Below are 72,089 nucleotides of genomic sequence, written 5' to 3'. Positions count from 1 at the left end.
AACAACAAATATTCACAAGTGTCGGTCTTCTTTCCCTGCTATCAAAGCCACAAAGACTCCTGCTTTCAGCTTTGTGAGAAAGCCACATATGTAACTATAAAATTCAGGCTGTTATCAGTCAAATAAACCTCTTTCATCATATTTCTGAGAAACATGCTGCAAACCTAAAGACAATTTACTTCCATGAAGTGAGTGAATGTTTTATTCTCTCGTTTTGACAAAGACATAAGAATTTCCCAGGTGAACAAGCCCTCCTATTAAAACTTGCTGTCTTACTTGATCTATGCTGGAAGAAGGAAACGGTGCAAGTTTTTTGTCAGTACAGAAATGTGAATAAACTTTGGCTTAGTTGGACCACAGGGAATGAAACTTTGCATTTATGCTCAATTCCTTTGTCAATTGCAATAATTGTTCTTTTAGATTTGCATTTGTGAAGGCAGATGGAGAGTGGATTCTAGGGAACTATTTGTTAGGAAGCCTATATGGAAAGTGGTTAATATTCAGAAAAGTCCAACTTCTGTGTCTTGATTTCTTAATTTCTAAAATGAGATTGTCATAACATTTAGCATCCATAGATAATAAGGTCGTTGGGATGATTGGATTAATAATTTAATGGGCTTTGAAATCCTTGATTAAAGAGTATGATACAGGGAAAAGTAATGTGTGCAATTACGTTATCAAACAAGAAGAATCCCAATTTTCTTCCGTGCAATAAACCTGCAATGTGGACCAAATTTTCAAAGGAAGGTGTAATGGTTATGCTTACCAAATTTCACGTACATGTGCTATACCCTAAGAAGCATATAATTGCATATGCAAAATGGATAATTGCATACAAAATTGCCCATTTGTGTGTGCAATTACCCATTTTATGCACACAAATGCTTGTTTGAAAATCTGGCCCTAAAACTCTAGCAGTAGAGGAAAAAATCAGCTTGCACACATGGTTTCTGAAACAGAAATTATGGCCTGCCTTGACTATATAACTGCTGTCAAGTATTTAAGCTGCCTTCTTTTCAGAGTTGAATCAGAATGTATTTTCAGACTGTATAACAAGACAGTAGCATGAAAGATATTTTTTTAAGATAAACATAGAAACTTTTTATCCAGCTGCCACTGAATATGCTGATATAGCTTCTGACACCAGCAGCCAGTGATGAGGGCTATGTAATCACTGCTGGGTATAAGAGGCTATTGTACGTAGAGGAAAAGGGATTCATGTTTGATTAAAACTGTGAAGCATTATGTTTTAAAGATCCCCACTTTTCCATGGTATAGGATGACTGAAAACAGCTAGTTAAATACTGGTCTATTTAAAAGTAGACCGCTTTTTCTTTTATTGTTGCTTAAGAACTGGCATTTACATAACTCTCGAGATTTCTTCATTAGCAGAGACCCATCTATGTCCGTAAGTAGCTTCCGTAGTACATAGGAGCCTGTGAGAAGAAAATCAGAGTGGAGGGGTGAGATGCTTTACAAAATTAGCTTATATGCTTAGAACTTGAGTTTAAGCCATTATTTATTCTAGCTATTTCTTTCAACAGAATAATCCATTGTTAGAGAAATTAATCTCCAAAATGCCCATTTCATGCCTGGTTATTTCTCTGTCAGAGGGCTCTGGCTATACTGCTGTTTTCCTAATGGCTAACTCATTCTCTCTTCAACTCTATAGTGGCTTCTTGTTTTCGCCATTAAGACCACACTTGCTTTCTACTAAAGAGTCTTTCACTAGGATATGTCAAACTTCCTGAAGTGTTTCCTTTGATGCCTATTCTCTGAGATCAGCCCATGTCCATCTCACTGCTCCTTTCATCTAGTTTTCTCACTTTTAACTTGATGCTTTTTACCATGAAATTCCTATCACCCCAAGCCTGGCAAACACTCTTCTTCCTCCTTTTCAAAAACCTCTCCTATGTCACTAACATTCTTCAAATTAAAAAGAAGTCAGATGAAAACTACCGCTCCTCTGAACCTGTCTGTGTAATCTTGTGAGGATAAATTTCACCTCTCCAAAATCACTAACATTAAAAAAGCTGTAGCCTCTGTTATTACAGATTCTTGTCACTGATGTATCATCACATTGTAAATCATATATATAAAAGGTTTCAGCTGTTGTTTTAGTGCAAACTTCTGTGGAAGAAAAGAGGTGGAGAAATAAGCAGACTCAGCATCATATATGTAGTGAGCATATTACCTGTCTCAAGAAAATACTAGCTTTTATTTCAACATATCTACCAATTGTAATGAACTTCTAAATATATTATCCCATTCCCTCCTCCTAACAACTCCAGCGGCGAGTAGGTAAGGTAGTGATAGAGTCACTTTTAGAGATGGTACATGGAGCCTCAACAAGAGTCATATTTGACCAAGAGAATATGGGTTATTAGTGGTGGGTCCATGATTCTGATCCAGATTTTGTAAACTGCAGAACTAAGTTCTTTCTCCTCCACTGTGCTGCCGAAGTTTACATAACTGCATATGTAGAGGATTAATAATGGACACTAGTATATTTCTATCAGAATCATCAAGGTCCCTGATGAATAAATTTACTAAAGCTGCAGGAATATCTGGAAATTTATTAATATTCAACCTTTAAAAGAAACAGCCTTATCCAAAATAGATACAGCTTGCCTTTACTTGCTGAAGATTTTCTTGCAAGCAGAGATTTGGACTTAATTTCTATAGGTTCTCTTACTCTCAAGCATAATTTTTTTTCCAAAGTCAGAAAATAGATCTCAAACTACTTTACAAGTAATGTCGTATGAGGCAAGAAATCATATGCTCAATCAATGCTTTAGTATTGTAAGGAGGCAGAAAATGTACAACTACCCTGGTCATTTCAACTATGGTTGAAATGATTTCTAGAGATATGATGAGAAAAATTGTCCTTGAGAAAATACAAACCCTAATAGCCCATTTGTGTAGCAGAAATCACTGGTAGATGTGAACACCATGACTTAAAAGCCATTTTCAAGTTCAAGGCACAATTTCCTTTGGAGTATGGGCAAAACACCAACAATGTTTGGAAAAGAGAGCACTTAAGGTCTGCAGAATGTCCTCTAGTGGGGTTTAAGCAGAAAAGTGAATGATCATAACATATAGATGATACTTTCCTGATCCAAAATGTAATGTCTATTATAGAGCTGAATAGATTGTATCCTGCAAATAAATTTATAGGAAATTACTATTTAAATAGAGAACTAACAAATTTTCAGCATACCAATTATTATTAAGAAGAGTAAATTGACCATGTCTATGTATTTTTTTTAAGAAATTTATTTAGTTTATTTATTTATTTTTGGCTGCGTTGGGTCTTTGGTGCTGCACGCGGGCTTTTCTCTAGTTACAGCAAGCGGGGGCTACTCTTAGTTGCAGTGCGCAGGCTTCCCATTGCAGTGGCTTCTCTTGTTGTGGAGCATGGGCTCTAGGTGCATGGGCTTCAGTAGTTGTGGCTTGCAGTCTCCAGAGCTCAGGCTCAGTAGTTCTGGCTCACAGGCTTAGTTGCTCCGCGGTATGTGGGATCTTCCCAGACCAGGGCTCAAACCCGTGTCCCCTGCATTGGAGGGGCATATTCTTAACCACTACACCATCAGGGAAGTCCCTATATATATTTTTTTAATTGCTAACAGAAATACTTTAAAAAATTTGTGTAGGGGTGGGAGGGAGATGCAAGAGGGAGAGGATATGGGGTTATGTGTATACATATAGCTGATTCACTTTGTTACACCGCAGAAACTAACACAACATGGTAAAGCAATTATACTCCAATAAAGATGTTTAAAAATTTTTGTGTAGTGTTTTAAATTAGATTCTTTATGTAAACATTTGTGCATTTCCCAATGGGTGTTATGATAATTTGTTACAGTGTGTAGCAGTTTCTTAATGTCACTTTTGAAAATTGTTAGATCTCAAGACAGCATCATTCTAAGGAACACATTTATAAAAGAAGTATTATTCAAATGTTGTCGAACTTATCTTTGAATTATCTAACTTCAAATCCTTATTTTGGAATGAAGCAGTACACAAATAAGTAAATACATTTAAATAATAAGTAAAATATATACATTAAATATCTATGCTAATATGTGATTTAGTGAGAAATTATCTAAGACCAATGCTAAGGACCAATTTGTAAATATAAGTAATATTAAGTACACATAGTGCAATTGTCACTTTTTAAAATATTATCCTTGAAATAATTGCAAACTATTAAATTTGTCTCTTTTATACAAATATGCTTATTCACCAAGAGAAAAGTAATTGAAAATAATACCAACTATTGCTGAAGGAAATAGCCATATGAGCTTGCTGAAACATCCTTTTTGTAATTTTTATTTGTGGAGCTTAAAATAAGAAGCTCAGCATATCGATTTTAAGACAGAATGTGATAACAGTTGAAAAAATATTTTGAAACCTACATCAAGAGATTCTATTGAAATTAAAGCCAGAACTTACTGAACTTAACTGATGAGGACACAGTTAAGTTCAGGATATGGGCAGGATTCACTTCTTTTCTATTTCCATGCCTATAGAAAGCAGTCCTCAGACTTGGACATTGGGTGAAAGAGGAGAGAGAGATCAGTGTAAATCCATCCCTATAATTGTAAAACACAGCTCAAAATATACATCTTAGTGATGGTTCATAAACATTTCTTTATACACAGAGCATCATATTATTGTCTGAATAAACAGAAATAGAGTAAGCTCACAGAAAAACACATTACAAAAATGAAAAAAAAAAGCAGAAGGATTTTGCCACTTTAGGAAATTTTTAGTGTTTTTATAAAATCTAATTGGAATTGTTTTGTACAAGTGAGATTGCAGCAGACATCAAGAAGATTGATGGGGTGAAAGTGAAGGCTGTAATTTAGCTCTTGTCATCTTTCAAATGTGTTTTGTATAGTGAGTGTGAGAAATTTGGTTTCCAGCAGTATTATTTAAAATGAGAATGTGTGGGCTTTTATCTAGATTGTGGGGGCACTGTCAGTAACAAGGGAAGGATGCAGCCTAAATGAAAGAACACAAAATTTCCCCTTGAAGCCCCTGTCATATTCTACCAACTTGTGGCTGTGGAGTTATGTGTAATGGTTTCATCACATCATCATGTGGGCAGGTGCAATAAGAAGAGGTATTTCAAGTTTGCATACCTGGCAGACAGTAAACTTGCCCTGATCCTCTCAACATTCTCTCTCACTCTTCCTCGCCCTTCACTCCATGACACATGCACTTTTCACACACACACACACACACACACACACACACACACACACACACACCTCTCAAAACTGGAGAAAGTATCCCAGGCTGAGTTGTAAGTATACATTCCAAATTTAAATAATCATGATTCCCTGACTCCTGACAGTTATTATTCTCTGAAAAAAATGAGAAAAGAATGAGTTTATCTGTTGCCATAATAATGCTGCATATCAAACCATTCCATTTTCAATGGCCTAACCAATAACCATATATTATAATGCTGCTCGTAAGTCAATGCTTAACAAGGCTCGCTCAGAGATCTGCAGGTCAGCTGGGCAACTTTGCTGGTCTTGGCTCTCTCACATGAATGAGTCCTCATCTGGGGCCACCAGGCTGAAAATGCTCTGCTCCACATGGTCTCATGTCCTCCAGCAGAATAGCCTAAGTTTGTTCTTATGCAGGAGGTAGGAACCCTTTAAAAAATGTACAAGTGTGTGAGGCCTCTTGAGGCCTAGACTCAAAACAGGCCCATCATTGGCCACATTCTGTTGGACAAATTAAGCAGCAAGGCTAGCTCAGATTTAAGGAGTGGGGAAATATGCTTTAACTATTGAGGGGAAGAACTGTAAACTCACATTGCTAAGGGCATAGACACCAAGAGAAGTGAAGATTTGAGCCATTTTTGCAATCAACCTACCACGAGGATATTCTAATAAAAGAAGATCCCCGAGATTCAAGCGTTATTCAGAATTGGTATTCCTCAATTTACACAAGGTCTGAACACCAATGAAGTAGGCATTCAAATGGAGGGCCAGTGCATGTCTATCCCAGATGTCTGTATGAATTCCTATCTCAAATCATTTACTTTATGCTTAAATTTTACTTATTTAAAGAGGACTTCCTTAACACCCTCCACCCTAATTAAAATTATAGACCCTCTTTACTCTCTATCCCTTTACCCTGCTAAATTTTCCTTCCTAGTACTCATCACCACCTGACATACTATTTATTTGTTTTTTTCAGTTGTCTCCCCCACCTAAAATGTAAGTACCTTGAGTCCAGGGATTTTCTTTGTCCTGTCCACTGCTGTATCCCCAGGATACATTACCTGCCAGACTAGATTCTCAATCTTCGATAAGTGTTCACTGAATGAATGTCTTAGGACTATTGAATGTCCAGGACTATTGACATCTCATAGGCACTGCCTTAAAAACGAGGCATAAAAGCCACAAAGCCTGTTCGCAGCTACATTTAGTTCTGGCTTGGGCACTAGCATATATATGATCAAGTCATTTACCTGTTTCTTACTTCTCTTCAATAAATTTTATCTACTGATTCTGTTGTGATCTGTTTTGATCCTGAAGTATCATGCCATCTCAACGCATTCTAGTTTGCATTTACAGCTACACCCTTAGTTTTAGCTAACTGTAAATCTATGTAGTTCTCAGCTTTTCTGTATAACAATGCTTCTTGCTTTAGGAAGAGGTTATAGAATAGTGAAAAGACAGCTTTGTGAGCATAAGGACATGGGTCCAAAGCTCATTTCTGTTTTGGTTGAGACTTCGGAGGAGTTACTTACCCTATTGAGACTCTTAAACCTGTAAGATAAATGATAATACCTACTATGTATACCTAAGCTCATATTGATTCCCTTAATGGAAACCCTGGTTCACAGAAGTGGACTGCCAATAGCCATATTTGTGCTAAATGACCATTCCCAGTCATATTTGTTTGACCCAAATCCAGCCCAGATTGAACCAATCAGCTTCTTTCCCTATCTCCTCCCATCTTTGGAGTTAGAAATGACGTTTATAAACTTGAGACCTGTGGAGTGCCACTTCTGCCATGGGGACTGTGTAACAGAGAACTATGCTAAAGAGTGAGATAGGGCTTCCCTGGTGGCGCAGTGGTTGAGAGTCCACCTGCCGATGCAGGGGACACGGGTTCGTGCCCCGGTCCGGGAGGATCCCACATGCCACGGAGCAGCTGGGTCCGTGGGCCATGGCCGCTGGTCCTGCACGTCTGGAGCCTGTGCTCCACAGTGGGAGAGGCCACAACAGTGAGAGACCCGCGTACAAAAAAAAAAAAAGAGTGAGAGAGATAAAGCAGACCCTCAGGGAAAATAAAATCAGAGGCAAGAAATGGAGGGAAAGTGCTCCCTGATTACCTGACAGCTTCCAATTTCCTTATTCCAATTCTTTTCCAAGGCCTTTCTACTCAAGGCTTTGGGTGTCATGAACCACTCCTGGTTCCAAACAGTAAATATTCCTTTTCTTTGTTTCAGTTATTTACAACCAAAAACTTCCAAATCAATATACCTACTCTTTGAAATGTTGCAAAGATTAAAAGAGATAAAACCTGAAAAATGCCTAGCAAGCTGTACTTTAATTATTATCATTTAACTCTACTGGGGTTATGCCTGTCCCTAACCCTAATCTGTCTATCATTCCTACTGTGTACTCAATGAACACTTACAGCTGACTTAGCTGAGACTGGGCAGGTTGTTGTACTTAACTGTATCTAGATAGTTAATAATGAATTTACACATATATACCTTGATCCCTGCACTTTTAAAGGAAATGCACTTTTATTTTCCCAAGCAGACATACTCAGAAAATAGATCACATCTGCTCTCACCTCCCTAAAGATCTTACTCCTATCTTCAAAGCAGTCAAACTTGTTGAAATGCCGGGTCTATCATTTGCCAGCTGTGTGGACATGGGTAAAATACTTAAACCCTCTTGCCTCTGTCTTCTTCTTCTGAAAAATGTGTTTAACAATAGTACCCACTAAATAACTTGTTGTGAGGCTTCAATGATTTAACATGCGATAAGCATTTTAGAACAGCTCTTTGATATTGAACTAGTTTGCTCTTAGAATAATTTGAGTCCTTCTCAGTTAACAGATACCCATCAACAGATTCAACACAACCTCTTTCAAAAATGCTTCAGTATTTGTGGATAATATTAGCTAAAATCTACAGATACTAGCATATCCATTCTGATTATTCTTATTATTTATAGCCCTGTAGTATTTATGGAAATATTCTATTCTTTTGCACTGCCTGATAAATTAGATTTGCATTTAGAATATTCTTACAGGAAAATTGCTCCCCTTAACTATACCATAAATTCCTTAAGGTATCTGAGTTATTTGTTTCCCCTCACAGCTGTTTTAAACTATGTTTTATATTTGATTCACAAGGTTTTCACTGTTCACTTACCTTAATTAAAAATATACGTTAGGACTTCCCTGGTGGCGCAGTGGTTGAGAGTCCACCTGCCGATGCAGGGGACATGGGTTCGTGCCGTGGTCCGAGAACATCCCACATGCCATGGAGCGGCTGGGCCTGTGAGCCATGGCCGCTGAGCCTGCGCATCCGGAGCTTGTGCTCCACAACGGGAGAGGCCACAACAGTGAGAGGCCCGCATACCGCAAAAAAACCAAAAACAACAACAACAACAGAATATATATATATATATATATATATATATATATATATATATGTTATTTTGAAGTATTCTATAATTTAGACTTCATTATCACTATGTTACTGTGATGTCTTAAATTTGTATCAAAAGTGAAATAATAGGCTTTGTGACATATTCATTTGAATTTTTTGGTGTTGTTTATTTGGAGTGTGCTTATATTTTATAAATACCACTTCAGAGATTTTGTCCAGCTTTTTATCTTCATCGTGATATTCTTTTAGCTGGACTCAGTTTTATTGTATGTAATTAAAACTGAAGCCCTAGAAACAAAATTCCCTAGAGGTTAAAGCAGAGTGATAGGAAAATGTACCCCATGGGTATCCTGGTCTTTTAAATACAGATTTTCTTAGAAAGTGTAATCTGTAGTTATATAGCTATCCCAACTAAATTTTTTTTAAACCACAATTTTTTAAGTTAAAATCTGTTGGCCCAGTGTCAGCCCTCACAGTACTTTATAGATTTTTATTCTAAAGGAATTCAGAGTGAATTTAGTTATTAAATCCCTACAGATGTGGTATAATTGTATATTAATTAAGTGGTTCTGCCCTGTTAAAAAGGGTTAGTACTTTAAAGACTATTTGCTCTTTTGAACTGTTTGGTAAATTCTTTAAGTAATAGAAAAGGTCACCTCTTTCTATTCCTTCTCTCTTGATGAAATTATTACTCTGAAGGGATTTCTGCACGTGGTAATTAATTTACAAAATAAATCATCCTCATGTATAAGTTCTAAAAATTTAGATTTATATATAAATTTGTTCTATTTGAAGTTTATTTTAATATTATATTAGTACTAATGGCTTACATTGCTATATGTCATTCTTTGCCTTATAATCATTATAAACCTCACCAGAATTTTAGATAATTTTAAAATAATTGTTCTTACACAATAGATAAAAGAGAGGTATTTAATATTCAAGCAATAACTGTAGTGTTTAGTTGGAGTCCAACCTATTCACCCAGAATTGTACATCCCTATTCTTTCCATACTGAGCCCAGATTTTTAGGGCTATACTTTTTTCGACCATCTGGCATTTAAACACCATAACTATACAATAATGTTACCTGATATATTATCCTAAATAAATATCACTGCAACGGTTTTCTAATATATCCTAGAACTCTACTCTCATTATCTGTTTTTCCTATGGATTTTAATTTAATGATTTAATCTGTAAAATCAAAGCATAACAAGAAAGTTATTCAAAAGAGTTTCTTGGGACAGACCTTCAAGATGGTAGAGGAGTAAGATGTGGAGATCACCTTCCTCCCCACAAATACATCAAAAATACATCTACTTGTGGAACAACTCCTACAGAACACCTACTGAACCCTGGCAGAAGGCCTCAGAATTCCCGAAAGGAAACAAAATGTGCATGTACCTGGATAGGGTGAAAGAAAAAAAAGAAAAACAGAGACAAAAGAATAGGGACAGGACCTGAACCTCTGGGAGGGAGTATTGAAGGAGGAAAGGTTTCCACACAGTAGGAAGCCCCTTCACTGGCAGAGATGAGGGTTGGGGAAGCTTTGGAGCCACAGAGGAGAGCGCAGCAACAGGGGTGCAGAGGGTAAAGCGGAGAAATTCCCTCACAGGGGATCAGTGCTGACCAGCATTCACCAGCCTGAGAGGCTTGTCTGCTCACCCGCTGGGTCAGGTGGGGGCTGGGAGCTGAGGCTTGGGCTTCAGAGGTCAGATCAGAGGGAGAAGACTGGAGTTGGCTGCGTGAACACAGCCTGAAGGGGGCTAGTGCACCACAGCTAGCCGGGAGGGAGCCTGGGAAAAAGTCTGGAACCTCCTAAGAGGCAAGAGACCATTGCTTCAAGGTGCGTGAGGAGAGGGGATTCAGAGCACAGCCAAAACAAGCTCCAGAGATGTGCAAGGGCCACGGCTATCAGTGTGGACACCAGAGTCGGGCATGAAATGCTTAGGTTGCTGCTGCAGCCACCAAGAAGCCTGTGTGCAAGTACAGGTCGCTCTCCACACCTCCCCTCCCAGGAGACTGTGCAGCCCACCATTGCCAGGATGAGCACACGGCACACCTCAGGCTGTTGCAATGTCATCCTGGCCTCTGCCACCTCAGGCTTTCCCCGCATGCCATAACTCTCCCTCCCCTCGGCCTGAGTGAGCCAGATCCCCTTAATAAGCTGCTACTTTAACCCCATCTGGTCTGAGCAAAGAACAGACACCCTCAGGCCACCCACATGCAGAGGCAGGACCAAATCAAAAGTTGAATCCTAGGACCTGTGCAAACAAGGAAGAGAAAGGGAAATTTCTCCCAGAAGCCTCAGGAGCAGGGGATTAAATATCAACAATCAACCTGATGTACGCTGTATCTCTGGAATACCTGAATAGACAACGAATCATCCCAAAATTGATGTGGTGGACATTGGGAGCAACTGTAGACTTAGGGTTTGTTTTCTGCATCAAGTTTGTTTCTGGTTTTATGTTTATCTTAGTTTAGCATTCAGTGTTTATTATCACTGGTAGATTTGTTTATTGATTTGGTTGCTCTCTTCCATATATATATAAATATATATAGTTTTCCTTTTTCTCTTTTTGTGAGTGTATGTGCATGCTTCTTTGTGTGATTTTATTTGTATAGCTTTGCTTTTACCATTTGTCCTAAGGTTCTGTCTGTTCTTTTTTTTTTAGTATAGTTTTTAGTTCTTGTTATCATCAGTGGATTTTTTTTTTGGTTTGGTTGCTCTCTTCTTTCTTTCTTATTTCTTTTTTCTTATTACTTCTTAAATTTTAATTTTTAATAACTTTTAATAACTATTTAATTTTGTTTTATTGTTTTATTTCTTTCTTTCTATTTTTCTCTCTTTTCTTCTCAGCCGTGTGGCTGACAAGGTATTGGTGCTCTGGCTGGGTGTCAGGCCTGTGTCTTTGAGGTGGGAGCATGAGTTCAGGACATTGGTCAACCAGAGACCACCAAGCTACACATAATATCAAATGATGAAAGTTCACACAGAGATATCTATCTCAACACTAAGACACAGCTCCACTCAATGACCAGCAAGCTACCGTGCTGGACAGCCTAGGCCAAACAACTAGCAAGACAGGAACACAACCCTACCCTTAGCAGAGAGGCTGCCTAAAATCATAATAAGGTCACAGACACCCCCAAACACACCACCGGATGTGGTCCTGCCCACCAGAAAGACAAGATCCAGCCTCATCCACCAGAACACAGGCAACAATACCCTCCACAAGAAAGCCTACACAACCCACTGAACCAACCTTAGCCACTGGAGGAAGACACCAAAAACAATGTGAAAAACCAACCTGCAGCCAGAGAAAAGGAGACCCAAACACAGTAAGTTAAGCAAAATGAGAAGACAGAGAGACACACAGCAGGTGAAGGAGCAAGGCAAAAACCCACCAGACCTAACAAATGAATAGGAAATAGGCAGTCTACTGGAAAAAGAATTCAGAATAATGATAGTAAAGATGATACAAAATCTTGGAAATAGAATGGAGAAAATACAAGAAAGGTTTAACAAGGACGTAGAAGAACTAAACAGCAAACAAACAATGATGAACAGCACAATAAATGAAATTTAAAATTCTGTAGAAGGAATCAAGAGCAGAATAACTGAGGTGGAAGAACGGGTAAGTGACCTGGTAGATAAAACAGTGGAAATAATTACCACAGAGCAGAATAAAGGCAAAACAATGAAAAGCATGGAGTACAGTCTCAGAGACCTCTAGGAAAACATTAAATGCACAGACATTAAAATTGTAAGGTTCCCAGACGAAGAGAAAAAGAGGGGGACTGAGAAAATATTTGAAGAGATTATAGTTGAAAACTTCCCTAACATAGGAAAGGGAACAGTCAATAAATTCCAGGAAGTTCAGAGAGTCCCATACAGGAAAAAACCAAGGATAAACATGAAAAGACACATATTAATCAAACTACCAAAACCTAAATAAAATGGAAAAAATAATAAGAGCAGAAAGGGCAAAACAGCAAATAGCATACAATGGAATCCCCAAAAGGTTAACAGCTGATCTTTCAGCAGAAACTCTGAAAGCCAGAAGGGAGTGGCAGGACATATTTACAGTGATGAAAGGGAAAAACCTACAACCAAGAATACTCTACCCAGCAAGGATCTCATTCGGATTTGACAGACAAATTAAAACCTTTACAGACAAGTAAAAGCTAAGAGAATTAATCACCACCAAACTTACTTTACAATAAATGCTAAAGGAGCTTATCTAAACACAAGAGAAGAAAAGACCTACATTAACAAACCCAAAACAATTAAGAAAATGGTAATAGGAACATACATATCAATAACTACCTTAAATGTAAATGGATTAAATGCTCCAACCAAAAGACACAGACTGGCTGAATGGCTACAAAAACAAGAGCCGTATATATGCTGTATACAGGAAACCCATTTCAGACCTAAGGACACATACAGACTGAAAGTGAGGGGATGGAAAAAGATATTCCATGCAAATGGAAATCAGAAGAAAGCTGAAGGAGCAATTATCATATCAGAGAAATAGACTTTAAAATAAAGACTATTACAAGAGACAAAAAAGGACACTACATAATGATCAAGGGAACAATCCAAGAAGGGTGTAAATCTTTCTAAACCCAACATAGGAGCACCTCAATACATAAGGCAAATGCTAACAGCCATAAAAGGGGAAATTGACTGTAACACAATCATAGTAGGGGACTATAACACCCCACTTTCACGAATGGACACATCATCCAAAATGAAAATAAAACAGGAAACACAACTTTCAATGATATATTAAACATGATGGAAATGATATTTTTAGGACATTCCATCCAAACACAACAGAGTACACTTTCTTCTCAAGTGCCCATGGAACATTCTCCAGGATAGATCATATCTTGGGTCACAAATCAAGCCTTGGTAAATTTAAGAAAATTGAGAACATATCAAGTATCTTTTCCATCCAGAGTGCTATGAGACTAGATATAAATTACAGGGAAAAATCTGTAAGAAATACAAACACATGGAAGCTAAACAATACACTACTTAATAACCAAGAGATCACTGCAGAAATCAAAGAGGAAATCAAAGAATACCTAGAAAAAAATGACAGTGAAATCATGACAATGCCAAACCTATGGGAGGCAGCAAAAGTAGTTCTAAGAGGGAAGTTTATAGCAATGCAATCCTACCTCAAGAAACAATAAACATCTCAAATAACAACCTACACTTACACCTAAAGCAATTAGAGAAAGAAGAACAAAAAATCCCAAAGTTAACAAAAGGAAAGATATCATAAAGTTCAGATCAAAAATAAATGAAAAAGACATGAAGGAAGCAATAGCAAAGATCAATAAAACTAAAAGCTGGTTCTTTGATAAGATAAACAAAATTGATAAACCATTAGCCAGACTCATCAAGAATAAAAGGGAGAAGACTCAAATCAATAGATTTAAAAATGAAAAAGGCGACATAAAGACTGACACTGCAGAAATACAAAGGATCATGAGAGATTACTACAAGCAACTATATGCCAATAAAATGGACAACCTGGAAGAAATGGACGAATTCTTAGAAAAGCACAACCTTCCGAGACTGAACCAGGAGGAAGCAGAAAATATAAACAGACAAATCACAAGCACTGAAATTGAGACTGTGGTTAAAAACCTTCCAACAAACAAAAGCCCAGGACCAAATGGCTTCATAGGTGAATTCTATCAAACATTTAGAGAAGAGCTAACACCTATCCTTCTCAAACTCTTCCAAAATATAACAGAGGGTGAAGCATTTCCAAACTCATTCTACAAGGCCAGCATCATCCTGATACCAAAACCAGACAAAGATGTCACAAAGAAAGAAAATTACAGGTCAATATGACTGAAGATCACAGATGCAAAAATCGTCAACAAAATACTAACAAACAGAATCCAAAATCACATTAGAAGGATCATAAACCATGAGCAAGTGGGATTAATTCCAGGAATGCAAGGATTCTTCAATATATGCAAATAAATCAATGTGATAAACCATATTAACAAACTGAATGAGAAAAACAGTATGATCAACTCAATAGATGCAGAAAAACTCTTGGCAAAATTCAACACCCATTTATGGTAAAAACCCCTCAGAAAGTAGGCATAGAGGGAATTAACCTCAACATAATAAAGGTCATATATGACAAACCCACAGCCAACATCATTCTCAGTGGTGAAAAACTGAAACCATTTCCAGTAAGATCAGGAACAAGACAGGGTTGTCCACTTTCACCGCTATTATTCAACATAGTTTTGGAAGGTTTAGCCACAGCAATCAGAGAATAAAAAGAAATAAAAGAATCCAAATCGCAAAAGAATTAAAGCTGTCACTGTTGGCAGAAGACATGACACTCTACATAGAATCCTAAAGATGTTACCAGAAAACTACTAGAGCTAATCAATGATTTTGGTAAAGTAGCAGGATACAAAATTAATGCACAGAAATCTCTTGCATTCCTATACACTAATGATGAAAAATCTGAAAGAGAAATTACAGAAACACTTCCTTTTACCATTGAAACCAAAAGAATAAAATACCTAGGAATAAACCTACCTAAGGAGACAAAAGACCCATATGCAGAAAACTATTAGACACTTTTGAAAGAAATTACAGATGATACAAACAGATGGAGAGATATGCCATGTTCTTGGATTGGAAGAATAAGCACTGTGAAAATGACTATATGACACAAAGCAATCTACAGATTCAATGCAATCCTTACCAATGTCATTTTTCACCAAACCAGAACAAAAAAATTCACAATCTGTATGGAAACACAAAAGACCCCAAATAGCCAAAAGAATCTTGAGAAAGAAAAATGGATCTGGAGGAATCAGGCTCCTAGACTTCAGACTATACTACAAAGCTACAGTAATCAAGATAATATGGTACTGACACAAAATAGAAATTTAGATAAATGGAACAGGATAGAAAGACCAGAGATAAACCCACACACATATGGTCACCTTACTTTTGATAAAGGAGGCACGAATATACAATGGAGGAAAGACAGCCACTTCAAAAAGTGGTGTTGTGAAAACTGGGCAGCTACAGGTAAAAGAATGATATTAGAACATTCCCTAACAGCATATACAAAAATAAACTCAAAATGGATTAAAGACCTAAATGTAAGGCCAGACACTACAAAACTCTTAGAGGAAAACATAGGCAGAAGACTCTATCACATAAATCACAGCTAGATCCTTTTTGACACCCCTGCTAGAGAAATGGAAATAAAAACAAATATAAACAAATGGGATGTAATGAAACTTAAAAGCTTTTGCACAGCAAAGGAAGCCATAAACAAGACGAAAAGACAACCTCCAGAATGAGAGAAAATATTTGCAAATGAAGGAACTGACAAAGGATTAATCTCCAAAATATACAAGGAACTCATGCAGCTCGATATAAAAAAAAACCAAACAACCCAATCGAAAAATGAGCAGAAGATCTAATTATACATTTCTCCAAAGAAAATATACAGATTGCCAACAAACACATAAAGGATGCTCAACATCACTAATCGTTAGAGAAATGCAGATCAAAACTACAATGAAGTGTCACCTCACAGTGGTCAGAATGGCCATCATCAAAAAATCTACAAACAATAAATGCTGGAGACGGTGTGGAGAAAAGGAAACCCTCTTGCACTGTTGGTGGGAATGTAAATTGATACAACCACTATGGAGAACAGTATGGAGGTTCTTTAAAAAACTAATAATAGAACTGCCACATGACCCAGCAATACCACTATTGAGCATATATCCTGAGAAAACCATAATTCAAAACGAGTCATGTACCACAGTGTTCATTGCAGCTCTATTTACAATAGCCAGGACATGGAAGCAACCTACATGCGCATCAACAGATGAATAGAAAAAGAAGATGTGGCACATATATACAATGGAATATTACTCAGCCATAAAAAGAAACGAAATTGACCTATTTGTAGTGAGGTGGATGGACCTAGAGTCTGTCATACAGAATGAAGTAAGTCAGAAAGAGAAAAACAAATACCGTATACTAACACATATATATGAAATCTAAAACACAACAAAAAAATGTTTCTGAAGAACCTAGGGGCAGGGCAGGAATAAAGACGCAGATGTAGAGAATGGACTTGAGGATACGGGGAGGGGGAAGGGTAAGCTGGGACGAAGTGAGAGAGTGGCATGGACTTATATATACTACCAAATGTAAAGTAGATAGCTAGTGGGAAGCAGCCGCATAGCACAGGGAGATCAGCTCGGTGCTTTGTGACTACCTAGAGAGGTGGGATGAGGAAGGTGGGAGGGAGACGCAAGAGGGAGGAGATATGGGGATATATGTATACGTATAGCTGATTCACTTTGTTATAAATCAGAAACTAACACAGCATTGTAAAGCAATTATACTCCAATAAAGATGTTAAAAAAAAAAGAGTTTCTTGGATGTACAGAGTATTAGAATAATATGTACCTGTGTGCTAAGTATTCTGAAAAGGTAATTTCCATCTTGTTTGCCCATATTTCTGAAACATTATACATTCCTTTTGATGTAAATATTTCATATTATATCGTGGAGATATAGAAACCCTTAATTAATAAGTGGGTGGATGTAAATTGAGATCTTTCTTGGAAACAATTTAGCAATTTGTATCAGGTCTCTTAGAAATTTATCTAGGGATTTATTCTTAGGAAATAATTATAAATGTGTAACAAACTTTATACAAGGATGTCAGCTGCAATACTGTTTACAAAAATAAAAACTTGGAAATAGCTCAAATGTTGGAAGGCTATATAACATGCCAATAATGATTATTTCTGGTAGCTGGGATTTGGAGTAAATTTTATTTTCTTCCTTTTGCTTTTTTATCTTATTAATATTCTCCAATGAATATTTATTATTTTATAAACAGAAATGGAAATATTCACTCTAATTCATGCGCTAGCTCCTCTTCTCTTGATTCCTGTTTGAAATGCCCTTGGCATAAGGTGATTTAATAGTTCCCAGTCTTGATTTCTAATTCTTAACTCACAGTGATGTGTTCCGGGGGTTGTTGGCAGGGGAGAGAACTTGACTAAATCCTATAAAATCCCTGAGCCTCATTGCCTTGTCAATAAAGTTGGCATAATAATAACTTATATGCCTATTTATAAACACCTAAACCATATCGTGATGTCCCTTCTAATAGTAAGATCTTAGATCCTATGAAATCACGAAAAAAAATCACAATTCAAGGAATGTGAGGAAAAGATTGTTAGCATTAATGTAAGACATCTGACAGCATTAGAGTAAATCCCTATTCATCATTTAAAGAAACATTTTTTTGTCAGACCCAGAGTTTGATTTACCATGAAGCTAATTTACACTGGATGTGCCTTAATATATTCACATGGATTTAGGTATATGCAGAATTTGAACACATAAGATATTTTAACCACAATCTGCTATGATGACTGTCTTTTTCCACTCCAAATTTCCTTCACATGTCCCCTTCCATCAGGTGGTACTGGAGTGGCTGTGCATTTTGGGAATATAACTGAAGGGGAGTTGAATTTGGAATATGCCATTTTAACTGCAATGTCTAAAGAAGATTTGAAATGTTTCAACAAAACACATGAGAAACTATAGACTCTTGATTTAGACATCTATAAAGGATACATTTTTATCATCTTAAAATTTATGTACTAAAGAAAATTCAAATTAAAAAAACAAGAAAATAGAGTGATGACATAATAGAAATTACTTGGATATCATGAAGTTAATTATTAATATCCTCTTGGCTTTTTTGATAATTCAATTAAAAAGGAATGAATAATGATCACATTGAAAAAATATTTAAATTTCTTGCTGATTTGATGTGAATTTCTTATACTGATAAAAGTAACGAAAACCTCAAAATCCATCAGTAAAACAAAGTCATTGGTTACAAACTGGATAATCAGTGCTGTCAATTCTAAGATTACTTCAAAGTTGTTGCTGAACAGGAAAACTTGAAAAGCCCTTGAAATCTTACATCTGACATATGAAAAATATTTTATAAAGGTTTCCTAAATTTGACAGCAATCCGAAAGTTTATATGGCATTGTCAATAATGAGTTATAAAACTGAAAGGAACTTTTTGAGATTATCAAAACTTCTAAAACAGGAACTAACTATATTATGATACTGATTAATCTCCTTATTCTCTGTATAGAAATTATTGCAAAATTATTTTCGTATGTGCAGATCACTGATTATGCAGCCAAAAAGCACAAGTTAAAAGTATTTACATAAGTGTGTAAGATAGTTAATAAAAATGTTCTGATTCTTTTTTCTGAATTTTGTCATATATATATTTGATGTATTTTCTGAAATGTGTAATTTATTACAAGTTAATTTATCATTCTGAGTAACTATTAGCTTTTGTGCTTAATTTATGTATTTAATTGTAATTGACAATTTTTTCTTAAAGATGATCCCCCCAAATCATGTAAGCTTCAGGTCTCAAAAACCTGGATCTGCTCATCATCATACAACCTTATTTTCTGTCATTCATTCTTCAGGTTGAAATAGAAATATGTGGAGAGTCTATGATCACATTGTTGACTAGACCACAATAAATGTACCAAAAAAAGGAGAATCATTTACTTCGTTAGTGATTTCTCTATTCAGCATTGCTAATTCCCTAAAAAAAATGTAGTAAAGACAAATTGCTGGAACTGCTGATGCATCTTTTCCCTTAAAATCCTGAAAACAAAAAATTAACAAGCCAAAACCAGTATCTTTTATGTTTTCCATTTTAAAATGACCAAGGCTGCTTAGAGTGCAAAGTTATTTAGCATTGGGGATTTATTTTGTAATAAATTGTATATAAAACCAGAAGTGTAAATGTTAAGAAATGTCATGGTAACTGAAGTATATGAGACTGTGCTACATGTTAATAAAAACACAGTTGCTGACGGTTCATTAAAATTGATTAAACATTGTAACTTTGGAACACACATTGGGATTTAGTTCAAGCAGTTGCATTCTTTATGACATATGATTTTTCCCTCATCAGTGCACTTTGGTTTCTTTTATAGTGAGATTTTCAACAACTGCTTTAAATATTATACCTTCCATTTTTCCAGAGGTGATGACTGCATCTAAAAAAAAAAAGAAAACTGATTCTTACATGTATTCCAACAATTATAGAAGAGTAGCTCAAGGTTTGACAATTATAAAGTCTCTCAGATTCTGTTTGAAAGCGCTAGAGCAATATAAATATGAAAGAAAATGCCTTAAAAATACTCTGGGTTTGTGTTTTGGTTTTCAGTTAATTTATTATACGAGGGCTTTAAATTTCTATATGCATGTACGCAGACTTTTTCTTATGCCACACTAAAAGAGATCACTCTATAATAGAGCAAAGACTTTGATACAAATACTTAGAACTCAAGAGGGTGAATATTTTACTTCTGTGATAAGTATACATAACTTTGCTTAAAGTGTGACTCTTCATTTGTATATTTAATAACTTTATGAAATAACTCATATATGGACCCACCTCTAACACTTGTGGGGCCTGGAGCAAGAGTACAAATAAAGGCCCACATATCTTATGTATAAATATATTTATAATTTATAAATCAATCTAACAAATACATCATCATAATGACAAAATTTTAAAATGTGTAGAGGAAAATGTGTGACTGAAGGTGGGCAAAATATCAAAGCTGACCACATTTATCATTATTGTGATGTTGGGTCAGCTAATGTTTGGATTAGTAATATATACCTAATACATAAATTATATTTTATTTCATAACATTTGTTTTTCTTTATTTCAGTATAATCACTACATTGTAATTAAGTTTTCACATAATTTGTTGGCTGTTGACACTCATGATCTAAAGAATTAAAAAATAAAATGGTATTGTATTCATAGTGTACAAATTTTGAATATATTTTATCAAAATATAAATAAGAAGTAAATGTATATAATAAACAGTTCAATGTAGTTTTCATATATAGTTGAAACAAATTATTTTTCATGTAAAAATTCACAATATTTATTATACTTAAATGACAACAAATTATATTTAATGAATAGTAAAAATTTAAATCAAATATGTATGAATAAAGCTGAAGTTTTATAGCTTTTGCAAATTAAATAAATTTTATTACCTCTCTTTGTAAGTAAAACTATTCACAATTCTACTAGTCAAAGTATATCAACTAATACATTTAATTTGTTATTTATATTTACACAATTACAAATTTGAGAATTATGTCAATTATTTAATATTGCAAAATCTTCCTCAGCTGCCTTGTGTGAATATCATGTTAATATGTGAATATGTCCAAAGCTATACATTTGAACATGCACTGACGCAATAATATGGACACTCAGAGCTACTGGGAATTTATGCTTTATTTTGTACGAATCTACTATATTTATGATATCTGAGAAGAAATATTTTACTACGTACTTTTTATTGAGTTTATTCAAATAAGAACACCACCAAGATCATAATAGACATACTGGACACAGGCTAAAGATTTGAAAAGACATTTCACCCAAAAGGAAATATAAAAAGCAAACAAAAATATGGATTTTTTTTCATTTGACTGGTAATAAGAGTAGTAATCATTACAATAAAAGCAGTGTTATTCTACTATTAATTTTTTTAATTAATATTTTGTAAAAGCCTGATAATGGGAGACTATGTAGAGAAAGTGGCATATTCACACTTTTCTGGTGGTGGGGTAAATTAGGACAATTATTCTGGATAGCAATTTGAAATTTTCAACAGTTCAAGGGACACAAAATCACTCATATCCTATCTTCTGATAATCTTGTCTCAAGGAATTGTTCTAAGAAATGTATTCAAAAAAGAAGACAAAAATCCCTATACAAAGATTTATATATATATTTGTATTAGAATACTGGAGACAACAATAATGGTTCCACATAGGGGAAGCAATAAGTAACTATGCTACATCAAATGTGTAAAATATCTATTAAGGCAATAAATAAAAAACTGTAGCAAATGAAAGAAATATTTTCTAAGTGAAGAAACAGCACAAAATTGAAGGCACAGTATGCTTAAGTACTGTAAAATATTCATACATATGGCTAAAGACTTGCCAGGGAACAGAGTCTTAAAAATAGCTCTAAGAATATGTGCAATTTTTTTTCTTTTCTAACTTTCTTGACAATATAAATAATTTCATTTTAACTCACATTTTGGTAAACCTAGTTAACATAGCATTGCCTATTATTTCAATATTCCTAGTGACAACCCAGAAAACATCCTGCTCCCCAGTCTTCTCTTCATAACTCTCTGTCAAAAATCCCAAACCTGGATAAAACCAAATATCCACTATCTTTGCACCTACACAGAGGCTCATTGCTGACAGATGAAACAATAGCACAAGGATTTTAGTAGGACTCTGAATTAATGATCACCAAACCTCGAGTCAGCTTCCAAACACTCTGGTCATTTTAATTATGTATTTTTTTTCCCTCACGTGGCCCTTCCATAAACTACAATGGTTATTTCTAAATTAACCCCATTGACTTCCACTATCTGACCTCTCCTCCTCCTCACTCACTTTCAGCAGTTTTTTTTCCCAGGGAAAATACAAGCCATCTAATAGGAATTCTCTCAACTTCCATACATCACTTATAAAAGCCTACCTGAATCTAAGATGTAGCATAGAATAATGCTATATTAGGAACATAAACTCAGAAGCTAGACCTCTTGTGTCTGAAGCCTAGCATTATCACTTACTAGCTGTATAATTTTGGGAAAACTATAAAACCTCTCTCCCATTCTGTCTCCTCACCAGTAAGATAGGGTTAATAACAATCTAATATAGGATTGTTACAACAATATTATAAGAATTTTTCCTTATGAATATGTAAGAATGGTATCTAGCATATAATAATGATTCAATAAATACTAGTTATTATTATCTGAACCCTTCCTTTTTACCTTTCCTTTTTATTAAAATGCATAAATAACCCTTTCCTTTGAAGTGTGATTAAACTCCATCATCTCATAGCTGTTCAAAAACAACACAGCAAGAAATTTCCTTTTTGTTACCATATTTTCAACCACTTCATCCATACAGACTTTTTTCATTGGTATTTATATATGCTTAGATATCTTCCCTTTACAACTAAATTTCTCAAAATAATTGTTTCTACCAGTAGTTCTCAAACTTTAGCATATGTTAGAATCAATTAGAGGGCTTGTTAAAACAGATTTCTGGGCCCACCCTCAGAATTTCTTATTCAGTCAGTCAGGTGGGACCAGAGAATTTGCATTACTAGCAAGATTTTGGGTGATGTGTCTGCTACTGGTTCAGAGACCACACTATGGGAACTTATAGTCTATACACTCACCCCACATACTCTTACCTCTCACAGATTTCACTTCAGCTTATTGTTAGAACTGGTCCATGTTAGATGATCAATGACTAAAACTGGTCTAATATGGTCAGCAATGACTAGAACTGGCCTGTATATGGTATCCAAATTGTAATTTTGGATACTTATTTGCAACAATTATCACTCACTTTCCTTTTTTGTCCTAGAGAAAATGTATTGTGAATTTTCATCCTACATTTTATGAGACATAATTGAAAACAAATCAACCATAACTCCCAGATTACGTTGACATCAAAAACACAAAAATAGCAACAGCCTTCCTGGGCTCCAGATGAACAAAAGCAACTGGAATACATAATAATAACATGAAAGACCAAAAAAAAAAAAACAATTATGGCATTCTCAGTGCTTTGGACACCATACCTATAGAGTGGGAATCAAAATTATTCTTTTTTCATAAGTCTACCAGGTTATATTGATGCAAATGGGACCATACTTTGAAAAATCATGACTATCAAGATAAAACCAGGGGGCTTCTCTGGTGGCGCAGTGGTTGAGAGTCTGCCTGCCCATGCAGGGGACACAGGTTCATGCCCCAGTCCGGGAAGATCCCACATGTCGCGGAGCGGCTAGGCCCATGAGCCATGGCTGCTGAGCCTGCGCGTCCAGAGGCTGTGCTCCACAACAGGAGAGGCTACAACAGTGAGAGGCCCATGTACCGCAAAAAAAATAAAAATAAAAATAAAACCAAAACTGTTAATTTGATTTAAGAGCCTGTAAAAGATCCAGATCCAGCACATTGATGACTTTGTAAAGTATCTGTTCAAAACTTTTGCCCATTTGTCTATGGTAAGTCTTTTTTCTCATTAAATTGTAATAATATTTCATATATTTGAGTATGGGTCCTTTGTCACATGTATATGCTATGAATATCATTTCCCACACTGTGAATGAGGTTTTTTTTTTCTTTTACTTTCTTAATGGTTTCGTTAGATGAGGAGAAGTTCTTAGTTTTAATATAGTCCAATTTGCCATTTTTAATTTAATAGTACTTTTTGTATATTAAGAAATATTTGCTTCTTCTAATGTCAGGAAGATGTTCTGTGATTTCCTCTATAAGAGTTATGAATTTATCATTCATAATTATATATTAAGTCTTTAGGAACAGATTTTGTTGTGTGGCAGTGATTCTCGTATGCTTTAGACTCAGAAATCATTTATAGTCTTAAAACTTAGTGAAGGCTGCAAACAGCTTTTGTTTACATGGGCTATATCTATTGATACTTATCATAATAGACAATAATAATGAGAAAATTTAGGAATATTTATTTAATAATTTGATTGATATTATAAAATTACATGTTAATGTTATTAATGTATCTAATGAAAAATAATTATAGTTTTCAAAAGAAAGAGCCTATTTACTGAGAAGAGTAAAGTTGTTTCTTACACTTTTACAAAACTTTTCAATACATAACAGTAGAAAGCAGCTGGATTCTCCAATCTGTTATGCTATGTTGTTTTGGTTGAAGTTTCTGAAGAAAATTTAATCTCACACAGACTGTAGTTGGAAAAAGAAAAAGTATTATATTGATTTTTTAAGATAATTGTGGGCTTTCTTTGTACTACACTTGACAAGTGGTAGTTTCTTAAAGGTTAGCTGTAATATACAATCTTAAAAAATATCAATGAACTTTTTGTACTGTTACTTTATTTTCTTGTTTGTTTTAAATTGAGATTTAATTGACTGTACTGTTACTTTAAAAATAATTGATGTATTTTGCATGTTGAATGGACCTTTGACCAATGCATGATTTTGTTGTTTTGTTTTGTATTGAAATTTGGAGTCTCTTTATTATAGTAGTTCAACCTACAACCTAACAAATCTAAAAAGACAATGTGAACAACTGCATTTATAATTATATAATTAGTTTTTTAAAATTTTTATTTTATATTAGAGTATAGTTGATTAACAATGTTGTGTTAGTTTCAGGTGTACAGCAAAGTGATTCTGTTATACATATACATGTATCTATTCTTTCTGCTCAGTATTATGTAACAATCTAAATGGGAAAATAATTTGAAAAAAAACTATGCATGATTTTGTAACATCATATATTGATTATTTGAAAAATATTTATTCATTGATTTATGCAGATCTTTATAATGTTGACACATTTTACTATTATAATATTAAAATTCACATTTGTTAATACCACCCTAAATCTCATCTCAAAAATATTTAAGTACTTGGAAGATATCGGTTTTATGGTGGTGGGTACAAGTTATCCATAACTCCATTTTTCACTAGAAAATCAAATTTTATAAACACAATAAATACTATGAGTTTTTTATCTTCAAGTGACAGGCTGACTTCACTCATTTTCAGGAATATGTCCACCAAATAATAAAGTCTTAATAATCATAGATTAACAATCATTCTTTCAAGTAAATATTGTGTTCCATGTAAAAAGTTGTTAGTTTAGTTGGCAACTCAATCACACAAGTGTTGTTTTTTGTTATAGTTTTTTTTGAGACAACCATCATTCTTCAGTACACAGCAGAAGTACTTTATTATATACTTTCCTTTTCATCGAACAATATATTTTAAAAATATTTACCAAAGGTTGAGATTTAATAAAAGTAATAAATTTTAATGTTTCATCAAGATCATTCTTAAGTGAAACTGGCTTTTGTTTTTACTGTGAGTGCATCGTGGTAAATAATACAATGAATGCTAGTATAGTTTACTGCCACTGACTTGATTGGTGCTACGATACCATGGGTTTTACCTCTCACTTCTTTTTGTACCAACATTGCAAATGACAACACAGTGAAAAAGGTAAACAATGTCTTAGTATTGTTATGAAAATAGTTTTTACCTCAAAGATTGTCTGAAATGATTTTGGGAAGTCCCAGGGTCCATGGACCATACTTTGAGAATCATTAGTGTAGTCTTAGGTAAATGTGTTTTTATACATATATCCAATTCATCAAGCACAATTTACCAAAATGATCCTTCTTTCTTCATTTCACTACAGTATCATCTTTGTCATAAGTAAGTTACTGTGTATGTGTGTCTGTTTCTTGGTTCTTTTCTCTGATCCATTAGTCAGTTTGTGCCAGTATCACACTGTCACAATTTCTATTTTTCTTATAATACATCTTGTTATCTGATAGTTCATGCCCTCAATATTTGCTTTCTTCTTCAAGCTATCCATGGCTGTTCTAAGTCCTTTGCATTTCCACTTGAGTTTTGGAATCAGGTTAATCATTTCCTCAAAAATTTGCTAATATATTTATTGTAATTTCATTGAATTTTTAGAAAAATTTGGAAGAATTGACACATTTACAGTATAGAATTCTCCAATCTAATGTGATATATTTCTCTAAATGTTTTAAAATTTATCTCCATAATGCGTTTTTAGATTTCAATATAGAGGACTTGTACATCTTTCATTTGAGGAAGTGCTAGATATTTGATTTTTATGCCTTGGGGTGCAATTTTTTATTTGTTTAAGATTTTAATTGTGGTAAAATGCACATAACATAAAACTCAACTTTTTGACAATTTTTAAGTATACAGTTCAGCAGTATTAAGAATATTCTCGGGGTGTTCTGAATATGGCAGAAGAGTAAGACGCGGAAATCACCTTCCTCCCCACAGATACACCAGAAATACATCTACACGTGGAACAACTCCTACAGAACACCTACTGAATGCTGGCAGAAGACTTCAGACCTCCCAAAAGGCAAGAAACTCCCCACGTCCCTGGGTAGGGCAAAACAAAAAAAGAAAAAACAGAGACAAAAGAATAGGGACAGGACCTGCACCAGTGGGAGGGAGCTGTGAAGGAGGAAAGGTTTCCACACACTAGGAAGCCCCTTTGCAGGCAGAAACTGCAGGTGGCGGAGGGGGGAACTTCGGAGCTGCAGAGGAGAGCAGAGCATCAGGGGTGCGGAGGGCAAAGCGGGGAGATTCCCACACAGAGGATCAGTGCGGACTGGCACTCACCAGCCAGAGAGGCTTGTCTGCTCACCTGCTGGGGTGGGCGGGGCTGCAAGCTGAGGCTCGGGCTTGTGTCGGAGTGCAGGGAGAGGACTGGGGTTGACTGCGTGAAGACAGCCTGAAGGGGTTAGTGCACCATGGCTAGCTGGGAGGGAGTCCAGGAAAAGGTCTGGAGCTGCGGAAGAGGCAAGAGACTTTTTCTTCCCTCTTTGTTTCCTGGTGCGCGAGGAGAGGGGATTAAGAGCACTTGCTTAAAGGAACGCCAGAGACGGGCATGAGCCGTGGCTAAAAGGGCAGACCCCAGAGACGGGCGTGAGCCACGGCTAAAAGCGTGGAACACAGAGACAGGTGGGAGATGCTAAGGCTGCTGCTGCCACCACCAAGGGTCCTGTGTGTGAGCACAGGTCACTATCCACACCCCTCTTCTGGGGAGACTGTACAGCCCGCCACTGCCAGGTTCCCGGGCTCCAGGGCCAACTTCCCAGGGAGAACGCATGGCATGCCTCAGGCTGGTGCAACATCATGCCGGCCTCTGCTGCCACAGGCACGCCCCACAATCCGTGCCCCTCCCTCCCCATGGCCTGAGTGAGCCAGAGCCCCCGAATCAGCGGCTTCTTTAACTCCGTCCTGTCGGAGCAAAAAACAGACGCCCTCCAGCAACCTACATGCAGAGGCAGGGCCAAATCCAAAGCTGAGTCCCTGGGAGCTGTGAGAACAAAGAAGAGAAAGGGAAATCTCTCCAAGCAGCCTCAGAAGCAGCGGATTAAAGCTCCACAATCAACCTGATGTACCCTGCATCTGTGGAATACATGAATAGACAACAAATCATCCCAAATTGAGGAGGTGGACTTTGAGAGCAAGATTTATGATTTTTTCCCCTTTTCCTCTTTTTGTGAGTGTGTATGTGTATGCTTCTGTGTGAGATTTTGTCTGTATAGCTTTCCTTCCACCATTTGTCCTATGGTTCTATCCATCCGCTTTTTTATTTTAATTTTTTTTCTTAATAATTAATTTTAATAATTTTATTTTACTTTATCTCCTTTCTTTCTTTCTTCCTTCCTTCCTTCCTTCCTTCCTTCCTTCCTTTCTTTCTTTCTTTCTTTCTTTCTTTCTTTCTTTCTTTCTTTCTTTCTTTCTTTCTTTCTTTCTTTCTTTCTTTCTTTCTTTCTTTCTTTCTTTCTTTCTTTCCTGCCTTCCCTCCTTTAGACAATGAATCATTCCAAATTGAGGAGGTGGAATTTGAGAGCAAGATTTATGATTTTTTCCAGTTTTCCTATTCTTGTGAGTGTGTATGTGTATGCTTCTCTGTGAGATTTTGTCTGTATAGCTTTGCTTCCACCATTTGTCCTAAGGTTCTATCGTTCCGTTTTTTTATTATTTTTTTCTTAATAATTAGTTTTTTAATTTAATAACTTTATTATATTTTAATTTATTTTACTTTATCTTCTTTCTTTCTTTCTTTTTTCCTTCCATCCCTCCTTCCTTCCTTCCTCCCTCCCTACTCTTTCTTTCTTTTCTTCTTTCTTTCTTTCTTTCTTTCTTTCTTTCTTTCTTTCTTTCTTTTTCTTTCTTTCTTTATTCCTTCCTTCCCTCCTTCCTTCCTTTCTTTCTTTCTTTCTTTCTTTCTTCCTACTTCTACTAATTCTTTCTCTCTTCTTTTCTCCCTTTTATTCTGAGCCGTGTAGATGAAAGGCTCTTGGTGCTTCAGCCAGGAGTCACTGCTGTGCCTCTGAGGTAGGAGAGCCAACTTCAGGACACTGGTCAACAAGGGACCTCCCAGCTCCACATAAAATCAAAAGGCGAAAATCTCCCAGAGATCTCCATCTCAACACCAGCACCCAGCTTCACTCAACGACCAGCAAGCTACAGTGTTTGACAACCTATGACAAACAACTAGGAAAACGGGAACACAACCCCACCCATTAGCAGAGAGGCTGCCTAAAATCAAAACAACAAAACACCACCAGACGTGGACCTGCCCACCACAGAGACAATATCCAGCCTCATCCACCAGAACACAGGCACTAGTTCCCTCCACCAGGAAGCCTACACAATCCACTGAATGAACCTTAGCCACTAGGGACACACATCAAAAACCACGGGAGGGGCTTCCCTGGTGGCGCAGTGGTTGAAAGTCCGCCTGCCGATGCAGGGGACACGGGTTCGTGCCCCGGTCCGGGAAGATTCCACATGCCGCGGAGCAGCTGTGCCCGTGAGCCATGGCCGCTGAGCCTGTGCGTCTGGAGCCTGTTGCTCCACAACGTCTCGGAGAGGTCACAACAGTGAGGGCCCGCGTACCACAAAAAAAAAAAAAAAAAAAAAAAAAAAAAAAAAAAAAACACGGGAACTATGAACGTGCAGCCTGCAAAAAGGAGACCCCAAACACAGTAAGATAAGCAAAATGAGAAGACAGAAAAACACACAGCAGATGAAGGAGCAAGATAAAAATGCACCAGACCTAACAAATGAAGACGAAATAGCAGTCTACTTGAAAAATAATTCAGAATAATGAAAGTAAAGATGATTCAAAATCCTGGAAATAAAATAGGAAAAATGAAGGAAACATTTAAAAAGGACCTAGAAGAACTAAATATGAAACAAACAATGATGAACAACACAATAAATGAAATTAAAAATACTCTAGATGGGAACAAGAGCAGAATAACTGAGGCAGAAGAATGGATATGTGACCTGGAAGATAAAAGAGTGGAAAAAATACTGCAGAGGAGAATAAAGAAAAAAGAATGAAAAGAACTGAGGACAGTCTCAGAGACCTCTGGGACAACATTAAATGAACCAACATTCGAATTACAGGGGTTCCAGAAGAAGAAGAGAAAAAGAAAGGGACTGAGAAAATATTTGAAGAGATTATAGTTGAAAACTTCCCTAATATGGAAAAGGAAATAGTTATACAAGCTCAGGAAGCACAGAGAGTCCCATACAGGATAAATACAAGGAGAAATACGTCAAGACACATATTAAGCAAACTGCCAAAATTAAGTACAAAGAAAGAATATTAAAAGCAGCAAGGGAAAAACAACAAGTAACACACAAGGGAATCCCCATAAGGTTAACTACTGATTTTTCAGCAGAAACTCTGCAAGCCAGAAGGGAGTGGCAGGACATACTGAAAATGATGAAGGAGAAAAACCTGCAACCAAGATTAGTCTACCCAGCAAGGATCTCATTCAGATTTGATGGAGAAATTAAAACCTTTACAGACAAGCAAAAGCTGAGAGAGTTCAACACCACCAAACCAGCTTTACAACAAATGCTAAAGGAACTTCTCTAGGCAAGAAACACAAGAGAAGGAAAAGACCTACAATAACGAACTCAAAACAATTTAGAAAATGGAAATAGGAACATACATATCGATAATTACCTTAAACGTAAATGAACTAAATGCTCCCACCAAAAGATACAGATTTTCTGAATGGATACAAAAACAAGACCCATATATGTGCTGTGTACAAGAGACCCATTACAGACATAGAGACACAAACAGACTGAAGTAAGGGGATGGAAAAAGATATTCCATGCAAATGGAAACCAAAAGAAAGCTGGAGTAGCAATTCTCATATCAGACAAAATAGACTTTAAAATGAAGACTATTAGAAGAGACAAAGAAGGACACTACATAATGATCAAGGGATCGATCCAAGAAGAAGATATAACAGTTGTAAATATTTCTGCACCCAATATAGGAGCACCTCAAGACATAAGGCAAATACTAACAGCCATAAAAGGGGAAATCAACATTAACACATTCATAGTAGGGGACTTTAACACCCCATTTTCACCCATTGACAGATCATCCAAAATGAAAATAAATAAGGAAACACGAGCGTTAAATGGTACATTAAACAAGATGGACTTAATTGATATTTACAGGACATTCCATCCAAAAACAACAGAATACACATTTTTCTCAGGTGCTCATGGAACATTCTCCAGGACAGATCATATCTTGGGTCACAATTCAAGCCTTGGCAAATTTAAGAAAATTGAAATTGTATCAAGCGTCTTTTCTGATCACAACGCTATAAAACTAGATGTCAATTACAGGAAAAGATCTGTAAAAAAAAACATGGAGGCTAAACAATACACTACTTAATAACGAAGTGATCACTGAAGAAATCAAAGAGGAAATAAAAAATACCTAGAAACAAATTACAATGGAGACATGACAACGCAAAACTTACGGGATGCAGCAAAACCAGTTCTAAGAGGGAAGTTTATAGCAATACAATCCTACTTTAAGAAACAGGAAACATCTCGAATAAACAACCTAACCTTGCACCTAAAGCAATTAGAGAAAGAAGAACAAAAAAATCCCAAAGTTAGCAGAAGGAAAGAAATCATAAAAATCAGATCAGAAATAAATGAAAAAGAAATGAAGGAAACAATAGCAAAGATCAATAAAACTAAAAGATGGTTCTTTGAGAAGATAAACAAAATAGATAAACCATTAGCCAGACTCATCAAGAAAAAAGGGAGAAGCCTCAAATCAATAGAATTAGAAATGAAAACAGGAGAAATAACAACTGACACTGCAGAAATACAAAAGATCATGAGAGTTTACTACAAGCAACTCTATGCCAATAAAAGGGACAACATGGAAGAAATGGACAAATTCTTAGAAATGCACAACTGCCAAGACTGACTCAGGAAGAAATAGTAAATATGAACAGACCAATCACAAACACTGTAATTGAAACTGTGATTAAAAATCTTCCAACAAAAAAAACCCAGGACCAGATGGCTTCACAGGCGAATTCTATCAAACATTTAGAGAAGAGTTAACACCTATCCTTCTCAAACTCTTCCAAAATATAGCAGAATGAGGAAAACTCCCAAATTCATTCTATGAGGCCACCATCACCATGATACCAAAACCAGACTAGGATGTCACAAAGAAAGAAAACTACAGGCCAATATTACTGATGAACATAGATGCAAAAATCCTCAACAAAATACTAGAAAACAGAATCCAAGAGCACATTAAAATGTTCATACACCATGACCAAGTGGGGTTTATTCCAGGAATGCAAGGATTCTTCAGTATACACAAATCAATCAATGTGATAAAACATATTAACAAATTGAAGGAGAAAAAACATATGATCATCTCAATAGATGCAGAGAAAGCTTTTGACAAAATTCAACACCCATCTATGATAAAAACCCTGTAGAAAGTAGGCATAGAGGGAACTTTCCTCAACATAATAAAGGACATATATGACAAACCCACAGCCAAAATCATCCTCAATGGTTAAAAACTGAAAGAATTTCCACTAAGATCAGGAACAAGACAAGGTTGCCCATTCTCACCTCTCTCATTCAACGTAGTTTTGGAAGTTTTAGCCACAGCAATCAGATAAGAAAAGGAAATAAATGGAATCCAAATCAGAAAACAAGAAGTAAAGCTGTCACTATTTGCAGATGACATGATACTATGCATAGAGAATCCTAAAGATGCTACCAGAAAACTACTAGAGCTAATCAATGATTTTGGTAATGTAGCAGGATACAAAATTAAGTCACAGAGATCTCTGGGCTTCCTATACACTAATGATGAAAAATGTGGAAGTGAAATCAAGAAAACACTACGATTTACCACTGCAATAAAGAGAATAAAATATCTAGGAATAAACCTACCTAAGGAGACAAAAGACTTGTATGCAGAAAATTATGACACTGTTGAAACAAATTAAAGATGATACAAATAGATGGAGAGATATACCATGTTCTTGGATTGGAAGAATCAACATTGTGAAAATGACTCTACTACCCAAAGCAATCTAAAGATTCAATGCAATCCCTATCAAACTACCACTAACATTTTTCACAGAACTAGAACAACAAATTTCACAATTTGTATGGAAACACAAAAGACCCCGAATAGCCCAAGCAATCTTGAGAATGAATAACAGAGCTGGAGGAATCTGGCTCCCTGACTTCAGACTATACTGCAAAGCTACAGTAATCAAGACAGTATGGTACTGGCACAAAAACAGAAAGATAGATCAATGGAACAGGATAGAAAGCCCAGAGATAAACCCACGCACATATGGTCACCTTATCTTTGATAAAAGAGGCAGTAATGTACAGTGGAGAAAGGACAACCCCTTTAATAAGTGGTGCTAGAAACACTGGACAGGTACATGTAAAAGTATGAAATTAGATCACTCCCTAACACCGTACACAAAAATAAGCTCAAAGTGGATTAAAGACCTAAATGTAAGGTCAAAAACTCTCAAACTCTTAGAGGAAACATAGGCAGAACACTCTATGTCATAAATCAAAGCAAGATCCTTTTTGACCCACCTCCTAGAGAAATGGAAATAATAAAAAAAAAAAAACAAATGGGACCTAATGAAACTTCAAACTTTTGCACAGCAAAGGAAACCATAAACAAGACCAAAAGACAACCCTCAGAATGGGAGAAAATGTTTGCAAATGAAGCAACTGACAAAGGATTAATTTCCAAATTTTACAAGCAGCTCATGCAGCTCAATAACAAAACACAAACAACCCACACAAAAATGGGCAGAAGACCTAAACAGACATTTCTCCAAAGAAGATATACAGACTGCCAACAAACACATGAAAGAATGCTCAACATCATTAATCATTAGGGAAATGCAAATCAAAACTACAATGAAATATCATCTAAAACCAGTCAGAATGGTCATCATCAAAATATCTAGAAACAACAATTGCTGGAGAGGGTGTGGAGAAAAGGGAACACTCCTGCACTGCTGGTGGGAATGTGAATTGGTACAGCCACTATGGAGAACAGTATGGAGGTTCCTTAAATGACTACAAATAGAACTACCATATGACTCAGCAATCCCACTACTGGGCATATACCCTGAGAAAACCAAAATTCAAAAAGAGTCATGTACCAAAATGTTCATTGCAGCTCTATTTACAATAGCCTGGAGATGGAAACAACCTAAGTGCCCATCATCAGATGAATGGATAAAGAAGATGTGGCACATATATACAATGGAATATTACTCAGCCATAAAAAGAAATGAAATTGAGCTATTTGTAATGAGGTGGATAGACCTAGAGTCTGTCATACAGATCGAAGTAAGTCAGAAAGAGAAAGACAAATACCGTATGCTAACACATTTATATGGAATTTAAGAAAAAAAATGTCATGAAGAACCTAGGGCTAAGACAGGAATAAAGACACAGACCTACTGGAGAACGGACTTGAGGATATGGGGAGGCAGAAGCATGATCTGTGACAAAGTGAGAGAGAGGCATGGACATATATACACTACAAAATGTAAGGTAGATAGCTAGTGGGAAGCAGCTGCATAGCACAGACAGATCAGCTGGGTGCTTTGTGACCGTCTGGAGGGGTGGGATAGGGAGGGTGGGAGAGAGGAAGATGCAAGAGGGAAGAGATATGGGAACATATGTATATGTATAACTGATTCACTTTGTTATAAAGCAGAAACTAACACACCATTGTAAAGCAATTATACCCCAATATAGTCGTTAAAAAAAAAGAATATTCTCACTACTTGTGCAACCAGTCTCCTAAACTTTTACATCTTGCAAAATTCTACACCCACTAAACAACTCCCCATGAGCCCCTCTCACCAGCTCCTGGTAACTGCTATTCTACCTTCGATCTCTATGAATTTGATTATTCTATATAACTCATATTAGTGGATTTATACAATATATGTCCTTTTGTGTCAATTATCATAATGCCTTGAGATTTATTCACGTTGTATCATATATATCAGAATTCCATTCCCTTTTATGTTAGAATAATATTCCATTTTATGTATCCACCATCCTTTTTTTATCCATTTATTTTCTGATAGACATTTGCATTTTTTTCTACATTTTGATTATTGTGAATAATTCTACTCTGAATATTGGCATAAAATTATCTGAGTTCCTGCCTTTAATTCTTTGGGGTATATATCTAGGAGTGGAATTGCTGGATCATAAAGTAATTCTATGTTTAATTTTTTGAGGAACCATCAAACTGCTTTTCACAGTGCCTGCATCATTTTACATTCACTCAAGCAAAGTTGGATGCTACTTTTTTAAGAAGTGTGTTTCAATTTGTATGATGCTGGTGCATAGTCAGTTTTGAATTTTCTAGGTACATAATTATGTCATCTACAAGTAATTAGAGTTTTATTATTTGCTTTCCAAACCTTACACCTTTTATTTTTCTTTCCTCCTTAGTTTGGCTCCTAAAGCACAGTATTGAATAAAATTGGAGATAGTGGCCAGTTTTATTTCATTCCTGAGTTCAGTAGAAAAGTTTCCAATATTTCCTGATTGAGTATCTTATGCACTATAAAGTTTTTGTATCAATAGATTCTTTATGGTGAGCAGTATGTTCCCCCAAAGATATCTGTGCCTTATCTCTTACATTTGTGAATATATTGGATTATATGGCAAACGGATTATGCAGATGTAATTAAGACTACAGGTCTTAAATAGGGAGATTATCCAGGTTGGCCAAATATATCACATGAGCCCTTAATAGCAGTGTACTTTCTCAGTCTAGAGTTAGAAAAATAAGGTGGAAGAGGAAGCAGGAAATATGTTGCAGAGGAACTCAGAGAGAGTAAAATCATGAGAAGGGTTTACCACACCATTACACTGGGGCTATTTACAGGGACTAGACAGAGACCTCTAGGGGGTAAGGATAGCTTCCAGATGATAGTTTGCAAGGAAAAAGTTTATTATTATTGCACAAGTGAATTCTCCAAAAAAAAACCGAATATTGTCGAAAGCAGATTATTTCCCAGAGCCTCCAGTAAGAATACATCCATGACAATGTCTTAATTTCAGCCAAGTCCACCCAAATTTATGATCACAGAACATGTGAGATAATGAATTTGTGTTGCTTTAAGCTGCTAAAATCGTGGTAATTTTCTATGGCAGCAGTAGCTAACTAAAACACGTCCTTTATCACATTAAGAAAGTTTCCTTTTATTCTTTTTATATATATATATTTTAACATCTTTATTGGAGTAAAATTGCTTTATACTGGTGTGTTAGTTACTGCTGTATAACAAAGTGAATCAGCTATACATATACATACATCCCCATATATCCTCCCTCTGGCGTCTCCCTCCCACTCTCCCTATACCACCTGTCTAGGTGGACACAAAGCACCAAGCTGACCTCCCTGTTCTATGTGCATGCTTCCCACTAGCTATCTATTTTATGTTTCATAGTGTATATATGTCCATGTCACTATCTCACTTTCTCCCAGCTTACCTTACACCCCTCCCTGGGTCCTCAAATCCAATCGCTATGTCTGTGTCTTTATTCCTGTTCTGCCCCTAGGTTCTTCAGAAACATTTTTTTTTTTTTAGATTTCATATATATGTGTTAGCATACAGTATTTGTTTTTCTCTTTCTGACTTACTTCGTTCTGTAAGACAGTCTCTAGGTCCATGCAACTGGCTACAAGTAACTCAATTTTGTTTCATTTTATGGCTGAGTAATATTCCATTGCATATATTTGCCACGTCTTCTTTATCCATTCATCTGTTGATGGACGTGTAGGTTGCTTCCATGTTCTGGCTATTGTAAATAGAGCTGCAACGAATATTGCATGACTCGTTTTGAATTATGGTTTTATCAGGGTATATGCACAGTAGTCATTTTCCTGGGTTGTATTGTAGTTCTCTTTAGTTTTCTGAGGAACCTGCACACTGTTCTCCATAGTGGCTGTATCAATTTACATTCCCACCAACAGTGCAAGAGGGTTCCCTTTTCTCCACACCTTCTCCAGTATTTACGGTTTGTAGATTTTTTGATGATGGTCATTTTGACTGGTGTGAGGTAATACCACATTGTGGTTTTGATTTGCATTTCTCTAATGATTAGTGATGTTGAGCATCCTTTCATGTGTTTGTTGGCAACCTGTATATCTTCTTTGGGGAAATGTCTATTTAGGTCTTCTGCCCATTTTTTGATTGGGTTGTTTGTTTTTTTGATATTGAGCTGCATGAGCTGCTTGTATATATTGGAGATGAATCCTTTGTCGGTTGCTTCGTTTGCAAATATTTTCTCCCATTCTGAGGGTTGTCTTTTCATCTTTTTATGGTTTCCTTTGCTGTGCAAACGCTTTTAAGTTTCATTACATCCCATTTGTTTATATTTGTTTTTATTTCCATTTCTCTAGGAGGGGTATCAAAAAGGATCTCGCTGTGGTTATGTCACAGAGTGTTATGCCTATGTTTTCCTCTAAGAGTTTTATAGTGCCTGGCCTTGAATTTAGGTGTTTATTGCATTTTGAGTTTATTTTTCTGTATAGGAGTGCTCTAATTTCATTCTTTTACATGTAGTTGTACAGTTTTCCCAGTACCACCTATTGAAGAGGCTGTCTTTTCTACATTGTATGTTCTTGCCTCCTTAATCAAAAATAAGGTGACCATATGGGCATGGGTTTATCTCTGGGCTTTCTATCATGTTCCATTGATCTATATTTCTATTTTTGTGCCAGTACCATACTGTCTTGTTTACTGTAGCTTTGTAGTATAATCTCAAGTCAGGGAGCCTGATTCCTCCATCTCCATTATTCTTTCTCAAGATTGCTTTGGCTACACAAGATTGCTTTGTCTTCTTTCTCTAATTGCTTTAGTTGTAAGGTAAAGTTATTTGAGAAGTTTCTTGTTTCTTGATGTAGGATTGTATTGCTATAAACTTCTGTCTTAGAACAGATTTTGCTGCATCCCATAGGTTTGGGGTCGTTGAGTTTTCACTGTCATTTGTATCTAAGTATTTCTTGATTTCCTCTTTGATTTATGCAGTGATCTCTTGGTTATTAAATAGTGTATTGTTTAGCTTCCATGTGTTTGTATTCTTTACAGATTTTTTCCCTGTAATTTATATCTAGTCTCATAGCACTCTGGATGGAAAAGATACTTGATATGACTCAATTTTCTTAAATTTACCAAGGCTTGATTTGTGACCCAAGATATGATATATCCTGGAGAATATTCCATGAGCACTTGATAAGAAAGTGTATTCTGTTGTTTTTGGATGGAATGTCCTAAAAATATCAATTATTTCCATCATTCTTAATGTATCATTGAATGCTTGTGTTTCCTGTTTTATTTTCATTTTGGATGATGTGTCCATTTGTGAAAGTGGGTGTTATAGTCCCCTATTATGATTGTGTTACAGTCAATTTCCCCTTTTATGGCTCTTAGCATTTGCCTTATGTATTGAGGTGCTCCTATGTTGGGTGCATAAATATTTACAATTGTGATATCTTCTTCTTTGTTTGATCCCTTGATCATTATGTAGTGTTCTTCTTTGTCTCTTGTAATAGTCTTTATTTTAAAGTCTATTTTTTTCTGATATGAGAATTGCTGCTCCACCTTTCCTTTGATTTCTATTTCCATGGAATATATTTTTCCATCCCCCCACTTTCAGTCTGTATGTGTCCTTAGGTCTGAAGTGGGTCTCCTGTAGATAGCATATATACAGGTCTTGTTTTTGTATCCATTCAGCCAGTCTATGTCTTTTGGTTGGAGCATTTAATCCATTTACATTTAATGTAGTTATCAATATGTATGCTCTTATTACCATTTTATTAATTGTTTTGGGTTTATTATTGTAGATCTTTTCTGTCTCTTGTTTTTCCTGGCTAGTGAAGTTCCTTTTGCATTTTTTGTAGAGCTGGTTTAGTGGTGCTGAATTCTCTTAGCTTTTGCTTATCTGTAAAGTTTTTAATTTCTCCATTGAATCTGCATGAGATCCTTGCTGTGTAGAGTAATCTTGGTTGTAGGTTTTTCCCTTTCATCAGTTTAAATATGTCTTGCCACTCCCTCTGGCTTGAACAATTTCTGCTGAAAGATCAGCTGTTAACCTTATGGGATTCTTTTGTGTGTTATCTTTTGCTTTTCCCTTGCTGCTTTTAATATTTTTTGTTTGTATTTTATTTTTGAGGGTTTGATTAACATGTGTCTTGGCGTGTTTCTCCTTGGATTTATCCTGTATGGGAAACTCTGTGCTTCCTGGACTTGAATGAATATTTCTTTTCCCAGTTTAGGGAAGTGTTCATCTATAATTGTGTCAAATATTTTCTCAAACCCTTTCTTTTTCTCTTCTCCTTCTGGGACCCCTATAGTTCAAATGTTGGTGCGTTTAATGTTGTCCCAGTGGTCTCTGCAACTTTCCTCAAATCTTTTCATTCTTTTTTCTTTATTCTGCTCTGTGGTTGTTATTTCCACTGTTTTGTCTTCCAGATCACTTATCCGTTCTTCTGCCTCAATTATTCTTCTATTGATTCCTTCTAGAGAACTTTTAATTTCATTTATTGTGTTGTTCATCATGGTTTGTTTGCTCTTTAGTTCTTCTAAGTCCTTGTTAAATGCTTCTTTTATTTTTTCCATTCTATTTCCAAGACTTTGGATCATCTTTACTATCATTGCTCTGAATTCTTTTTCAGGTAGACTGCCTATTTCCTCTTCATATGTTTGGTCTGGTGTGTTTTTACCTTGCTCCTTCATCTGCTGTGTATTTCTCTGTCTTCTCATTTTGCTTAACTTACTGTGTTGATGTCTCCATTTTGCAGTCTGCAGCTTCATAGTTCCTGTTGTTTTTGTTGTCTGTTCCCAGTGGGCAAGGTTGGTTCAGTGGGTTGTGTAGGCTTTCTGGTGGAGAGGACTGGTGCCTGTGTTCTGGTGGATGAGGCTGAATCTTGTCTTTCTGGTGGGAAGCACCGCCTAAGGTGGTGTGTTTTGTGTTCTCTGTGAACTTATTATGATTTTAGGCAGCCCCTCTGTTAATGGGTGAGGTTGTTCTCCTGTCTTGCTAGTTGTTTGGCATGGGATGTCCAGCACTGTAGCTTGCTTGTTGTTGAGTGGAATTGGGTTTTATTGTTGAGATGGAAAACTCTGGGAGACTTCTCGCCACCAGGAGGTCTCTGGTGGACCAATGTCCTGAACTCTGCTCTCCCACCTCAGAGCCTCAGGCCTGACACCTGGCCAGAGTACCAAGACCCTTTTGGGAATTCTGAGGTCTTCTGCCAGTGTTCAGTAGGTGTTCTGTAGCAGTTGTTCCACTTGTAGATGTAGTTTTGATGTATTTGTCTGGTGGAAGGTGATCTCCATGTCTTACTCCTCTGCCATCTTGAAGGAGCCTCTTTTCTTTCTATTCTTAATTTAGTTGGAATTTTATCATGTTGTTGAATTTTATCAAATGTTTTGTCTGCATTTGTCAAAGATGATCATATGAAGTATCCACATTTTTTTTCCTTTTAATATAACCGATTTTCTAGCACTAAAACACTCTTACATAACTAAAATAATGTTCCGTGGAATATAATGTTTTATTCTTTTAATATGTCAATGATTTCAATTGCTAACATCTTGTTATTTTAACATCTATGTAAATGAGAAGACTGATATGTAATTTTCCTTTCCTCCCATGCTTATTTTAGAATATAGAATTGAGGTTATACTGTCCTTAACCCGCACATTGAGGAAGTGCTCCTTCTTGTGTTTTCTGGAAGTGTTTGTACAAAATTTGTGCTCCTTATTTCCCAAATATTTGGAAGCATTCATTAGGAAAGCCACATGAGCCTAAATGTGTGTGTGCACGTGTATATGTGCATGTGCATATGGAAACTTTTAAAACAAAGTCACTTTCTTTAAAATAAAGCCCAGTAAAAAGATTTTCAGCTCTATCAGCTTTGGTAGCTTATGTTTTTTGAGGAATAATCAATTTCATGTAAACTGTTAATGGCATCTACATAAAGTAGTTCCAGTAACCTCTCATTACCTTAAAATGTCTGTAGAATCTGTAGTGATGTCCTTGTTCTCTCTCCCTTTTATTTTCCTGAATAGTATTTCTAGAGATTTATCATTTCTATTAACGCATTTAAAGAACCAATATTTGATTTCACTGATTTTTCTCTATTTATTATCTGCTTTCTAATTCATTAATTCCTACTTTATCTTTACATTTTCCTTCCTTCTTCCTTTCTTATGCCTGACTTTTTTCTTGGTTCTTGATATAAATGCCTAAATCATTTATTCTCAGTCTTTCTTCTTTTCTAATAAAAGCACTCTGGGTAATAATTTTTTCTCTAAGCACATAGCTGCCACCCTCACGTTTTCTTTTGTCATACCATATTATTATAATTTCTTCCAAAATACTTTAGAACTTCTGTCTTGATTTCTGCTTTTACCCATGGATTATTTAGAAATAAATTGCTCAATTTCCTGACAATGGGATTATGTATAATTATTGCCTTCTTATTGAGTTTTAGCTTAATTCAATTATGGCCAGAAAATAAAATCTGAGTGATTTGATACTTTGAAATATATCAAGACTTTCTTTTTGAGCCAGTGTGTGGTCCATGTTAATAAATATTTTCTATACACATGAAAAGAACTGAGTTCTGTCATTGTCAGGCACAGTGTTCTATATGTCAATTAGGTCAAATTAATTAACTGTGTAGTTCAAATTTTTATATCATTATCTTTTTCCTGTTATTCTAAGTTGAAATATATGTGAGAAAGACTACTACTATGATCATGGATTTTGTATATCTATTTTTATTTTTGTTAATTTCACTTTATATACCTTGGGGCTACGGTGTTTGCTAAATGAGGAGTTAGAGTTATGATATTTTCTTGTTATACTGACATTTTACCATTATGAATGCCTCTCTTTATCCCTAAGTTATTCTAACATTTACTATGTCCATTACAGTAAATCCCCAACATACAAACAAGTTCATAAGAGCATGTCTATTAGTCCAATTTGTTTGTAAGTCCAACAAAGTTAGGTTAGGTACCCAACTAACACAACCAGCTATATAGTATTGTACTGTAATAGGTTTATAATATTTTTCACACAAATAATACATAACACAAAAAATAAAGAAAACACTTTTAATCTTATAGTACAATACCTTGAAAAGTACAGTAGTACAGTACAACAGCTGGCATACAGGGGCTCACATTGAGTGAACATGAAAGAAGAGTTACTGACTGAAGGAGGGAGAGTAAGTGGGAGATGGTAGAGCTGAAGGATCATCAACAATAGGAGACAGAGGGCAAGTTGAAATTTCACTCATGCCTGACGTTGATGGCACAGGTTCTGGTTCCTTGCTGGATTCAATTCTATCTACCCTCTTGAATAAACGATCAAGTAATGTCTGGGTAGTAGCTCTTAGCTCTTTTTTTTCCTCATCATAGATGACTTGTTAGCGCTGGATTGCATTCTGAATGGTTGCTACAACATTTGTGTACCATTCTACGTATGGGTCCTGTGCCTCAAAAACTAACAATACCTCCTCAAATAAAGAAAATCCCCTTGCCATTTCCTGCATCATGAATCTCTTCAGTTCTTCAATTACTTCTTTTTCCTCTTGTCTCTCCTCATCTTTTCTCAGCCTCCAATTCTTGGTGTTTCTTAGCAGTACCAGCTACATCACTGCTGCTTTTAACACTTGCTTCTGGACATCCTGGGTTTGAAATAAAATACCACACTACTGTACTCTATATGGTACTGTATAATAAAGTACACAAAAGAACAACCACTGGTAGAGGATGCACACATGTGACAATGTATGCCAGACATGGGAACTAACTTACATGATTGGATGTGCCTACACACGTTCATACCTTTGAAAATTTGCAACTTGAAGGTTCATATGTAGGGGACTTACTGTACTGGTATAGCTACACCAGATTACTCTTGGTTAGTGTTTACATGGCATATGATTTTCATTTATTTTTCTTTTAAATTTTTTCTATCCTTATATTTAAATTTTGTATCTTTTAAATAATATATGGTTGGATTTTATCTTTTTTATTTTTATTATTATTATTTTTTTGCAGTACGTGGGCCTCTCACTGTTGTGGCCTCTCCCGTTGTGGAGCACAGGCTCCAGACGCGCAGGCTCAGCAGCCATGGCTCATGGGCCCAGCCTCTCCAAGGCATGTGGGGTCTTCCCGGACCGGGGCACAAACCCGTGTCCCCTGCATCGGCAGGTGGACTCTCAGGCACTGCGCCACCAGGGAAGCCCAGGATTTTATCTTTTTAATCAATTCTAATAATCAATATTTTTACTTGGAATATTTTCACTCTTTTATTTAATGCCATTTCTATATAGTTGGGCTTATATTTATTTTCTTTGTATTAATTTTATAGTTGTTTATTATTTTACTATTCTAATAATTATCCTAAAGATCACAAGTCATATGCCTTACTTATCACACTTTTAAAAAATATTATTTTTACCACTTCCCTGATACTTACAGAAACTTAGAACATTTAAATCAATTTATATCCACTCTCAATTATGTTATTTTCCACATATATTTTAATTCCTCATAATATTGCTGTTATTGATACAAGTAAGTATTCATCACATTTTTTCCCTTCTCAGTGTTAAACATTTCATTCTGTGTGTTCATTTTCTATTTAACATTATTTTCCCTTTTTTCCAAAAGAGCCACCTTTAATTTTTCTTTTAGTGTGGAAAGGCTGTTGAAAAATTCTGTTTCTGTCTCTGAAAAATGAATTTATTGCACATTTATTTTTATTATGCTTATTTTTAAATTATTTTGTTCATTTTTTGACTTTTAACTTTAAAATAAAATGAAACAAAGAAAATCACATTAAACAAATATATACTATAAAACAAACATCCTTCTATAACCACCACCCAGCTCAAGAAATGAAATTCATTCAGTTACCCAAGTGCTCCCTCCATGTCCTCTATTTTCACTTCAGTCCCTACCCTCTCTCACAAAAAGGCCACCATTCTGACTTTTATCGTAATTTATTACTTGCTTGGTTTTATCACCCCAGTTTGCATTCTTAGACATTACAGTTTAGCCATGCCAATTTTAAAAATATGTGATATGTGATAAAATATGAGAAATATTTTGTCTCTTACAATCAGTATATTCCCTCATCCCTTCTTTCTCTCCCTTACAATTTACTTGCTGAAGAACATGAACTATTAAAATTTTAGACTTTCCCACAGTATAGATTCCATTGATTGAACAGACATGATGTAGTCCAAAATATTCTTCTGTCCTCTCTATTTCCTGAAAATTGACAACTAGCTCCAAGGCTTGATCAGACTCATGTTCAAACTCTTCAGCAAGAATATAGGCAATACTGTGTTATTTTATCAGGAGTCACATAACGCCTGTTTTTTTCTCTTTCTTTTTTTTTTTAGCAATAATTAATATACAAAGCATAAATCTCTTGATTCATTGGGAAGTAAAAAAATGGATATTTACTAATTCAATTATTTTGTGTTCATTTCTTTACTGTAAGAATTTCAAAAGGAGGTACTTACCCTCATCAACTAATTGGTTATCAATTGGTAAAGTTTACATAGGAAAATCAGTATAAATACATGAGTCCCTCCACTTATTTACCCAATTTTCAAGAGAATGAATCAATTCTGGCATCCTCAATAGATAAAAAATCAGTATATCCTGTTTAATATAATTTGAAACTCAAGAGATTAAACACACTTCATAGATTTCCATCTTTGCTATATGTATCCTTACTGAAGTTTAAATTGTCTTTTCTTTGGCCAGTGAGGCCTATCCAAGTTATCTTCTAAGTCCTTTTGACATGACCCTAATGAGCATTGATAGTTTCCTTTCTATCTGGTATCTCAGAATGTTCCAGCTTCACCTTCTACGTTTTCTCCCCCATACCTGGGATCAGTCATTTTCCCCAAAAAGGTCTGGTTACATTGAATAAAAAATTATATTTCAAGTTTACAATCTGAGTATACTAGGGATATTCATTGTTACTGGGTTTGTAATTATTTCTAGGCCTTTTCAGCGAACAAAGTGAGGATATATAAAGGGATGGATGGATGGATAGATAGATAGAACATTTATAAAATAAATAAAACATTTATAAATAAAATAAAATATAGAACATTTCTAAAATCCTATAATCTCCCTCATGTCCCCTTTCAATCTATATCTTCCAAGAGTTATCCACTGTTCTCCTGTCTATCACCATATGTATCCTTTTATATCTTATTTCTGCCAGTCATCATGTCTGTAAAAATCATCCATGTTGTGTGTAGTATTAGTTCATTCATTGAACTAATATTCCATTGTATAAATGTACTGCAATATATTCAACTGTTATTGGACTTTACAGTATTTAAATTTCTTGGCTCTTTTCTATGCATGTGTTTTGGTGAACATAAACACTCCTATGGATATTTGCCCAAGAATGGAACTGGTGGGCCATATGATAGACATATTTTTATCTTTGATAGATTCTTCCAAACAGTTTCCCACATGGTTTTACCACTATACACTTCTACCAGTAACATATGAATGCTCAAGTTTCTCCACATCCTTGCTAACACTTGGTCTTTTTAGTCTTTCTAATTTTACCAATTCTGGTGTGTGTGTGTGTGTGTGTGTGTGTGTGTGTGTGTGTGCATGTTTGTGATCTCTTTGTGTTTTAAATGCCATTTTCTTAATAAATAATAATTTTGAGCATCTTTTCATATGTCTATTGTCCATCTGGACCCTAAGCTTTAACTGGTAAAATTATCTGAAATTCTTTTTTGTCACCTGCCTTATCTTTTCACTCTCCATTCCCTGCATGGATCACCTTATCCAGTCCCATAGATTTATTACTATCCATACACCAGTGACTCCTAAATCCAAGACCTTGATATCAGGTCTTAAATTTTTATATCTAAATGCTCATTCTACATCTTTCATCGCTTCTTCACCTTTGAGTTTTTGTTTTTGTTTTGTTTTGTTTTTTTGCCATTTTGCACTTCTTCATCTTGACTGGAACATTGATGTGAAACCTAGAGACTCAGCAGTTATTTTTTAACCATAAGACAATAAACATAAGGACAAAAGCCAACACATTAGAAAAGGCAGAAGTTAAAGATGATTAAAAAAAAAAGTAGGTCACTGATGGCACTCTCAAACTGCATAAAGCTGGGCATCTTAGTGTAAGAGACAAATTACAATATTTTTAAGCCATTGTGATAGGATCCTCTTTTATTTTAAGTATAATGTAATGCTGATACAAGTGGAATCTCAGCAAATTCTACTGACTGACTATGTGAATCTACTACATGAAAAAAAATTTTTGAAAGATTTTCTCTACACAGTGAAATTACTTGTGTAACTCAATACGAAAATTTAGATTCAAGAAATTTGTCAATTTTGTTCTGTCATGTCCTTAATGTCCATGATTTGTTATAATTCCTAATATACACATTTTACTGATGTGTATGTGCATACACAAATATAGATATATATGACCTTTTATGTCTTTACAGTTATAATGTATATATATATATATATGATGTATCAATAAAGGCTCTTTCAATTGCAAGTGAGAGAAAACCAACTCAAACAAGTTATAGGAATATCAGGCTTAGATCTGGCCTCAGAAACAATATTCAGAGTCTCAAACAATATTATTAATTATCTCTTTCTCTCTCTGTCTCTCCTCTTTTCTTCTGTTTCTCTTCACTTAGTGACCACTTTTCTGTGTTGACTTCATTTTCTCGTACCATATGGAAGCTTCCTTTATATGGATGGCGATGTGCCCAGAGGCAACTTCAATTTTATATCATATCATATCGTATCAGCTTATGGTCTAGAGAAAAAAGGAACTCTCAGTTACAGAAAAAGAAATTACCCAAAGATAGGGCTCTATTTGACCCAGCTTCAGTGACTAGTTCAACTTATAGATTCCTGTAGTCATGGGGGCAAGTATTATGTTTGTTGGAGTGTGGCAGAGCAACTCATCAAAAGAAACATGATGTCTGATACTATTTCAGGGAATTAATAGACACAGAATAAATAATTAATCAATATCTATTAAGGCCACTAAAATGTGTAGGTGTAAACATATGTGTGTGTTTGTGTTACATAAAGAAGCATAAACCTTGATTTTTTTTATCCTTCAAAAATAATAGCATCATCTAAGAAATATAAATTTTAAAGGTGATTCAACTATAGGCAAAACAAGATAAATAATCATTGGTCTGATGAAGCAGACATTCAATACTAATGAACAATGATTTTCATGTTGAACCTTAAAAAGTATGTTTCTTTAGAGACCGCCACCACCATGGGTCACATGCACGTTTCAGGGAAGGGCCAGTCCCACAAGACTCTGCCCTACTGCCACAGCATCCCCACCTGGCTGAAGCTGACATCTGACAATGTGAAGGAGTAGATCTACAAACTGGTCAAGAAGGGCCTGACTCCCCTACAGAACAGTGTGATCCTGAGAGACTCACATGGTGTTGCACAAGTACGTTTTGTGACAGGCAATAAAATCTTGAGAATTCTTAAGTCCCAAGGACTTGCTCCTGATCTTCCTGAGGATCTCTATCATTTAATTAAGAGAGCTGTTGCTGTTTGAAAGCATCTTGAGAGGAACAGAAAGAATAAAGATGCTAAATTCTGTCTGATTCTGATTGACAGCCATATTCACCAGTTGGCTTGATATTACAAGACCAAAGGAGTCTTACCCCCAGTTGGAAATATGAGTCATCCACAACCTCTTCCCTGGTTGCATAAATGTGTCTGTTGTAATCAAGCATAAAATCATTGTTTAACTAAAAAAGAAAAAGAAGAAAAGTTTGTTTCTTTAAAGATAAATAATTCCACTTTTGGAATGGCAGCATGAAGAGTTCCATAACCTGCTACCCAGTGAAACAAGCATAGTTGTTTCACTGTGAAACAAGCTAGATAGATATAGATAGAGGTACAGATTAGATAGATAGATAGATAGATAACTATACATATAGATAAATACATATCTATATATAATTTATACCTCTCTCTCTCTATATATATATATCTATATACATATATCTATTCTATATGTATATCAATATATATATGTTTTCTTTTAAGTCTCTATAAATTGACCTCAGGGCATATAGCAAATGAAAAAAAAATCAAGAAAATATACTAAAACTTGGTAAAAACAGCAAACGTCTTTAACATTTAAACCATTACCCATTCCATCCCTCACTCCTGCCTAGAAACTCCAACTCCATTCCTTGTGGATGTAGCCAAGAACACAGGACACCTTCTCCCCCCAGTTTTCAGTCAAGGGCATAGTATCATCTGGGAAGAGCAGGCTGCTAGCATTTCTCATTTCCCCCTCCCCAAGCTACTCATTGCAAAAATTAAATTCTAGGTGAGTGTGGTGGAGAGGTTGGAGATTTCTTCCTCCAATAAGTCTCCATTCATATGGTAGAGGCTCCACTCCAATGGCTGGAGACAGAGAATCCTGGTATCCTGATCCTGGAATCCTAACCAGCTCACTCATAGGGCAGAAGTTAAATACTGTGAGAAGCAAGCGGAGAAGGCCAGAGGCTACCACTGTGTCTAGCATCCCCAGTAGTGGTCCAGAGATCTTTCTCCCAGGGGTAGAGAGAGTTTATAAGAACAGAGAGTTCTGAAACATTCCACAGATGAACTGACTTCATTTGAAATGAAGTGTGGGGAAGTTCAAGCCTAAGGGCCCTCTTGAAAACAATGAAGACTTTGGTGATAAGCAAATAAAAAAAGACTGGTAGCTCCATGAGACAACAAGCAAAATCACAGGCCAGCTGCTTTACCAGAGAAAACTATGAAAAGTGATAGCTAAGACACCTCCTGATATAAGAAAAAAACCTCAAATACCTGCCTCAAAAACTATCCCTGTGAAGGGGCCCCAATTTAAGTGGATCAAACTGTGGAAAAATTAGGATCCAGAGCATGATCAAACCAACAGAGCAATGTGCCAGCAATTAGTGGAATCTATCTAACTACTGGATGTGTCCAGGAAAGGGAGACTCAAAGAAAAGACTGCTAAAATGCTATGCTAATGATACTTGGCTAAATGACTGTTAAAAATACTATCATTCCAGAGTGGCTGTGCACATACCCAAAGGCTACACACTCTGAGATGCAACATAAAAGACTTTACACTGCAAGGGAAATAGACTTTACTAAAAGAGTCCAGTCAAGCAAACAACAACAGAAAGCCCAGTAATGGTTCAGGGATGCCAGTATCCAGAATTGATACAATATATTATATAAAACTCTTAAAAAATACATGCAAATCTTCATGACCTTGGATTAGGCAATGGTTTCTTAAATATGACACATAAAGTATAAGCAACAAAAGAAAAAATAGATAAACTGGGCTTCATCAAATTTAAAAACTTCTGTGCTTCAAAAGATACCATCAAGAAAGTAAAAAGACAGACCACATAATTGGAGAAAATATTTGCAAGTCATATATAATAAGAAATTTATATCCAGAATATGAAAATAACTCTCACAACTCAACAATATAAAGACAAATAATTATAAAATGGGCAAAAACCTGAAAAGACATTTCTCCAAAGAATTTATGAAAATGGCCAACAAACACATGATGAGATGTTTAATATCATTAGTAAGGAAATGCAAAGCAAAAGCATGAGATACTCACTTCACACCCACTAAGATGTTTAGGATGTCTTTAATCAAAAAATGTAAAATAGGGCTTCCCTGGTGGCACAGTGGTTGGGAGTTCTCCTGCCGATGCAGGGGATGCGGGTTCGTGCCCCAGTCCAGGAAGATATCCCTCATGCCAAGGAGTGGCTGGGCCCGTGAGCCATGGCTGCTGGGCCTGCGCATCCGGAGCCTGTGCTCCGCAACGGGAGAGGCCACAGCGGTGGGAGGCCTGCGTACCACAAAAAAAAAAAATGTAATATAAATATTGACATAGATGTGGAAAAATTTTAACCATCATACACTGCTGGCTGGGAATGTAAAATCGGCAGCTACTATGAGAAACAGTCTGGCAGTTCCTCAAAAGTTAAACATAAAGTTTCCATATGACCCAGCAATTCCACTCCTAATGATATAACAGGAGAATTGAAATTATATATCCACACAAATGCTTATACATGGATATTCATAACAGTATCATTCATAACAGCCCAAAAATGTAAATAGCCCAAATGTCCATCAGTTGATGAATGGATAAATAAAATGTGGTATATCCTTACAATGGAATATTATTTGGCTGAAAAAAAAATGATTCCCTGATACATGCCACAACATGGATGAACTTTGGAAACATTATGCTATATGAAAGAAGCTGGTCACAGAAGACCACAATGCATATGACTCCATTTATATAAAATATCCATAAAGGCATAGTGATAGAGACAAAATATAGATTAGTGGTTTCTTAGGACAGAAAGGAAGGGGAGGATTAAGTGTTAAAGGCTACATTTGTAGAGGGGTTTTGGGGGGAGGATGATGAAAATGTTCTATGACTGTGGTTATAGTTTTACAGCTCAAAATACTCTATAACCCATTGAATTATACACTTTACATTTTTTCCTCTTTTCCTCCACCCCCCAGCCTCTTTAAATGGGTGAATTATATGGTTTCTGAATTATATATAAATTAAGTTGTTAACAACCAAAAAATAATGATAGAGTATGCATCAATTATGAAAACAATGTATGCTCTTCTGTAAGATTGTCTCTATATAAAATTTTATAATGGAATTTTAAATAATCTAAATACTAGTTTAGTCTTTATATTCTCATGAAGAAATGTATTTTGTATGTATATACAATTAGTGTGATTTATCCCATACTTCATAAAAAGAATCAAATCATTTGTATGAAAACTATAGCCTGTGAGACAGGCTATATTGTAAAAATTTGAATAAATTCAATATGTCAGAAGATTCTGGGCTTAATTCTAACTAACATTCATTAATATCATAGTATATAATTACCTCAGCAAGTAGAAGTTGAATTATAAAGTCTATTTTGGTATAAATAAATCCTAATCTACATTGAAAACTGTAATGTGTCCAGAACCCCCCCCGAAAAGAAACATTTTGTTGTGTTTAGATTACTGTGATAAAAGAATTATAAATATTCTAACAATAAGTTTAATTAATAGATCTAAAATATTTATTTTCAAGATATAGTGATTCAATTTTACACTTTTATAAGTGTTCACATAATAAGATTCATGTTCAAAAGCTCAAATTAAGGGATCTGATTGCCTGAATCAAAACAAAAACGTTGAAAGTAATAATTCTGAAAAATAATGGCATGTTTATTTAAAGAATTTACAACCTTTTAGGTATGTCAAATTTTTTTCCAAAGTTAGCAGAGCCACACTGGAGAAACTCTCAGAAGTATTTGGTCGAAGCAATCAGCTTTTAGTCAATGTTTCAGGTCAGTCAATATTTTTGGCACTTTTCAAATAACAAGACTACTGGTTTTGGCATTTAAAGGAAACTTCCTTTTGGCAGCTCCCTTCCTTCAATTAATCACTTGTCAATTTAAATCTACGTTAGAAAAATGTCTCTATTTATGTAATCTGTATATGACCAGTTCAGGTTGTGCAGGTTCTCACACTTAATGACTATGTTTTCTATCTTTTTGTGTATTTTCAAAATGGTTATGAAGTCAACAAAAGAGAAAGAAGGTAATAGGAGTGGTAGGTAATACCCAAGCAGATGGTTATTTTCATGATTCTTCACCTTCTCCAAAATTTCAAATACTTCATTATCTACTTGAGTATCTAACAAATTTATTCCAACATATGACATAACATATTTTATACATTTCCTATCAATGTGAAAGAGGGAGATAAATCTTTTGAAAATACTTGAATTTTACTGGAAGCTTAATACTCCTTTTGAGAAACAAGGCAGTTGTTCTTTTCCACCCAATACTTAATATGCAACTTGTTCAGAATCTTCTTCAGACCACCATGTAATGGTATATAAAGCTGAGATGTTTTATTTATTTATAATTGAAAAACTGTGGCTGTCTACAGCTGCCACAGGCAAATTTATGATTTGTTTTATAATGTATCCAAAGTAAGTATAACAGCTTTTTTTCCTCATTGAATTGAATTATCTAATCATTTGGAATTTTGAAGACGAGGCAATATATATATATATATATTTATATGTACATATATATGTGTATATATTTATTTATATATATGTATATATATTTATTAATATGTGTAAATATAAACTTCTTGGAACCAAGGAAGTGTTCTTGGATCTTTTGGTAGTTTAACAAATGTTCCATATCATCCCTAGTATTTACCATATGTTTGAATAAGATACTTTTCCAAATTAAGCACAATCTTGTGTACAGGACTTTTTAGTCATATTACCATGAAGAACAAGTGAGTCAAGAAGTTCCTTTCTAGAATTAGAACATTTTTATCCAGGGACAATCTTTCAAGGGTCATGTTAGATGTTAGGAAATATTGTAGGAATGGTATATTAGCTACCGATAAAAATATCAGACACATACATAAGATTTCATTTATTGCACTGTTATTGCTTTTACACATAAAGTTCATAATAAAATTGCTACAGCCAAAGATTTAAGTCAGACCCCATAACAGATGCTTCTCTGTAACCCTGTAATAAATTCCCTTTGTCCATCTCTGTATGATTTCAGCTTCAGCTTCTGTGGACAGTTCACTTTCAGCACACACTTAGCATCTCTGTTTTCTTTTTGTTGTTGTTGTTTTCTTTTCTTTTTGTTTTTCTCACAACTCCTTCTCAGAAGTCAATGAGGGAAAGAAAACCTTTATGTCACCTGGCTCAAGTCCTATTCTACAGAGTAGGTTTTTTTGTGGTCACCAATCATGGAACTATGTTTGGGACAAATTCAGAGCATCACACTGTAAAGGTTAGAAACAGTCTGTTGGAGAAATAGCAAAGCAACGTTCAACAAGAAGAGAAGTATGCATTCCCAATCGTTCAATATTTTGATAATCATTTTCATTGTACCACTCCTACATCTTACAGATGGACAAATCTGAAGTTCAGAAATCTTTGCCGATTTATGCTGTCACCCAGTAAGTTAATGGTGAGCTCAAGTTTAGTAACGGGTCTTCTGATTCCAAATCAATGTTTATTTCCTATACCAGTGGTTCTGAAAGTATTTCCTTTACTTCAGAATCACCCACCAAATTGCTTGTCAAAAATGTATATACCTAAGGTCCATTCCAGGTCTTTCTCTGCTTTTCTGCCCCACATATATGAACACATAAATGTCATGGGCTCTTGAGTTTTACAACCTCTTAGGGAGAAACACTGGGGAAAAATTATGATTGCCCCAAGTTAAGTTAGGTATCTACCTAGGTATCAGTTAATAGGCAGATAGAAAAAATACATTTTCACATATAAGGTTAAGCCTCTGCCAAGGCCTAGTGGTTAGAGGTATGAGGCATTTATGAGGAAGAGGTAGTTCAACCTGAAAAGAATGAAAGATTTATGTAGTCAGAAAATAATGAAAAAGTGCCTTAGAATATATCATAGCAAGCTTTGTATGCCAGACTGCCTAGTTTGAACTTTATTCAGTAGATAAGAGGAAATCATTAAAGATTTTTCAGCAGAAAGCAACATGTAGATTAAGGTTAATCTTCCACCAGTAAGTAAAGTGAATTTGAGTGGAGATGGCCAAGAACAGTGGTTTGCAAATTTATGTGTATCTAAGAAATATTTATGGTGCTAGTTTTTAACAAAATGCATATTCCAGTCACCTGGCCTCAGAGACTGTAGTTCTGTGGTATATTCCAGGAAATGGTATTTGTAATTAACACCTCAAATGTTTCTTATGTAACATACACTGAGGCCAGGTGTTTCATACATGTGTGCACATACATACATACTCAATGGTTCCATACATACATAAAACATACAAACACAACATACAAATGTTCCTTACATACCTAGTATTTGAGAGCTTCTGCTCTGATTTGCCTTTACAGCAATCTTCTTAACCAATGCACTAGAGATGTAATTTGGAGTGGAGGGGAATGTGGTGGACAGAACACATGCTGCCTCTAAAGTACGCAGCTGTGACTTAGGTCAAGCTGACTATTGCCACGTAGGAAAGTAGACCCAGTTTTTTTGATTATCTACTTTTTCAGAAGAAACCAGGTATCTAAATTCTTATGGTAACCTTCTCAATTTTTAAACATGTAATATAATTTGTGTTTGTGTGTGTGTGTGTGTGTGTGTGCACGTGAATGCACACAAACCAAAGAAAACTTTTGGTTGGATTTGGCTCAAAGGCAGCTAATGTGGCTAATGACCTCTGACCTTTCTTGAGTAACCCCACTCCATCCAGGTTATTCCATTTTTGTAAATTTTCATTACTCTTCTGTGTTCTTGGCGTCATATTTACATTTACTTCTATGGTGTTGTATATGTCAATATGTCCTTTCTAGACATTGACTCTATCTTTCTAAATTAGCTAAGAGCTCCTCAAAAGCAGGGAAAACATCCTCCATTTCAATTTTACTCTACTTACAATGAGCACCTCATAAGTTTGGGCAGGGAGGTTAACTTATGCTAGAGTGATAGATGTCATTTGAGGTCACTGTGTTCTAGTGATAATGACCTTTACAGCCTAGTATTAAAATATATTTGCTAATTAATTTTGAAGATGAAAATAGTTAATATATATTTTTTACTTGTTTCCCTATGCCACATATATTTGTGCATGCAGATCTTCCCTGCATTATTCTCTCTCCATTTCTGCAGCACAGTATATGCTGTATGTTGTGCAAATGTTTCCCCATGCTTACTTTTCAAGTGATTTCTCAGAGCAGATGTTCCCCCAAGCGTATTTTCTTCCTCTTTTACTAGCATTTCTTTCTATACAAACAACAGATTGCTTTTCGGCTGTCCTTTAGGTTTAAGGAGAAAAAAAGTTTACCACTGCAGATGTTTGCTTCTCTCTCCCCACCCCAAGATTCTTAGCAAAGATTTATAAAGAAATACACATCCTTCCTCTTCTCTTCCCTGCCTTCTTAATGTCATATTATAGAGCCTGGCTTTCAAATCTTTTCCATAGAGTTATCATCTTTGGATTTTCTGAACAAAATTGCCTTCTTAGAGTATTAGCATAAGATGAAAATGTGGTGTTCAGAGACTCATGAACAAAATTCAATTGTCTAAATATCAACCAAATATAATAGAATAATTTTATATTATCTAAAATTAAAAGGGGATAATTAAGAGCATTTTTCTTCATCTGAAGTTAATTCTTCTGATTGTTATCAAGGGGCCTTGTGGGACTAAGAATAAAAATACAGGTGTTGGGCTTCCCTGGTGATGCATTGGTTGAGAGTCCGCCTGCCGATGCAGGGGAAACGGGTTCGTGCCCTGGTCCGGGAAGTTCCCACATGCCGCAGAGCAGCTGGGTCCGTGAGCCATGGCCGTTGGGCCTGTGCGTCCAGAGCCTGTGCTCCGCAACGGGAGAGGCCACAACAGTGAGAGGCCCGCATACCGTAAAAAAAAAAAAAAAAAAAAAAACAAAAACAGGTGTTAAATACTGGACTTCACATATGTACCATATATTGCAATAATAGTTATATAATGTATTATCTTACTAGATCTTACATTTGAAGAGCATTTTGCCATTTACAAAGCATTTTTACCTACTCTATCCCATTTAATCCTCACACTAGTACACGTTGTATTATCCCCTGTTTTGCAGGTAAAGGCTGAGAGCTGGTTTACCCAAGCTCACACAACAACCAAGCTGAGGTGCCAACACTCCAATCTAAGTTCAATTATTTATTTGCACTGGACTACTCTACCTCTCTGCCACTTCTATAATGACTTTCACAGCATCCTTAATTGCATTTTTAACACTTTTCTTGAAATATAATTCAAACATAATATAATTTATCTACTTCAAGTGTACAATATAAATGCTTTTTAGTATTAAGTTGTGCAACTATAACTAAAATCTAATCTAATTTTAGAACATTTTCACCTCCCCAAAAAGAAACAATATACTCATTAGCAATCATTCTTCACTCTCCCTTCCTCTAGACCTTGGCAACTACTAATCTATTTTCTGTTTCTATGGATTTGCCTATTCTGGACATTTCATATAAATGCAGTCATGCAATACGTGGCCTTTTGTGTCTGGTTCTCTTCCTGTAGCATAATGTTTGCAAGGTTCATCTATGTTGTGCCATGCAAGGTTCATCTATGTTGTGCCATGTATCAGTACTTCATTCCTTTTTATGACTAAGTACTATTCCATTGCATAGATATACAGTGGAACTTTGAAAATTATGGGTTTGAACTGTGTGGGTCCACTTACAGGTAGACTTTTTTCAATACAGGTGGCCCTTCATATCAATGGGAGTGGCATCCATGGAGTCAACCAACCACAGATCCTGTACTATGTTTATTATCCACAGTTGGTTGAGTCCACTGATTTGGTACCCACAGATATGGAAGACCTACTATGGGACTTCAGCATCCGGGGATTTTGGTGTCCAAGGCAAGTCCAGGAACCAATTCCCTGGGGATACCAAAGGACAACTGAATTACCTTTTGTTTATCCATCCATTAGTTGATAGATATTTGTATTGTTTTCACTTTTTGATTATTTAGAGTAATGCTGCTATGAACATTCAGTTGCTTTTTCACATGTAAAATATCCTCAGCATTTTTATTTGGTGTGTCTGTTCAAAGGCCAACAGAGGAGTGTACTTTTGGCTCATTTAGGTATCTGAAAAAATGTTGAGTATGGCTGGAAGCCTAGAATAAAGATTTTGAAGCAGACAGTGGTGAAAGTTGAAGTTAGAGACCATTTTGAAGATTTGATCTTTTTCAAAGAGCACATGGAAGCCACTGAAGACTTTTAATCAGGTGAAATGATTTGTTTGTAATTGTAGAAAGACAACTTTGATTATATTGTGGAGAAAATATTGGAGCGGAGGCAGGAAGACTTATTAGGAGTCTATTTCAGCACCAGCTTTAGAAAAGTCAAATCTATGCATTGCTCTCACCCAAAAGATGTTGCTTTATTTCTGTCTGGTACTGAGGTTTCTCTTCAGCTATGGCAGATGCAGTATCCTATGAAGTAATAATTCAAAATGCTCTTAAAAATTTATCCAGCCTACTTTGATTGTGGGTGGTAACCCTTTCCTTTCTAAGTAATAGTTCCTTGGACCTTTTGGTCGACATTTAGTGTCAGAGTGAGAGAGAATGTCAGAGATCTTGTAATCGGATCCGTTCAAACTATGTAAAGTAAAATGAAGCTCAGGGAGATTGTTTCATCAAGATCACATCTGTGTGACATATGTCTCTTGACTTCCAGTAGAATATTATTTCCACACAACATGCTTCTTTTCCCAACTTAGCATCTACTATTCAACACTTATTTGTGAAGAACTTGTTTGTGACCTAGAACTAACTGTGTAAACTACTGTGAAGATTGTTGAAAATGTAATTCTTTTTTGCCCTTTAGAAGCTGTTGATGAAATGAGGCTTATTTGTCTGAGTTTCTGGATAATAGTAATAGTGCTTAGCGTCCCTAGAGGCATGACAAAAGGTAAAGATCAGCATGATTTTGACTTTCATCCTTAGGCAGGGCATCTACTCAAATCCCTGCCTCACAGCTTTTTGTGAGCAATAAATGAGATAATGTGAGCTATGTGTCTTTCACAACGTCTGGCACATAGTAAGTGCACAATGATGTTAGGGAAAAAAGTGCATTAATCAAAGGACAAGCTCTATTGGTTGTCTGAGAAGAGAAGAGGGGGATTAATATGGGCTAGAGTCATTGGAGAAGAAGTTATGGAGGTAAGGACACTCTGAATTGGGCTTTGACTGAACAGAAAATACTGCTTCCCTTTCTAGGTCGGTCAAGTAGAGTGAAGTCATACATAGCAAAGGAGTCTGGCGTTGCCTTCTAGAGTTTGCCTTCTTCCTTTACTTGATATGGCCTCCAATGCAACTTTAGAAATAAATGCTCCTGAGAACTTGGAATTTAATGGTATTTTATCACTAGTGGAAATGTATGGCTATTTCAAAATGAGTCATGAAGATTAGCAGTATGTTTATTGGTTATATAACATGATTCACAACTTGGAAAAAATCTAGGTTAGTTTTCAGGAAATATTTTATGGACTTTGAATCCTTGGTTCAAATTTTTTCCTTTGTGGCCTTTTAAGATGAAGTACCTTAGAGAATTGAAACAATAGCCTAACAACTTTAAAAGCTATTGCTTCATCCTTTTTCTTTACTCTGTAAAGTAGTGATATGAATTTGCCCTCTTAGCCTAACTTATTTTCTTCTAATGGAAAGATTTGCTCACATAAAACACATCTGTACAAGTGTGATTAGCCATACCATGTACTGATAGATTTGATCTTAGGTCCAATTGCTTGAACTATTACCATTTACCAGACTTTTCTATCAGGCTCTTTAGTCCTGGTCAATGAAAATTGCTGTAAATATCCAGAATTCCCTATATTTTTCTTATGTATTGCACAGAGACCTAAAGACACATGGTAATTCTAGGATTTCCCAATTGGCAGTTCAAAACTTAGCACAGACAAGCTTGGCTAATTATCTGTCAGCATTTGAGGTGGAATTTAAAACAAGAATGTCAAGTGATGCTTTAAAAATTGAAGATTTTTAGTCAAGTAAATATGAAATAAATGGCAGTTACTTCTTAATTTTGTGATCTGTAGCAAAATACTTAACCTCTGATTCTAAGCTGCTTTTTTGAAAACTGGAAATAATAAAACTACATCACAGGGAGCATAAACCATAAAGTAAAATAGTGTATAAGAAAGAAGCTTGTCACCAGCCAATAAAAATAATTTCCCTCTAATGAGCTCTTACTTTGCAAAGTACTTTACTAAATGCATGCATGGGTTTCCTAGGGCTGCCATAATAAAGTACTACAAACTTCGTGGCTTAAAAGAGAAATTTATTTTCTCAGAATTCTAGAGGACAGAATTCTGAAATCAAGGTGTCAGCAGGGCCATGGTCCCTTCGAAGGTTATAGAGAAGATTCCTTCCTTCTACCTTCTAGTTGTTACTGAAAACCCTTGGCGTTCCTTGCTTTTCAGATGCATCACTCCAATCTCTAACTCTGGCTTCACACGGCCTTCTAGCCTGTGTATCTGGGACTTTGTCCAAATTTCTCTCTTCTTATAGGGCATTGTCATATTGTCTATAGAGCCCACCATAATCCAATATGACCTCATCTTAAATTGATTACATCTGTAAAGGTACTATTTCCATATAAGGTTATATTCATTCACAGGTTCCAAGTGGACATGAATTTTGAATTTTGGAGGAATACTATTCAACCCAGCAGAGAACGCTAAAGTCTTTACCTCACCAAATTTTGTTAATTTTGCAAGGTAGGTATTGGTATTTTTGTCTAAACACTAAAGTAATTAAAATTCAGAGAGATTTGACAAGGTCACTGTACTCATATCCAGCAGGACCAGTATTCTAGTTTATAGCTGACTGGATTCCAAAACCAACTTTTCACTCTGCCCTTATGATACTTCTCCACCACTATATAAAATAATAAATTTCAAAACCACTTATCTCCTTACTACTATGGTAGTGCTTATTTGTATGAAAGATTCATTACAAAGTAGGATGATAATTTACTAGAATTACATTTTTTTTATATTAATACATATTGAAAAATTGTCTTGGGTAACTTCAATTTACGTTTCATCTAACAATATATTATTTTTTTTCAAAGAGTAAAAGTTTTCTTCCTATTTTTATTTATGTATACATCTATATTGCAGTATAATTGCTTTCCAGTGTTGTCTTAGTTTCTGTTGTATAAAAAAGTGAATCAGCAACATGTCTACACATATCCCCACATTCCCTCCCTCTTGAGCCTCACTCCCACCCTCCCTATCGCACCCCTCTAAGTGGTCACAAAACACCAAACTGATTTTCCGGGGCTATGCAGCTGCTTCCCACTAGCTATCTATTTTACATTTGGTAGTGTAAGAGTTATGGTAGTGTATATATGTCAATGCTACTCTCTCACTTTGTCTCAACTTCCCTTTCCCCCTCCCTGTGTCCTCAAGTCCCTTCTGCATGTCTTCATCCTTATTCCAATCCTACCACTAGGTTCATCAGAACCACTTGTTTTTAGATTCCATATATATGTGTTACCATACAGTATTTATTTTTCTTTTTCGAACTTAATTCACTCTATATGACAGACTAGGTCGATCCACCTCACTACAAATGACTCAATTTCGTTTCTTTACATGGCTGAATAATATTCAATTGTATATATGTGCCACATCTTCTTTTTCTGTTAATCTGTTGATGGACACTTAGGTTCCTTCCATGTCCTGGCTATTGTAAATAGTGCTGCAATGAACATTGTGGTACATGACACTGTTTGAATTATGTTTTTCTCAGGGTGTATACCCAGTAGTGGGATTGCTGGGTCATATGGTAGTTCTATTTTTCGTTTTTTAAGGAAACTCCATACTAATCTCCATAGTGGCTATATCAATTTACATTTCCATCAACAGTGCAAGAGGGTTCCATTTAATCCACACTTTCTCTATCATATTGTTTGTAGATATTTTGATGATGGTCATTCTGACTGGTGTTAGATGATACCTCATTATAGTTTTGATTTGCATTTCTCTAATGATTAGTAATGTTGAGCATCCTTTCATCTGTTTGTTGGCAATCTGTCTATCTTCTTGGAGAAAAGTCTATATAGGTCTTCCACCTGATTTTTGATTGGGTTGATTTTTTTTTTTTTTTTTTGATACGCAGGCCTCTCACTGTTGTGGCCTCTCCTGCTGTGGAGCACAGGCTCCAGACGCACAGGCTCAGCGGCCATGGCTCACGGGCCCAGCCGCTCCACGGCATGTGGGATCTTTCCGGACCGGGACACGAAGCTGTGTCCCCTGCATCAGCAGGCGGACTCTCAACCACTGCGTCACCAGGGAAGCCCTGATTGTTTTCTTTTACATTGAGCTGCATGACCTGTTTATATATGTTGGAGATTACTCCTTTGTCAGTTGCTTTGTTTGCAAATATTTTCTCCCATTCTGAGGGTTGTCTTTTTGTTTTGTTTATGGTTTCCTTTGCTGTACAAAAGCTTTTAAGTTTAATTAGGTCCAATTTGTTTATTTTTGTTTGTATTTACATTACTCTAGGAGGTGGATCAAAAAGCACCTTGCTGTGATGTATGTCATAGAGTATTCTGCCTATGTTTTCTTCTGCCTATGTTTTCTTCTAAGACTGTTATAGAATCTGGCCTTACATTTAGGTCTTTAATCCATTTTGAGTTTAATTTTCTGTATGGTATTATGGTATTAGAGAGTGTTCTAATTTCCTTCTTTTACATGTAGCTGTCCAGTTTTCCCAACACCACTTATTAAAGAGGCTGTCTTTTCTCCACTGTATATTCTTGCCTCCTTTATCAAAGGTGAGCATATGTGTGTGGGTTTATCTCTGAGCTTTCTACCCTGTTCCACTATTCTATGTTTTTGTGCCAGTACCCTACTGCCTTGATTACTGTAGCTTTGTAGAATAGTCTGAAGTCAGGGAGCCTGATTCCTCCAGCTCCAATTTTCGTTCTCAAGATTGCTCTGGCTATTTGGGGACTTTTGTGTTTCCATACAAACTGTAATTTTTTTTCTAGTTCTGTGAAAAACACCATTGGTAATTTGATAAGGATCATTGAATCTGTAGATTGCTTTGGGTAGTATAGTCATTTTCACAATGTTGATTCTTCCAATCCAAAAACATGGCATATCTCTCCATCAGTTTGTATTGCCTTTGATTACTTTAATCAGTGTCTTATAATTTTCTGCAAACAGGAATTTTGTCTCCTTAGGTAGGTTTATTTCTAGGTATTTTATTATTTTTGTTGCAGTGGTAAATGGGAGTGTTTCCTTAATTTACCTTTCAGATTTCTCATTGTTAGTGTATAGGAGTGCAAGCGACTTCTGTGCATTAATTTTGTATCCTGCTACTATACAAATTCTGTGATCACCTCTAGTAGTTTTCTGGTGGCATCTTTAGGATTGTCTATGTTTAGTATCATGTCATCTGCAAACAGTGACAGTTTTACTTCTTCTGTTTTGGTTTGGATTCATTTTCATTTTTTTTCCTTCTCCAAATGCCATGGCTAAAACTTCCAAGACTATGTGGAATAATAATGGTGAGAGTGGGCAACCTTGTCTTGTTCCTGATATTGGAGGAAATGTTTTCAGTTTCCCACCATTGAGAATGATGTTGGCTGCGGGTTTGTCATATATGGCCTTTATTATGTTGAGGTAGGTTCCCCCTATGCCCACATTCTGGAGGGGTTTTATCATAAGTGGATGTTGAATTTTTTTCAAAAGTTTTCTGCATCTATTGAGATGATCATATGGTTTTTCTCCATCAATTTGTTAATATGATTTATCACATTGATTGATTTGCAAATATTGAAGAATCCTTGCATTCCTAGGATAAACCCCACTTGATCATGGTGTACAATCCTTTTAATGTGCTGTTGTATTGTGTTTCCTAGTATTTTCCTGAGGATTTTTGCTTCTATACTCATCAGTGATATTGGCCTGTAGTTTTCTTTTCTTGTGACATTTTTGTCTAGTTTTGGTATCAGGGTGATGGTGGCCTCATAAAATGAGTTTGGAAGTGTTCATCACTCTGCTACATTTTGGAAGAGTTTGTGAAGGGTAGGTGTTAGCTCCTTTCTAAATGTTTCACAGAATTCAACTGTAAAGCCATCTAGTCCTGGGCTTTTGTCTGATGGAAGATTTTTAATCACAGTTTCAATTTCAGTGCTTGTGATTAGTCTGTTCATATTTTCTATTTCTTCCTGGTTCAGCCTTGGAAGGTTGCACTTTTCTAAGAATTCATCCGTTTCTTCCTGGTTGTCCATTGTATTAGCATTTAGTTGCTTTAGGAGTCTCTCATGACCCTTTGTATTTCTGCAGTGTCAGTTGTTATTTCTCCTTCATCATTTGTAAATCTATTGATTTGAATCTTCTCCCTCTTTTCCTGATGAGTCTGACTAATGGTTTATCAATTATGTTTATTTTCTCAAAGAACCAGCTTTTAATTTTAATGATCTTTGCTATAATTTCCTTCATTTATTTTTCATTTATTTCTGATTTGAACTTTATGATTTCTTTCCTTCTGCTAACTGTGGGTTTGATTTTTTTGTTGTTGTTGTTCTTTCTCTAATTGCTTTAGGTGTAAGGTTAAGTTGTTTATTTGAGATTTTTCTTCTTTCTTGAGGTAGGATTGTATTGCTATAAACTTCCCTTCTAGAACTGCTTTTGCTGCATCCCATAGGTTTGGGATCATCGTGTTTTCATTGTCATTTGTTTCTAGGTATTTTCTGATTTCCTCTTTGATTTCTTAAGTGATCTCTTGGTTACTTAATAGTGTATTGTTTAGCCTCCATGTGTTTTTATTTTTTACAGATTTTTTCCTGTAATTGACATCTAGTCTCATAGTGTTATCGTCGGAAAAGATACTTGATGCAATTTCAGTTTTCTAAAATTTACCAAGGAATGATTTGTGACCCAAGATATGATCTATCCTGGAGAATATTCCATGTGCAATTGAGAAGAATGTGTATTCTGTTGTTTTTGAATGGAATGTGCTATAAATATCAATTAAGTCCATGTGATATAATGTGTCATTTAAAGGTTGTGTTTCCTTATTTATTTTCACTTTTGATGATCTGTCCATTGGTGTAAGTGGGGTGTTAAAGTCCCCTACTATTATTTTGTTACTGTCGATTTCCCCTTTTATGGCTGTTAGCATTTGCCTTATGTATTGAGGTGCTTCTATACTGGGTTTATAAATATTTACAATTGTTATATCTTCTTCCTGGATTGACCCCTTGATCGTTATGTAGTGTCCTTCTTTGTGTGTCGTAAAGGTCTTTCTTTTAAAGTCTAATTTTGTCTGATATGAGTATTGCTACTCCAGCTTTCTTCTGATTTCCATTTGCATGGAATATCTTTTTCCATCCCCTCACTTTCAGTCTCTGTGTGTCCTTAGGTCTGAAGTGGGTCTCTTGTAGACATCATATATTCAGGTCTTGTTTTTGTATCCATTCAGTCAGTCTATGTTTTTCGGTTGGAGCATTTAATCCATTTACATTTAAGGTAGTTATCGATATGTATGTTCCTATTACCATTTTCTTAATTGTTTTGGGTTTGTTTTTATACATTTTTTTCTTCTTTTGTGTTTCCTGCCTAAATAAGTTCCTTAGCATTTGTTGTAAAGCAAGTTTGGTGGTGCTGAATTCTCTTAACTTTTGCTTGTCTGTAAAGGTTTTAATTTCTCCATCAAATCTTAATGTGATCCTTGCTGGACAGAGTAATCTTGGTTGTAGCTTTTTCCCTTTCATCACTTTAGTTATGTCCTTCCACTCCTTTCTGACTTGTGAGTTTCTGCTGAAAGAGCAGCTGTTAACCTTATGGGGATTGCCTTGCATGTTATTTGTTGCTTTTCCCTTGATGCTTTTAATATTTTTTCCTTGTATTTAATTTTTGATAGTTTGATTAATATGTGTCTCGGCATGTTTCTTCTTGGGTTTATCCTGTATGGGACCCTCAGCTCTTTTTGGACTTGATTGACTATTTCCTTTCCCATATTAGGGAATTTTTCATCTATAATCTCTTCAAATATTTTCTCAGACCCTTTCCCTTTCTTTCCTTCTTCTGGGACCCCTATAATTTTAAGGTTGGTGCATTTAATGTTGTCCCAGATGTTTCTGAGACTGTCCTCAATTCTGTTCATTCGTTTTTCCTTTATCCTGCTCTGTGACAGTTATTTCCACTATTCTGTCTTCCAGGTCACTTATCCATTCTTCTGCCTCAGTTATTCTTCTACTGATTCCTTCTAGAGTATTTTTACTTTCATTTATTGTGTTATTCATCATTGTTTGTTTGTTGTTTAGTTCTTCTAGGTCCTTGTTAAACGTTTCTTGTATTTTATGCATTGTATTTCCAAGATTTTGTATCATCTTTACTATCATTACTCTGAATTCTTTTTCAGGTAGACTGACTATTTCCTCTTTATTTGTTAGGTCTGGTGGGTTTTTATCTTGCTCCTTCATCTGCTGTGTGTTTTTCTGTCTTCTCATTTTGCTTAACTTACTGTGTTGGGGCTCTCCTTTTTGCATGCTTCAGGTTTGTAGTTCCCATTGTTTTTGGTGTCTGCTCCCAGTGGGTAAGTCTGGTTCAGTGAGTTGTTCCGGCTTCCTGGTGGAGGGGACTGGTGCCTGTGTTCTGGTGGATGAGGCTGGATTCTGTCTTTTTGGTGTGCAGGACTGTGTCCAGTGGTGTGTTTTGGGGTGTCTGTGAACTTATTATGATTTTAGGCAGCCTCTCTGCTAATCGTTGGGGTTGTGTTCCTGTCTTGCTAGTTCTTTGGCATGGGGTGTCCAGCACTGTAGCTTGCTGGCCATTGAGTGGATTTGGATCTTAGCACTGAGATGGAGATCTCTGGAAGAGCTCTTGCTGATTGTTATTATGTGGGGCCAGGAGATCTCTTGTGGTCTAATGTCCTGAACTTGGCTCTCCCACCTCAGAACCTCCAGCCTGACAGCTGGCCGGAGCACCAAGACCCTATCAGCACGTGGCTCAGAAGAAAATCATGAAAAAAAAGAAAGAAAAATGAGTAATAAAGTAAAACAAAATAAAGTTATTAAAATAAAAAAGTAATAAAAAAAGAAGAGAGCAGCCAAACCAATAAACAAATCCACCAATTATAACAAGCTCTAAAACCTATACTAAGATAAACATAAAAATCAGAAACTAGCCTGCTGCATACAGCAAACCCAAAGTCTACATTTGCTCCCAAAGTCCATGGCCTCAATTTGGGGATGATTCATTGTCTATTCAGGTATTCCACAGATGCAGGTACATCAAGTTGATTGTGGAGATTTAATCCGCTGCTCCTGAGGCTACTGGGAGAGATTTCTCTTTCTCTTCTTTGTTTGCACAGTTCCTGGGGTTCAGCTTTGGGTTTGGCCCTACCTCTGAGTGTATGTTGCCCTCTGGTGTCTGTTCTTTGCCTAGACAGGACGGCTTAAAGGAGCCACTGATTAGGGGGCTCTGGCTCACTCAGGCCAGTTGGGATGATGGGTTACGGAATGCAGGGTGAGGCTGCAGTGGCAGAGGCCGGCATGATGTTGCAACAGCATGAGGCATGCCTTGTGTTCTCCCAGGGAAGTTGTCCCTGGATTACAGGATCCTGGCAGTGGTGGGCTGCAGAGGCTCCCGGGAGAGGAGGTGTGGATAGTGACCTGTGCTTGCACACTGGCTTCTTGTTGGCTGCAGCAGCAGCCTTAGTGCTTCAGGCCTGTCTCTGGTGTCCATGCTGATAGCTGTGGCTCATGCCTGTCTGTGGAGCTCCAAGCTTTCCCACCTTGAGGCTCAGGCCCAACACGTGGCCAGAGCAGCAACACCATGCCTGCTGCATGGCATGGAAGAAAAGGAAGAAAAAAACAAAAAAAGAAACAAAAGACAAACAAGCAAACAAAAACAACAGGCAGAACCCCAAAATAAATGGTAAAAGCAAAACTAAAGGGACAAAAGCACCCAAAAATCATACACATATAGATTCACAAAAATAAAAGAAAAAACCCCAAACAGACATAACCCCAAGACAAATGCTAAAAGTGAAACTAAACAGACAAAATCACACAAGGAAACATACACACACACTCACAAAAAGAGAAAAAAAAAATAAAAGGAAGAGATCAACCCTACCAATAAGTAAACCCACAAATGAAAACAAACACTAAAAACTAAACTAACATAAACATAAAACTGAAAAGAAATCAAATGCAGGAAGTAAACCCAAAGTCCACAGTTGCCCCAAAGTCCACTGCCTCAATTTTGGGAACACTTGTTGTGTATTCATGTATTCCACAAATGCAGGATTTACCAAACTGGTTGTGGGCGTTTAATCTGCTTCTCCTGAGGCTGCACAGAGAGATTTCTCTTTCTCTTCTTTTTTCGCACAGCTCCTGGGGTTCAGCTGTGATTTTGGGCCCACCTCTGCTTGTAGGCCACCCTCAGGTGTCTGTTCCCCACCCAGACAGGAGGGAGTTAAAGTAGAGGCTGTTTAGGGCTCTCTTGCTCACTCAGGCCAGTGATAGGGAGGAGTACAGTAGTCATAATTGGTCTGCGGTGAGTGCTTACAGTGGCAGAGGCCAGTGTGTGGTTGCAACAGCCTCAGGCATGTCATGTGCTCTCCCAGGGAATTTGGCCTTGGATCACGTGCCCCTGGCAGTGGCATGCTATACAGGCTTCCAGGAGCATGTAGGTAGTGACATGCATTTGTACACAGGACCCTTGGTAGCAGTGGTAGCAGTCCATGCTTGCCTCTGGGGTACAAGATGATAGCTGCGGCTCATGCCCATCTCTGGAGCTTGATTAGGTGGTGCTCTGCTGTCTGTGGGCACGTGGAGCAAGAAGCCCCTCTCCTCATACACCCTGAAACAATGGTCTCTTGCCTCTCTGGCAGTTCCAGGCTTTTTCCCAGATTCCCTCCCCACTGGTTGTGATGCACTAGCCTCCTTCAGGCTGTGTTCATTCAGCCAACCCCTGTCCTCTCCCTGGGGTCTGAACTCCAAAGTCCGAGCCTCAGCTCTCAGCCCCCACCTGCCCCAGTGGGTGAACAGACAAGCATCTCAGGCTGGTGAGTGCTGATAGGCATCTATCCTCTGTTTAGGGATCTGTCCACTTTGCCCTCTGCACCCCTGTTGCTGTGCTCTCCTCTGTGGCTCTGAAGCTCCCCACCCCCTGTCCCCACCAGTGAAGCGGCTTCCTAGTGTGTGGAAACAGTTCCTTCTTCACAGCTCCTTCCCAGATGTGCAGGTCCTGTCCCTATTCCTTTGTTTCTTTTTTTGCTTTTTTCTTTTGCCCTACCCAGGTACATGGGGATCTTTTAGCCTTTTTGGAAGTCTGAGGTCTTCTGCCAGCATTCGGTAGGTGTTCTGTAGGAATTGTTCCAAATGTGGATGCATTTTTGATGTATTTATGGGGAGGAAGGTGATATCCATGTCTTATTCCTCTTCCATCTTGAAGGTCTGCTAACAATGTATTATTATAATTCATTATTTTTGCCTTTACCAAAATGGTCAAAACTAAAACTAATATCATTTTTTGCATTATTATGTGTTTGAGTATTAGTAAGACTAAATATTTTTAAATGTTTTAAATACAAACAAAAACATTTGTATTCTGATTTTGTGAATTGCCTTTATATATAATTAATATACTATTCTATTGAGGTGTTCTATTTTATGTATTAGGTTATAAAAGTTGTTTATATATTCATTCCACCAATCCTGTATCCTATATGCTGCAACTAATTTTTCCAAGTTGTGATTTTATTTTATATTTGCTCATTTTTTTACTGAAGATTTAAATTACAATGCATTCAAATAATTGTGTCTTTATTAATTCCATATTTTATCACTTGCTTAGAAAAATCTTCCTTGTTTCAAAATTTTAACATATTTTCCTATATTTTCTTCTTGTACTTATACAGTATAATGTTTACATTTAGTTTCTAATTCATATAGGATTTTTTTTAATTTAAGCAATGAAGTATATATTGAGCTTCAAGTTTTTAAATGGCTTGTCAATTTTTCCAATAATTAAATAATAACTCATTTGTCCATTAATTTGAAATGCTACCATTATCATATACTAAATTTGGTTTTGCATAAATTTTCTTTTGAACTTTCTGATGTGCTCTGGAACCAGCACCACATTACTTAAGTTACTGTAGTTATGTAATAGTTTCAATATCTTACATAGCAAGTTTTCATTGATTACTTTTTCCCTCAGAATTATCTATTTTTATTCCTTGTTTTAGATTAAATATTGAATAATGTTAGAAATACAAGGACATAGAATAACCAGAACAATTTTGAAGAAGAAAACAAATTTGGAGGACTCGGCTTCCTGATTTCAAAACTTTTTGCAAAGCTGTGATAATCAAGACAGTGTGGTACTGGCATAAGGACAGACATATAGAATTCAGAGTCCAGAAATAAACCCATACATCTGGGGTTAATTAATTTTCAACGAGGATGTCAAGATCATTCAATGGGGAAAGAATAGTTGTTAGACCAACTGGATATCTACAAAGTTGTTAGACCAACTGGATATCCACATGTGAAACTGTGAAGGTGGACCTGTGTCTCTTACCATATACAAAAACTTAAGTCAGAATGGATCAAAGACCTAAATCTAAAAGCTAAAATTATAAAACTCTTTGAAGAAAATTTAGGAGTAAATCTGTTTCCTTGGATTAGTCAGTGATTCCTTAGGTACTATACCAAAAAAAAAAAGCAATGAAAGAAACAAAAGTAGGTAAGCTGTACATCATTAAAATTAAAAATTTTCATTCACCAAAGGATAATATCAAGCAAATGAGAAGACAACCCACAGAATAGGAGGAAATATTTGCAAGTCACATATCTGATAATGGTCTAGTACCCAGAATATATAAACAACACAACAATATAAAGACCAATAATCCAACTTTAAAATAGGCAAAGGATTTAAACAGACATTTCTCCAAAAAGACTTACAAGTGATCAATAATCATATTTAAAGATGCTTAACATAATTAGTCATCGGGGAAATGTGAATCAAAACCACATGATACCATTTCACATCCACTAGGATAGCTATAATAATGAGAAAAGAAGGAAAATAACAAATGCTGGCAAGTATGCAGAGATAGTGGAACCCTCATACATTGTCAGTGGGTATGTGAAATAAGGCAGTCACTGTAGAAAACCTTTGGGTGGTTCCTCAAAAAGTTAAACATAGTTTTACCATATGACCCAGCAATTCCACTCAAGAAAATTGAAAACACAGGCTCACAAAACAACTTGTACACAAATTTTCATAGACACATTATTCAAAATAGCTAAGATGTGGAAACAACCCAAATCTCCATCAACTAATAAATGTATAAACAAAATGTGCTATATCTGTACAATAAAATATTATTCAGCCATAAAAATGAATAAATTACTGACATAAGCTACACGTGCATAGACCTTGAAAACATTGTCCTAACTAAAAGAAGCCAGACACAAAAGGTCACATAATATATGACTCCATTTTATATGAAATGCCCAAATTAGGTAAATCCATTGAGACAGGAAACAATTTAGTGGTTGTCAGGGATGGAGGGAGGAGGGAATTGAGTAGTATGGCATCCCTTTTTGGAGTGATAACATGTTCTGGAATTAGATAGAGGTGATGTTTGTACAATAGTGCAAATATACTAAAAAACACTGGATTGTGTGCTTTAAAATAGATAAAATGAATTTTATATGGTATGAATTTTATTTCAATAAAATTGTATTAAAGAACATAAAAACAAAATTTGAAAGAAATACAATCTTTTTTTCTTTGGCCATGCAGCTTGCAGGATCTTAGTTCCCCAACCAGAGACTGAACCCGTGACCCCTGAAGTGGAAGCCTAGAGTCCTAACCACTGGACTACCAGGGAATTCCCAGAATATGATCATTTTGGATTGGAATATTTAATATTCTCAAAATATTACATCTCAAAAATTTTAATGTATATATTGAATGTAATTCTGATTAAAGTCCTAGTAGAGTTTTCTATAACTAGATAAATAATCTTAAAATTTAAGCATACATACTTAAGAAGAGCCATTTAAAAAGCATGAAAATGAAGAAATGTGAGAAAGGACTTTCTTTAGCAATTATCAGAATGCTATATAAAGCTACCTTAATAACATAAATGTAGTATTGATAAAGAGATAGACAAAAACATCAGTGGAACACAGAAATAATTCCCACTATCCAGAAAATTTAATATATGAAAAAGTGGCCTTTCAAATTTATTGAATAAAGACAACTCAATTAATAAATGATTCTGACACAACTGTTTAATTTCTTTTGAAAAGAAAAAAATGTTTGTTGAATATCTTATATCATATAAAAACAAATCCCAGAATTATTTAAGGCTTAAATGTAAAACAGTAGAGCTTACAGCTGAATCTACTTGCCTACTCATATAATCTGGGGGTAGAGGAAACCCAAAATCTACAAAATAAAATCTAGATATGTTTAGCTACATGTAACTGAAAATATTAGTACAAAAACACATATATGAAGTTAATAAAGGAATATTAGATTAGAGTGAAAAGCCTACATTTGCAATACAAGCAGATAAAGAGCTACACTTCAAACATTTTATAAACTGACAGTAGAAATAAAAATGTCAGGAAAATGGGCAAAAAATAGGAATAAGCAATTCACAGAATATGAAATCCGAATGGTCAATAATCACACAAAGTTGTCCAAACTTACTAGCAGTCAAGAGAATGCAAGTTAAAATCATAGGAGATTGATTTTTTTACCCATCCATCAGACAATGAAATAAAATAAAGTGCAATAACACATTACCAGCATGGATATGGGCATAAAGGTACTCTCAGAGCTTAAAAGAAGATTATTAGTTTTTTACAAATGTTTGAAAAGGTGATCTGTTGGCATCTATTAAAATTAATCTTAAATTTAACAAAGTAATTCCATTTTAGAGTTCTATCCCTTAGAAACAGAAGCAGCAATAAGGATATACGTCATGAAGCCTTTATTAGAGCATTATCTGTAGTGCAATTAAATCGAAAACAAATTGAACATCTACCAAGAAAAAAAATGACTGAATATACATAGAGTCTGTCAACACCATGGAAACTTATGTGGCCATTAAAAATAATAAATTACAGCTATAACTGTTTACTTGGAGAGATTGCCATGACATATAGTTTAATGAAAAAGTAAAGACACAGAAAGTAGGTATGGTATAATATTTTTGTAAAACTATGTCCAAACCACTCCATATGTGTGTACATTTGTATTTGTGTATATAAGTATGAAAAATATGGAATTATGCATAGCATAATAGGTTTTTAATATAATTTATGGAGGATATCATTTAGATAGAATGAGAAGAGGAGAGAACAAGGAGAGGTAAGCTAAATGCCAAGCAAGAAAAGCCAAAAAGTGGTAAACTTCTACTCTAAAGAAGTATACATGTCATATGTTATAATTCTATCTCACTTATATAAGGTTGTATATACATATAAGATTCTCAAAATAAATATTTAAATTAAATAACTTTGTAAAGC

The 72,089-nt window shown here is 35.8% G+C and overlaps 1 pseudogene across 1 annotated transcript; it reads left to right on the top strand.

Annotated features, from left to right (window-relative positions):
- The first annotated feature begins 47,167 nt into the window (after positions 1-47,167).
- LOC309978316 (small ribosomal subunit protein uS15-like) lies at positions 47,168-47,622 on the top strand (annotated as a pseudogene). The gene has a single exon. The product of its transcript is annotated as a small ribosomal subunit protein uS15-like (transcript).
- Positions 47,623-72,089: the final 24,467 nt, after the last annotated feature.

Source organism: Leucopleurus acutus, assembly GCF_964270905.1.
Source record: "Leucopleurus acutus genome assembly, chromosome: X".
NCBI lineage: Eukaryota > Metazoa > Chordata > Mammalia > Artiodactyla > Delphinidae > Leucopleurus > Leucopleurus acutus.
Note: the sequence above shows the minus strand (reverse complement) of the source record. Positions and strands in the feature narration are given on the sequence as shown.